The sequence below is a fragment of the Lycium barbarum genome, chromosome 1 (genome assembly GCF_019175385.1).
Source record: "Lycium barbarum isolate Lr01 chromosome 1, ASM1917538v2, whole genome shotgun sequence".
NCBI lineage: Eukaryota > Viridiplantae > Streptophyta > Magnoliopsida > Solanales > Solanaceae > Lycium > Lycium barbarum.
This window is the reverse complement of record NC_083337.1, coordinates 7,696,166-7,768,254: the sequence shown is the minus strand read 5'-3', so window position 1 is coordinate 7,768,254 and position 72,089 is coordinate 7,696,166. Positions and strand designations below refer to the sequence as shown.

Below are 72,089 nucleotides of genomic sequence, written 5' to 3'. Positions count from 1 at the left end.
TTGCATGTGTTGCGGCAAATTCCTCCAGAAGCCGTAACTTTGATGATGGAACAGGTTGGAAGAGTGGCGATAGTTTCAGGAATAAGAAGACGCTAGCCATTGCACTTCGGCTAGCTTCCCGTGAAAGAACACTTCAATTTCAAGACTGTGAATAACAAGTCACACATCTGCATGGTTGCATGCGGCATACAACACATTACTTGCAATCATGAAGATGCAACAGCTGAAGTAATAGTAAGGCACATGATGAGTAAATCATTTAAGGCAAAGGGCCTTCTTCCAAAGAAATCAAGAAGGATATTAATGAGTATTTTGGCTGAAAAATTAGCTACCGGAAATCTTGATCTAGAAGCGTACTCGCTAAGGAAATGGTGAAGGTGTCAGCGGCGGTTGAAGGGTATTCGAAATTGGTTCCTTTTCTTTTTGTGGTTGAAATACAAACCAGGGAAGCGAGACAAACTTCTAACCTGTTTCTTTATCAAAGCTATGGCCGTTGTTGGAGGACTCAGCTGGAAACATTGTTCTCCAAATCATCTCCATGAACATCCGGACAATCATTGTCCATAGGACATTCCCCAAGATCTTCATGTCCATTGGAATGTTCATCGATATGCACATCATTCTCGATATACAACAATGACAGTTGAAGAGAGAGAGATTGAAAGAGCGGAGAAGAGCTTGACGATTGACTTCACAGAAACTAAGCGGGAATGGGGAAAAGATGATGGGTGGAAAATGTTTATTATAGTAATTTACTTTTAATTACATTAGACCAAAATGTATTTTAAAAACATGGGAGACTGATTTTGAAGGTCAAATAACTTCTAAGGACTTAATTACCACAGATCCAAATTAGGCCTTTCCAAATAATATGTCACACCCCAATCCTAATAGGGCATGATGGGCACCCGAACCTTACTTAGAGCCGAGCGAACCCGCTGGTTCTCGTTATACTTATAATCTCACGGGACTCTTAAGTCATGAAATGAAATGTATAATGGAAGCTTTTCGAAAACATTTTTTTCGTCTTTCTCGAATCAAATAAAATCTGCAATCATATGAATCTGTAAAGTAATGCATAATGATACATCGGCTCAAATAGCCGCTTACAAGACTAACATACTGTATACATGACTCTATCTGCAAAGTCTCTAACACAAATCAATTACCATAACATAGATACTCTGACTCGGCAACACTCCGGAAAGAAATGGAGCTCGCCAATCCAGCTGGAACATTTTCTAGCAATATCCTCTACTCATCCGTATACACCTGCGTGGCATGAAACGTAGCGTCCACAAGAAGGGACGTCAGTACGACTAATGTACTGAGTATGTAAGGCATGAGTAACAACATAACATAGATATGAAAAGTAACAAGGAATAAGAGAGATAAGTTGTTCATCTAAATGCCTCTTAACGCGGATGTCATGCATGCTTAGCCTTTAAAAAAAACATTTCTATACATATATATAGTACCATGCCCGGCCATTAAGGCTTGGTGTCATATATATAGTATCATGCCCGACCATTAAGGCTCGGTGTTATCATCATTAGCCCGCGTTCGGGGCAGTATCATAACATGCCCACTGCAGTGGTGTGCACATCTACGTGCCATGCCCGACCGACTACAACGCGGCGCGGTGTGAGAAAATACATGCATATAAATAAAGCATGCATAAGAGCCCAATCAAAAGCCACAACTATATCGAAGTGACGTAAGGTCGGTAGCCTCCGATTGTATTATGGATCAACCATCACCGTTTATCCCACCTTGAAGGAACAAGGGTCATAAGGTGAGAATACCAACAATGAAGGAAATTAAGAAATTTCAAAATAAGCTCAATCTCGGGTTTGGAAACTACGACATTTTGGGAAAACAACTATGAATTATTAGGAAAGGAATTATGCCTTGGAGTCATAAACATTTAACTTTAGAAATGAGGAAGATATGAAAACATTTATGAAGCCATAGCATCGGAATCATGCCTTTAGAAGCTCAATAACATTATAAGGATCACGAAATTCGTGGACTTCTAGCGTTTAACGGAACCAATGTTATTATGGGTATGACACAAAGGTTTATAACGAAAGGATCATGCCTTTAGAAAGAATGAGACTAGCCTTAACATACCTGGAAGATGATTTCTCGACTCCCAACTTACTTCCTGTCTCGCAATTCGCTTAAGATTATTCGTAGCCTCAAAATCTACATATACAGCCATTCATATCATTGTTAGGCTCGTCGTCATACTCTCGTCTTAAACCCTTAATTTAATTCCATTTAGATTCTGTCGAAATTCGAGCATCATCTCCCCTGTTTATATGCCTAGCCCGAAATCGTAATATCAACAACCAATCAACAACAACAATACCAACATCATCAATACCATTATCCATGCGAATATATCTCCTAAAACATCTCACACGATGTTTTCTAAATTTCTCAACTAACCAACTTGTGATACGACTATTTAATAACTTTATTTCCGTAAAGAAGCCGAAATTAATACCAATAATAACAACAAAAATACCCTCAACATTCTACCAGATAATTATATATATATTTTCATCCAAAATTCTCTTCAAACCTCAATCCATACGCCAACAACAACTACAACTTTTTATTTCTTGCAAATATTCCTTAATCAAGGTTGATAAAGAGAAAGATTCAATGATTCATACCTTATATTTACTAAAGTAACAAGATCTTCAATATTTAGTTGTTCCCAAGCTCCTCCAACACAAAAATGAAATCATAATCGCGTCTACACGTTGTCCGGACTTCGATTAGTATTTCGTAGCTTGAATTTCACTCAAAATCCTCAATTCTATGTGAGTTTAAGATCCCTTTTGATGGCTGAATTTTCTGGAACATTTTAGAGGATTTTTGATGAAGAAAATGGGGGTTTTTAGCCCCTTTTATAGTGGTAGCGTCGGCGGTACTGTAGCAGTACTGTGCAGCCCTGTTTCTACGTTGACAGCTCAGTTTGTAACATTCATAATTCTCTACTCCGATGTCCTATCAACGAGCGGTTTATTGCATTATAAACTAGACTCGACGAACTTCTTTTTTGGATTTTGAAACACCTTAAAACTCTTAATATACATGAAGATATACCCCGCCAAAGTTGACTAAAAAAATCTGCCCAACATTTCTCAAATTTTCGTCGAACTTATTTTCTTCAATTTGCTTGATCTCGCAATTTTCCGAAACTCTCCATATATGATATTTATCATTTATTATACTTGATAATGGCCATATTCTTGCATTCCAAAATAGTTTTTTTTCCAATTACGACTTACGAGATCGTAATTCATCCTTTACTTCATTGTTACATACTTCCCATGGCTTGTATCTTCCAAAACATCATGGGACGTCTCCGATACTCCATTACTACAGTGATGTACGTGGCATACTCATGCTCTGAAAGTGCGGGGTGTAACAAAATAAACTTATAGGAATATACGTAAGAGTTGTTAACAACCCGTAGCTACCTTTCATGTATTTATATTTCGTACAGCTTTTAGGAGCAGACACGTGTATTTGGATGTATTTGAATACACTATTGAGCCATATACATAAGTATATAAATGAAACAAGCCACACATAAAATCATTCAAATACATATGTATATAAATGAAACAAACAACACATAAAATCAGCCAAAATATGTATTCAGCCATATACATATGTATATCAATACACATACATATGTATTGAGCCATATACATATGTATTGAACCTTTGCAGTATGTTGCCCAAAACAATGATTCAATACAACTGCATTTGACTCATTCGAAGCAAATATACATTCATATACATATATTTTTTGATGTATTTGACTGTATCAGAATTTTATACTAATGAATTATATCAAATTAAATACACAAAATTTGAATACAATATACTCCCTCCGTCCCAATTTATGTGGCACCATTTAACTTGACACGAAGTTTAAGAAAGAAAGGAAGACTTTTCAAATGTGTGGTCCAAAACAAGTCTTATATAAATGTGTGGTTGTAAATGATTCCATAAAGTTAAATTGTTTCTAGATATAGAAAGGTGACATTATTTTTGGAACAGACCAAAAAATAAATGGTGCCACATAAATTGGGACAGAGAGAGTAGCTATTTTAAACAATATATATAGTGTATTAAAAAAAAACCATATCATTTAAGGACATAAGACATTTCCGAATGCAACTACATATAACTCATTCAAAACCAAATACATTCAAATATATATATATATATATATATATATATATAACTGCATATAGCGACGAAATAAAAATATATCTACAAATGGGATTGTTGCAAATAGTAGTTATTAACCGTAAATGTCTCTTAAAATTAGTTATGCCATGTAAAATTTTCTAAAATAAACCTGGGTCTGTCTCCTAATAAAAAACTCATTGGGACCCTGCACTTAACTATCCCTGCATTCATGATAGCTTCCTGAATGACATTGTCAGAAAATAATTGAAAATCATCATTCTAGAAGATGTTCAATTAGTTTCTACTCCTTTGAAATTTATGCCATTTTTATTTATTTAATTCATTTAAAAAAGAAAGAAATGCTGAGAAAAGGACTAAAATTGAATCTTTTTCGGATGGGAACTTGGAAAGGACATCTTGTTTTTGATGACATCTGTGGAGATTTTATTAAGCCAAGAATCTATGACGTTATTCAATTTTCTAATTATTAACTCAACAATAATTAGATGCTAACTTTTTTTCCTGGAAACATATTTTTTTTATGAAGGAAAGTTCTTTAAAAGGAATAAGAAAATTAGAAACGATAACTTGAGAAGTTTTAATTTAACTTTAAGTAGTTGCCCTTCTTGACTTTATGTCAAGCAGCATTGAATTTGAATATTTACTCTTTTTTTTTTTTTTTAAATGATGCCTCTATGCCCTTTAAAGTTGCGATGATAATTAACTCTAAATATATTTTATTCGCTTGTGTGATTGCAGTTTTTGTCTTTTTAATATCTAAAATATATGTGATGTGCAGGTTGATGAACTATCATCTAGAGGAGTGAATATGTTTTGTTTAATATTTTTAACGGGTAAATTGTATAGATCATTATTGATTCCCTGTATTTTATTTTTCTTGCGTGATAGAAGTAAAATTTAGGAAGTATGACACTCCAAAATATCAATTATAGTGTGTCAACTGAAATTCATTTTCATCTTGTTTAAATATTACTGATTAAGGTTCAACCTACTTTGAGAAACACATATACAGTAAATCTAATCCACACATAATTCAGTTTCTCTATTTGCCAACCGTTAGTACTACATTTACTGATTCTGAAATGAGGGTTCTGATCTTAATTATAGGTCATTAACAATGTGTCACTTGGAAAATCAATTTACATATACCATTGTTACTATTTCGATAAAGATAGGATTTTCATCGTGATTAGTACTATCAATGCATCCGATTATTGTAGCTAAAGGATTGAAGTGATTCATCTCTAATTGATCAGCTGGAATATTAAAAATGCGACTCAATTTTCACTAAAAATAAATTTTAAATAGAGTTCTTACAAAAAACTTAGCCCATGAGTGAATATAGCAGCAAAAGCACTCATTCGAGTTTCGGACAAAGACAAGCCAACCTCTAAATCTCCATCAGACTCCTTTGACTTACTAAGGGACATTGATAATCCAGTAGCACCATCAATAGAAATAAACTCTACTTTTTCTGGCCTTCCCCAACCAAAATCAACAACATACAAGTCAAACTTTAGTGATCCAGCAGTTGAAAGTGACCGATTCAAATCTATATATAGTACAAAATTCTTTAAACCACTCTCCAGTCAGGATATATTCCTCATCCTTCATTCGATTTTTGATGGTTTCTCCAATTAATTCCGCAGCAATTGTAAAGCCTTCCTCTCCAACTAAGTTAAGGCGACTAGCTTTTGTAACGAGTGTGACAAGGCAATTCCCGAAATAAGAACAAGGAAGTGGAGGATTGAGACGCGATCTGCAATCTGCAACAAAACAGAAAAACTCCAAAACATTCTCGTCTATTTCTTCCTGGATTGCGGTCTCTGATTTTAACAAGCAAGTCCATACATAAGCACATGTTATTGTGAAAGCTGTCACATGAGTTTGGCTCGGGCGTCTTGACAATATCAAGTTCTTGAGCTTCGTGATGTTATCCCGTCCTATAATAAATGTACCTCTAACTTTATCAAGAGGAGTCATATTTATGTCACGCATTTCCGGCTTATATTTCTTCAAGAGTTCATCCCATATAGCCATCCGTTGTTCATGAGGTTCTTTTATGAAGGACCTATCATAAATTGGAATGAGCTCATTTCCTAAGAATTGTTCATCTCCTCCAAATTTGTTGAGTAAAGCCCATGATCTTATGAAATTTACCATGGTAGCTCCATCACCAACGGCATGACGGTGAATGGAACCAATGGATATGCCTTGATTCGGGAAAAGTGTCACTTGAATCGCTAAGACTGGAGCTACTTGAACCCCCGGTGCATGTTTAGGTTTCGCCAACTGAGGCACGAGGTAATAAAAATCGTTCGCGGTTCGTGGATGATTTCCAACAAGGAAATTGAAATCCATATCCGTCTCAGAAAAGGTAACAGATACAGAATCTCCCGTCACATAACGCAACTCAGGAAAACCGTTTGAATTTAGTGGACAAACAACGTTACCGGCTAAGGGTATATGGTGTTTGAGAGCGAGGGAGAGTGAATCTTTAAGAGTAGGAATAATGGTTTGGACGAAATTGGGTTTGTAAATGGGAAACTTGTAGAATAAAATCCGCCGCATACGGTAAAAAATAAACCACATATGATCAAAATAGGTAAGAGGGAGTGTCAGCTCAGCTACACCGCCGGGAGGCGGCGCAACTTGACATTGCTCAACCACAGAAGACATTGCCGTTTTGTTTTGAGCTATAGCAATTATAAGTAAGTTTGGCTTATCTTAATAATACTCCGAATATAGAAACTGTTGCTTATGCTTGTGGAATAATGACGACTTGAATTATTAGAAAGTTTTTCTGAGATGTGCGGCTGATATTGGATTAGACCTGTCAATAATTGATGAAAGCCGCCAGCTGGTTGCTGGCACGCGGATTTTAATTATAGAACATGATAGTAACAATTAAGAGCCCATTTGGATTGGATCAAACCAGCTTATAAGTTATTTTTTTTATTTATTTGAGTGTTTAATAAAATAGAAAATATTTAAATTAAGTTATCAAGTGCTTAAAATAAATCAAAATCAAGAAGTTGATCAACCTCAACTTTTTTTTTTGTTTAAAAGCTATTTTAATTTAACCAACAACTTTATCCTTTTATCCCTTATAGTTTCTATTAATTTCAGTATCACCCTTAATTACCTCTAAAAACTCTTTAAGCATTTTCACAAAACACATAACTGTTTATTTATAAAATAACTTTCAACACTGAAAGATGACTTTAAGCACTTATACTTAAAAGCACTTTTTTTCAACTAATCAAAACGGGCTCTAAGTTTAGAACATATTAGAAGAAAGAAATTTATAACTGTAAAAAATAGCTAGTGGGTCGGGTTCACCCATAAGGGTGCTAACTAGTCTATTAGCTCATTAGCTTGTCCTTCTTCTAAATCCTAATTAGCTTTTTAGTACACCATTATGGGTATTGGAAAAAAGTTTTTCCATATTAACAAGAGGACTAGCGTTTACCAAGAAAGAATTTATGTATAATATGTTAGAGGGATCTGTAGGCTGTGAACAATGGGGATTCATCTACTGTGAGGATTCCTGACTATCGATGACATGAATCGTGGTTGCAGCAATTTGAAGTGTTTTAATTCTAATTGATCACTAAAACATAAAAAATGCGACTCTATTTTGTGTTGAAAATAGAATTTTAAATAGAGTTCAAAAAGCTTAGCCCATGAGTGAATATAGCAGCAAAAGCGCTCATTCGAGTTTCGGGCAAAGACAAGCCAACTTCTAAATCTCCATTAGAGTCCTTGGACTTACTGAGGGACATTGATAATCCAGTAGCATCATCAATAGAAATGAACTCTAGTTTTTCTGGCCTTCCCCAACCAAAATCAACAGCATACAAGTCAAACTTTGGTGATCCAGCAATTGAAAGCGACCGATTCAAGTCTATAGTACAAAATTCTTTAAACCACTCTCCAGTAAGTATATATTCTTCATCCTTCATCCGTTTCTGGATGGTTTCTCCAATTAATTCCACAGCAATTATAAAGCCTTCCGTTCCAACTAAGTCAAGGCGGCTTGCTTTTGTAACGAGCGTGACAAGGCAATTCCCGAAATAAGAAGGAGGAAGCGGTGGACTGAGACGCGATCTGCAATCTGCTACAAAAGCAAAAATTTCCAAAACATTCTCATTTATTTCTTCCTTGATCGTGGCCTCTGATTTTATCAAGCAAGTCCATATATATGCACATGTTATAGTGAAAGATGTCACATGAGTTAGGCTTGGGCGTCTTGACAGTATTAAGTTCTTGAGCTTCGTGATGTTATCTTGTCCTATAATAAATGTACCTCTTACTTTATCAAGAGGAGTCACAATTATGTCACGCATCTCCGGCTTATTTTTCTTCATGATTTCATCCCATATAGCCATCCCTTGTTCATATGGATCTTTTATTAAGGACCTATCATAAAATGGAATAAACTCATTTGCTAAGAATTGTTCATCTCCGCCGAATTTGTTGAGTAATCCCCATGCTCTTATGAAATTAACCATGGTAGCTCCATCACCTGCGGCATGATGGTTACAGAAACCAACAGATATGCCAAGATTTGGAAAAATGGTCACTTGAATGGCTAAGATAGGGGCTAATTTGAACCCCGGTGCATTCTTAGGTTCCGTCAACTGAGGAACAAAGTGATAAAAATCGTTTGCATTCCGGGGATTGTTACCAATGAGATAATTGAAATCCATATCCGTCTCAGAAAAGGTAACAGACACAGAATCTCCCATCACATAGCGCAACTCAGAATAACCACTCGAATCTAGTGGACAAGCAATGTTGCCAGCTAAGGGTATATAGTGTTTGAGAGCGAGGGAGAGTGAATCTTTAAGCGTAGGAATAATGGTTTGGACGAAATCGGGTTTGGAAATGGGAAACTTATAGAATAAAATCCGTCGCATACGGCCGAAATAAAACCACATATGATCAAAATAGGTAAGAGGGAGTGTCAACTCCGCTGCACCACCGGGAGGTGGCGCAACTTGATATTGCTCAATCACTGTAGCCATTGCCGTTTGGTTAAGAGATGCACAATATAGATATAAGATTGCAATGCGATCGAAACTATTGCTTTTGGTGACTTGAACTATTGGAAAGTCTATCACCAATGTGTGGCTGATATTGGATTAGACCTGTCAATGCCATAGTGAAAGCTGTTAGGCGGCTGTTCGCACTTGGATTAATGATTTTAATTTTATGGTTCTTAAATATAGAGCAGGATAACAATTAAGTTTGGAATAGATTATTTACGCTTCCTCCGTCCCATTTCAATTGTTATTTCAGCTTTTCCCACTCTTATTAAGAAAAAATAATAAATACAAGATATAATTTACTAAGTGATCTCTATTTATTACTCGATCATTCGTCTCAATTTATGTAGAATATTTTTTTTTAGTATATCCATAAAAAAATGTCACAAATCTATAATTAGAGATAACTTAACTTTAAACTTTTCATTTTATACTTAATGAAATAATTTATAGACACACAAATATTCAATTTAAAACTTAACTTAATTTGGTGAGAATTGCTCATTTCCACCAAATTTATTGGGAAACCCCATGCTTAGTGAACCTTGGCTGATATATTACTATATGTAATAAGGGATGATCGAACAATTTTTGTCGTCCTCAAGTTAGATTGTGTTATATCCCGTATTTTTGAACGTCAGATTATTTGCTGAGGTGGGGCCCACACATCGAGATTTTTTTGGGACATCTGAAAAGTTATATGAATCACATATGTGAAGTTGAACACAACTCAAGAAGGACCCTTGGGCCAAATCAAAGTGGAAGTCCTCCAAACGAATATTTTTAAGAAAACGTTTTCGGGTGATCTGACTTCTAGGGGCAAAAACGGTATTATAAGTTTGGATTTTGGAAAATACCAAGAAATAGAAGTTGTAGATAATTGAATTATCTTTCCAACCATAGGTCGTGGGTTCCCAGGTGACATCGGTACAAGGAGATATGGACGTTTTAAGGTCGAAAGGTCAGTGGGCTAGGCCCAACTCGGGATCAACCGAGTTGACCCAAAAAAATAAAAAACGAATTAAGGCCCAAAGGAGAGGGGTGGCCGGCCATCTTATGGCCCAAGCCCACAAAATTAATAAATTTCCCATGTGATAATTAATATAAAGGATCATTAAATTGTCTTGAAACATTTAGAAGTTTCAAGACAATTGAGAAAGAGAGAAACAAGAGAAAGAAGAGCAAGAATAAGAAGGCCATTTTCGGCCAAGCTCTAGACCAAAAAAAAAAATAAAAAAAAAAAATCAAAAATCATTTTCTACCAATTAAAAAGTCCTTTACAACTTGGTGTAATTATTTTGGAAGGAAGAACACTTGTTTCTTCAAGTTGACAACTTGGTCAAGTGAAGAAGATTGTAGAAAAAGGTAAGAATTAATCCCTTTTTATTATGTTATGAAGGTTGGTTTATGTTGTAGTATGTAGAAATGAGTAGAATTTATGAAAATATGGAAGTTTACAAAGTGGGTGTGCATATATGTAAGTGGACATATATGTATATTGTTGTATAAATAATATGAGTTGAATTATTATGTTAGTTGGTGAATTTGAAAGGATAATAGTCCATATTGGCATGAAAGATTGGTTGTTAAGTGGTTATGAGAAGTTTTGTGATTTTATGGTAGATTTATGTAATTGTGAAAATGAAATTATTAAGGTGCAAATTATGAGTATGGTTGATGAAATTGGAAGATGGAAATATGTTATGAATATGTAGATTGAAGATTTGAAGTTTTGGATGGATTATGGTTTTGGTGGAAAGTTTGTATATCTTGTGAATATTTGGTAGAAATGATATGAAATGCTTCCGAATTATATTGTAATGATCTTGATTAGTAATGAATGTAAAAGCATTGAGATTGGTTTGGAAATGTGAAGTTGGAATGAAAACTATTGCATTATGTTGGAAAGAAGACTAGTTGTGTTATATTGTGTTTTGTAGTCATGGTTGTTGTCATTGTGTTGATAGTTTGGCCGGGTTGAATTCCCGGATTGATATTGATTAAAAAATTGGCTAAGTTGAATTTTGGGGATGGTGTATTTATAGGGGAGATGCTGCCCAAATTTTTGTAGACAAGTATTGGTTAAGATTGAAATCTTAAAGCTTTACAATTAACATTTGGTAATTGTGACCAAATTGTAGATTTTGGCGAACTTGAAACTTGATTTTGGAGACGTGTATGAATCGGAAAAGGTATGTAAGGATTCACCCTTCCTTCTATGGCATGTCTTAAACGTAATAAGTTGGATACGAGCCTCGGGGACAACTCTATTCTCCGAAATCCGCACCCAAAGTTTCCCCTTTTTCATTCAGTAGAATTGAATTAAATATTGTATGAAATGTTGAAAAATTGCCTAAACATCTAGAACTTGCACAAATAGGACCCGACTACCTTAAAACTCTCACAAGTGACGTCATGAAATGTAACGTATGTAAATCGTGTACGCCACCTCATTTGACCCGAGGTGGGCCCGTTATTCCCGGATTTTCTTAATTGTTTCGTTTATCGAACGATAAGTATATGTACATGTATATGGGGAAGATTGGGAAAGAGAAGGCGCTATAGACGCATAGCCACCTGATCAGTTGGAGTATGGTACATGATATCGTCCCGGACGCGGGATGCCCGGACGCGGGATATATGGTTAAATGGATCGGAGCCGACGCCTCGGCAATATGATATGTTCTATGTTATATATATATGAAAAGAAATGTTTTCCAAGAAAGCAAAGTATTATATGTATATGGATCGGGCTGCACGTGCCGCAGCAATACGTTATAGTATATGCACATATGGATCGGGCTGCACGTTCCGCAGCGCTAAGCATGCATGGTATCCGCCAACGTGCACTTATATGTACAGGTTGTGTTTCTACTTCATGACATGCGCTATATCTCTTTTATGTTATTACTCATGCCTTACATACTCGGTACATTACTCGTACTGACGTCCCTTCTTGTGGACGCTGCGTTTCATGCCGCGCAGGTCAACAGGTAGACAGATTTGACTCTTAGAAGCTCCATCAGCAGTACTGTGGCAGCGCTCCAGTTGTTCCGGAGCCTCAGTTTCTTCGTACTACTTTTGTGTACATATTCGGGCACGGTAGAACCGGTCCTTCTTGTATATGTAGATATACTTTGTTTAGAGGCTCGTAGACAGATATGTACAGTCAGATGTTTTGTACTTTTGTGGTCCTCGTCGTTGTATAACGTGCTAGCAAAGTTTATAAGTCCATGTCTACAATTATGCCATTAATGTTAGCGTTGAGCAACAGAAAAAAAAAAGATACGGTATAGTCTATACGGCCCACCTAGTAGTAAAAGTACGATACGAGATAAGGGGTGCTCGGTACAAGTATCGGGTACCCGTCGCGACCCCTAGTTGGGTCGTGACAGAAGTGGTATCAGAGCAGTTCGTCCTAGGGGTTTGTCTACGAGCCGTGTCCAGTAGAGTCCTGTTTATGGGTGTGTAGCGCGCCACACTTATAAACAAGAGGCTACAAGGCATTTAGGAAAAATGACCGTCTTTCATCTTAAGAAATCGTGCGATAGAGCCAAGTTAAGGATGTAACTATCTAAATTTTTTTTTGTTTAATTTTCAGCAATGCCTTTGAGAAAGAAGAAGAAAGTCAGCACAATACTAGGCGCTGCGGGAGAAGGCACCAGCCGAGAGCCCCCGGTTAAACTTGGACATAGTGAGTCTCAGAGTGTCACTCCCTCGCATGCTACCTCTATTCCTCCAGTAGCAGAAGAGCATGAAGAGGTCTCCACTCCAGCTCCAGTGCATCCAGTCCCTCCACCGGTTGCTTCGGGTCAACAAGTGACCGAGGCCATCCATTTACTAACACAGTTGATTGCCGCCCAGGCACAGCGGCAGAATGTGAGTTCAAGTGATCAGTCAGCTAGTACCAGAGCTCGTGATTTTATTGCCCTAAAAACTCCAGAGTTCTATGGGTCGAAACCGGAGGAAGATCCCCAGAGTTTCATAGATGAGATGTTGAGGCCCCTGAGGGTAATACATGCTTCAGATACAGAGTCCGTAGAGTTGGCTTCATACAGGTTGCGGGATGTCGCGGTTCAGTGGTATGACAACTGGATATTATCAAGGGGAGCAAATGCGCCTCCCCCGGTTTGGCGGGAGTTCACTGAGGCATTTCTGCGACATTATTTACCACCAGAGATTCGACGGGCTCGAGCTGATATGTTTTTGAAGCTTGAACAGGGGAATATGAGCGTCAGAGAATATAGTATTCGCTTTAACTCGTTAGCCAGGTATGCCCCAGCCATGGTAGCTGATATGGGAGATCATGTACATCGGTTTGTGAGTGGGTTGGGGCCACATTTAATTAAGGAGTGTCTAACAGCTTCCCTCCAGGATGGAATGACTATTGCTCGTATCCAGGCCCATGCCCAAAACCTGGAGGAACAGTATCAGTTACGGAGAGAGGAGCGCTATTCGGATAGGGGTTCCAGAAAAAGGGGCAGATCTTCCGGGACTAGAAGCGAGTATAGAGGGGGACAGGCACAGGAGCAATCTAGGTATTCAGGCCAATCAGCGGCCAGTGCACCTCCTCGATTTGTGGATAAGGGATTTGATCGTTCTACTTATTCAAGAGCAGATCAGGGTACTAGAGCTTCAGGATCCCAGTATAGAGCTGATTCTACCAGGGTGATGCCACCCCCGCCACGGTGTCCTCAGTGTGGTAGGTTACACTCTGGAGAGTGTCGCGCAGGTACACGTGCTTGTTATACTTGTGGGCGGGTTGGCCATTTGATGCGTGATTGCCCACTGAGGAATGAGGGAGACCAAACCCAGCCCGCCGGATCCGCAATTGGTTCATCACCGTCCGTGCGCCCTCCTGGACAGGCTTCCCAGGCCCCAGCAGGTCGTGGTCGAGGTAGAGGAGGGGCACCCAGTTCAGCCGGTCCTCCGCACCGCCTATATGCATTGACAGGACGGCAGGACCCTGAACCTTCCGCAGACGCGGCCACAGGTACACTTTTGGCATTTTCTATGATATGTGTGTGTTAATTGATCTGGAATCTACTTTATCATACACCGTCCCTTGTGTTGCTGAAAATTTCACAAATGTAAGAATAAGAGACGAATGTAAAAAAAAAAAAAAAAAAAAAAAAAAAAATATTAGGCAACCTAAGTCCCTAAAATGGATATCTTAAGCGACGCGTGAGATAATTACAAAGGATACCTCCCCGAAGTATTATAATACACTATGAGGCCAGTTTAACATTCGAGGACGAATGTTCTAAAGGGGGGGACGATGTTATATCCCGTATTTTTGAACGTCAGATTATTTGCTGAGGTGGGGCCCACACATCGAGATTTTTTTGGGACATCTGAAAAGTTATATGAATCACATATGTGAAGTTGAACACAACTCAAGAAGGACCCTTGGGCCAAATCTAAGTGGAAGTCCTCCAAACGAATATTTTTAAGAAAACGTTTTCGGGTGATCTGACTTCTAGGGGCAAAAACGGTATTACAAGTTTGGAATTTGGAAAATACCAAGAAATAGAATTTGTAGATAATTGAATTAGATTTCCAACCATAGATCGTGGGTTCCCAGGTGACATCGGTACAAGGAGATATGGACGTTTTAAGGTCGAAAGGTCAGTGGGCTAGGCCCAACTCGGGATCAACCGAGTTGACCCAAAAAAATAAAAAACGAATTAAGGCCCAAAGGAGAGGGGTGGCCGGCCATCTTATGGCCCAAGCCCACAAAATTAATAAATTTCCCATGTGATAATTAATATAAAGGATCATTAAATTGTCTTGAAACATTTAGAAGTTTCAAGACAATTGAGAAAGAGAGAAACAAGAGAAAGAAGAGCAAGAATAAGAAGGCCATTTTCGGCCAAGCTCTAGACCAAAAAAAAAAAAAAAAAAAAAAATCAAAAATCATTTTCTACCAATTAAAGAGTCCTTTACAACTTGGTGTAATTATTTTGGAAGGAAGAACACTTGTTTCTTCAAGTTGACAACTTGGTCAAGTGAAGAAGATTGTAGAAAAAGGTAAGAATTAATCCCTTTTTATTATGTTATGAAGGTTGGTTTATGTTGTAGTATGTAGAAATGAGTAGAATTTATGAAAATATGGAAGTTTACAAAGTGGGTGTGCATATATGTAAGTGGACATATATGTATATTGTTGTATAAATAATATGAGTTGAATTATTATGTTAGTTGGTGAATTTGAAAGGATAATAGTCCATATTGGCATGAAAGATTGGTTGTTAAGTGGTTATGAGAAGTTTTGTGATTTTATGGTAGATTTATGTAATTGTGAAAATGAAATTATTAAGGTGCAAATTATGAGTATGGTTGATGAAATTGGAAGATGGAAATATGTTATGAATATGTAGATTGAAGATTTGAAGTTTTGGATGGATTATGGTTTTGGTGGAAAGTTTGTATATCTTGTGAATATTTGGTAGAAATGATATGAAATGCTTCCGAATTATATTGTAATGATCTTGATTAGTAATGAATGTAAAAGCATTGAGATTGGTTTGAAAATGTGAAGTTGGAATGAAAACTATTGCATTATGTTGGAAAGAAGACTAGTTGTGTTATATTGTGTTTTGTAGTCATGGTTGTTGTCATTGTGTTGATAGTTTGGCCGGGTTGAATTCCCGGATTGATATTGATTAAAAAATTGGCTAAGTTGAATTTTGGGGATGGTGTATTTATAGGGGAGATGCTGCCCAAATTTTTGTAGACAAGTATTGGTTAAGATTGAAATCTTAAAGCTTTACAATTAACATTTGGTAATTGTGACCAAATTGTAGATTTTGGCGAACTTGAAACTTGATTTTGGAGACGTGTATGAATCGGAAAAGGTATGTAAGGATTCACCCTTCCTTCTATGGCATGTCTTAAACGTAATAAGTTGGATACGAGCCTCGGGGACAACTCTATTCTCCGAAATCCGCACCCAAAGTTTCCCCTTTTTCATTCAGTAGAATTGAATTAAATATTGTATGAAATGTTGAAAAATTGCCTAAACATCTAGAACTTGCACAAATAGGACCCGACTACCTTAAAACTCTCACAAGTGACGTCATGAAATGTAACGTATGTAAATCGTGTACGCCACCTCATTTGACCCGAGGTGGGCCCGTTATTCCCGGATTTTCTTAATTGTTTCGTTTATCGAACGATAAGTATATGTACATGTATATGGGGAAGATTGGGAAAGAGAAGGCGCTATAGACGCATAGCCACCTGATCAGTTGGAGTATGGTACATGATATCGTCCCGGACGCGGGATGCCCGGACGCGGGATATATGGTTAAATGGATCGGAGCCGACGCCTCGGCAATATGATATGTTCTATGTTATATATATATGAAAAGAAATGTTTTCCAAGAAAGCAAAGTATTATATGTATATGGATCGGGCTGCACGTGCCGCAGCAATACGTTATAGTATATGCACATATGGATCGGGCTGCACGTTCCGCAGCGCTAAGCATGCATGGTATCCGCCAACGTGCACTTATATGTACAGGTTGTGTTTCTACTTCATGACATGCGCTATATCTCTTTTATGTTATTACTCATGCCTTACATACTCGGTACATTACTCGTACTGACGTCCCTTCTTGTGGACGCTGCGTTTCATGCCGCGCAGGTCAACAGGTAGACAGATTTGACTCTTAGAAGCTCCATCAGCAGTACTGTGGTAGCGCTCCAGTTGTTCCGGAGCCTCAGTTTCTTGGTACTACTTTTGTGTACATATTCGGGCACGGTAGAACCGGTCCTTCTTGTATATGTAGATGTACTTTGTTTAGAGGCTCGTAGATAGATATGTACAGTCAGATGTTTTGTACTTTTGTGGTCCTCGTCGTTGTATAATGTGCTAGCAAAGTTTATAAGTCCATGTCTACAATTATGCCATTAATGTTAGCGTTGAGCAACAGAAAAAAAAAAGATACGGTATAGTCTATACGGCCCACCTAGTAGTAAAAGTACGATACGAGATAAGGAGTGCTCGGTACAAGTATCGGGTACCCGTCGCGGCCCCTAGTTGGGTCGTGACAGATTGTAACTAGGCTCCCCAACCGAAAAGCTCCCTCTTCTAAATTTACCCCTATCTCTCCCCTTTATTGCTTCAAACTACTAAGGTGTGTTGGTGTAAATAAGAGGCACTTTGAAGCCCTTTTTCGATAATACCAAATCCCTCAAACTAATGGTTTCCAGGTGAAGTATTATGCGGCTATGCGCTATAGTGCATCTTTATATGCCTCAATATTACCCCTACTTTGGTTATTTATTACTTAATTGCCATTATTCAATTTGATAAAAGTTTAAAAACTTTCGGGCCCTTTAGAAATACTTATAATTTGTGAATTGTGAAGATTCCACACGTCACTATACAAAACTTTTAACATTACTCTGTAGATGATACATTTCACCCAGTGCATTATGAAATTATTTTTAAATTCTCCGCATCTTGTTTTTGTGTATTATTTTTTTAATTTTGAAAATATCAAATAAGGTATGATGTTCTAAACTGATGTTCCCGAAAAATGAGAAGCAGAAACAGACAATATAATTAGCTACCTTTTTTTTTAACATGTTGTAACTGTTTAAAAATGGGATAATATTGCATGTACAGTATTGCACCGAAGAACAATGAAAGTTCTCTGCTTAACAGCTTATAGAATCTTCAATTGTTTAACGTGAGGCTTTTAGAATTTAACAAGAAATTTGATCTTTATATTAAATATCATTGGCTAACTTATTTATTATTCATTTTTTATAAGAACCTTGGGATTCAAATCTTTTTATTGGGAAATTGTGTTGGTATATAATTGCCGAGTTATTTATCTCATGTTTAACAAAATTAACTTACTTTTTTCTGACGTTGTTTGAGGTATCATAATTTTTTTAATTTTTTTTAATACATGTGTACTTAAATATTACATAGTTTAAAAGAAATCTATTTCTTCCATAGCTAAAGAAATTATATGCTCACAAATTTATAGAAATGCCAAATGTTCCCAATTTATGATCTTCTATCAGTTATAATTATTTACTTGTAAATCTTTTTACTTTGTAGTATATCGAATCACGTGTGTCCCTTTATTATTTACTAATTCTCTTCCAAACTTGCTTCTTACTAAAAAATATCACTTTTAAAGATTTTCCAATTATGTGACTAAAAAACTTTGATTCTTATGAGAACTTATCGACAAGACATTATTAACGCGTTACTATCATAAATCTATTATCCGAAATAAAAGTATGATTCAAATTATACAATAACTGAATCTAGAACTTTTAAATTTTAAATTTGGATTCGGGCTAAGCACGGGTCTGGTTGAACTAGTATATATATATATATATATAATTGCAATGCGATCGAAACTATTGCTTTTGGTGACTTGAACTATTGGAAAGTCTATCACCAATGTGTGGCTGATATTGGATTAGACCTGTCAATGCCATAATGAAAGCTGTTAGGCGGTTGTTCGCACTTGGATTAATGATTTTAATTTTATGGTTCTTAAATTTAGAGCAGGATAACAAAGTTTGGAATAGATTATTTATACTTCCTCCGTCCCATTTCAATTGTTATTTCAGCTTTTCCCACTCTTATTAAGAAAAAATAATAAATACAAGATATAATTTACTAAGTGACTTCTATTTATTACTCGATCGTTCGTCTCAATTTATGTAGAATATATTTTTTAATATGTCCAAAAAAAGGTCACAAATCTATAATTAGAGATAACTTAATTTAAAATTTTCATTTTATACTTAATGAAATAATTTATAAACACACTAATATTCAATTTAAAACTTAACTTAATTTGGTAAGAATTGCTCATTTCCACCAAATTTATTGGGGAAACCCCATGCCTTAGTGAACCTTGCTATGCTAGCACCATCAAAAGACATGGTGGTGCATGCATGCCATGACTCGGAAAAGGTGTCACTTGAATGGCCAAGAGCGGGGCTAATTGTACCCCTTGTGCACGCTTAGCTTCCGCCATTTGAGGAACAAGAGGGATAAAATTCTTTGGCATTTCGCGCATGGTTACTAGTGAGAAACTTAAAATCCATATTCATCCCGAAAAAGTAAAAGGTATGGGATTCCTGTTGAGATCCAATTTTGTCCCTCGTTTATTCCAATTTGTTTCCTCAGGCTTTTAAATTTATTAACGAGCTAAATACTTTGTTCTCACTACTATTTTTTATTATTATTAACATCGTTACTTTCATTACTTTATCACAAATTTTAAATGTTTCGTCATCGTTTCATTTTAGGATTTGTACTCGTTAAATTAATTTTTACTTTATACACACTAATTACTATTTGTCTTCACATAATATATATTGTACCAGTTATTAAATTAGAAGCCCAAAAAATAATTAAAATAGAGGAGGAAGGACCAATATTCTTCAGCCAAATTAATGGCCCAACATACAAACACAATAATTATCCCACTAACCCGACCAACCCACTACCATTTCAATTCAGTACAGCCCAATTAATTCCCCAAAGCCAACGACCCGACCCGGCCCACTCTCTTTTAAGCCTACCCGTCGTCTACAAGCAAAGGGGGAAAGAAAAACCTAATCACTACACGCCGCTTTCTCTTCCTCTCTCCCTACTCTCTCTCACCCCCATTTTCAGCAAAATCTCAGTGCCCTTTCGCCGTAAACAGTCTCGTCTCTCCATTTTCGCACAAAAAATCATCCCCACATCTGCTTCACTTGCTTACTCTGTCGTTGACAGAGGAGAATCTTCCATTTTTGGCTTCAAGACGCGCCGATCTTCAATACAAGATCTGTCCTTTTTTAGCAAGATTTGAAGCAAACCACGTGAAAAACCTTAACGTTCAGATTAGCACGAGCTTGGAATCGGCTTTGAATTTTTTTTCAAATTCTTGCCCAAACGAAACCCTAGAGTTTCAATTTTCACCTATAAATACATCGCTAAGTCTTCAGCCGAAAGGGGGATGGAACACGGATCGGGGATTATCGGTGATACGGAGTATTTTCGGTCACAACCTTAAGTTTCTTTTTAATCTGGTCTTGAGCTTCTTTTTTTTATAATCAGAAAAACACATTTTTTTTAATCTTTCCATTACTACTTTAAATTTAGCTTTGTTCTAATTCGATTCTGTTTTGGGGGTTTTCTTTTAGCAGCTTGAATTTTCTAAAAAAATACAAGAACAGTCTCACTTTATTGCTTAACATAGATTCTAAAATACAAAACATTTTACTCTGTATTACTCTATTATTGTTTCGAATCCGTCAATACGAGAGTAGATTCGATACCCGACGCCCCGTTTCACTGTACACAAAACAGATCCCCTGTATTAATTTCGCCGCTACTGTTGCATCTTTGTAATGCCTTACCTGTGGTTGAATTGGCTGCCGTGTGGTATATGTTGTTGTCTCTGTTTGGTTTCTTTATATCCGGTCGCTACATTCCAGTCCCTTTTCTTTGTTTCCTCTTTTATTCTCTCAAATGCGATGTGTTGATTATATATGTGTTCCTAATTCTTTATCTTTGTTTTTTTTTACATGTACATTTTGGGAGCAAATGGAGTCTTTGTAAAAGACTCTCACTGTCCAAGCAAGTCTCGCCGTGAGACTTTGACGACATCGACTACTACTGCATTCCATCTCGTGTTTAAACCCATGACCATATCAAAACTTAACAGTCACAATTCTTGATTTCAGAAGGCCTATACAAATGGCTTCTTACCTTTCTGTTTTAGCCTTTTAATTATTTATTAGCCTTATCTAAACCTGTTGTGTTAAATAGTTTAGTTGATCCACAGTCTGCTCACATAGTATCATATTTAAGGTTAAAATGTAGTTTATGTAGCTGAACCAGTTAGAGGAGTTAGGAGTTAACTATATCACCAATTCAATATAATACATACTTGTTTTAGCTTCTTCTTCTTAAGTTCGAAGGATTTTATTTAAGGTGTTTGGTCCTGGAGATATGAAGCCGTTTTTCAAAGCGCAAGCTTTTGTTTTTGGGGTCTAACTTGGCATGCTGGACAACTTTAATGAAGTTTAAATGAATAATTCAACACGGAAGTTGATTTTCTACACAAAACAAGATTTTAAAGTATTCATCACTTTGCTGTGCATTCTTGATTCTTGAATCAAAGGATAAAATTATTTAAACTCCACATCACATTTTTTATAACGTCAAATGGACTTAAATGTAAAGTTAGTCACGGCTTTCACTTTTAGCTACTAATTCCCTCTTGTTTTATAATTAACCAATATGTTTATACATTATTACATCACTTTAGCCCTCTTTCAAAACTTGAAATATGTACTTGTTAACAACCTTGGCATAGTCTATATTGAACTAATAAATCTTTCATAAATCCCACTTTTGAATAGCATTTAGAGCCTTCTTTCATGCATATTATTAGACTTTTCTACAAGTCTTATTCTTAATAACATTATATTTTCCTCTAAAACCTTAGCAACACTTACAAGATATTTTCTTAAATATTATAAAAATATTAAATCTACATTCTTAGCCTAATTAAATTTTAGTCCGGTCGGTTAACCATTATTTGGAATTTAGAGGATGCCTAATACCTTCCCTCTAGATTAGTTGAACCCGTACCTAGAATCTTTTGGTTTCGTAGACTTTAAAATAAAATCGACTTTAGATAATTACTTTAATTAACCTTAGGTGCCCTAATTCACCGTAATAATTAGGTGGCGACTCCCTGACTTTAATTAACCCGGGAATTATCGGGATGTTGTAAACTATTTTGACTTAGGTTAAAATAGAGTATAACAGCTTGACGACTCCGCTGGGGACACACTTAGGTTCTAACCATAACAGACTTAATTTTTTCAATTAGGCTTTGTATGCTAACTTAGTTACTTTATTTTCCTAAACTGTTTTAAATGCTATAAATTGCTTGCGTGATTAATTGTTTGTTTGATATAAACTGTTTAAATGTTACTGCTTTAATAAATTGTCATTTCGTATCACTTTCCTCCACTCCTGGAAAATTCACACAAATTCACACACTTAAAGCGGTTTCGCGGTTCGCGGCCGTGCACTACAAAATCACCCTTTAGTTGGATTGATCTTGTGGATTTAGTCGATCGGCGGTGCAGTCGACAGCCACCGACTTTCCACTCCCAAGTTGTCCACTTGGGAGAACCTGTGTCATAAGAAACCAACTCTTAGTCGACCTAGGGTAGAGCTAAACCAACACCCTTTATTAGGAGCATACATTTCATGACCTAGGAGGTTTAATACCCTTAGTATATTCCTTTATGTGCATGTTTGAAGGATAACTGTGCCTAAATATTGACTATTTGCTCTAATTAATTAAATTTTAGGAGGGAGGGGATGACTAACGTTTCTATGGCAGGTATGGATTTGCATTGGAGTACAACAAATGACGAAGATCAAAGACATCACAAACTGGAGCTAGAAATTAGACATAGGAAATTGTATTTACTTTACTTAGATTAGGAAACACTTTGTGTTGTACTTATTTGACATGTAATAAATATTACATTACTTTTGTACTTTATTTTTGGGAAATAGAATTTGTTTAATTAATCAAAAGCAATGGGATGACGTATTATGACACACTTTACCCTTCAACCAAACGTTAGGCCCACTCTGGCACAAAGAGGTCACATGCATATTAGGACGCGTTATTGTTTGATATACTCGTGTACATTTGTTTGATAACTTGTTTGACTTTATTTGATGAATTATTTGCTACATGACTTACTTGACTTTACGTGATCATGACTTTACCTAGACTGACATCATTTGCACTTTATGTTTCTTTTATTCCCAAAGAGTTGATTCGTGTTGACACTCGAGCTGGCCGACCACCCTTACCTCACGAGGTCAAATACGTCATCGTTACCTCGACGTAGTTGGGTTGTTCAAGGAAAAGAAATCATTATGTCTGATCTGGCCGCAACTATTTCAACTGGTTTGGAAAACATCGTGATTTCTAGTGATCCCCCCGAGACTTCCGAGCATAGAACTATTATTCAACATGATGAACATATTGCCCGCCTGACTCAAGAAATTGAGGATCTACGTGGCGAACTGAATAGGGTTAGGGACCTGCCCAATTTGTCTGTTACACTCCAAAGTCCGCCTCCCGAACCTAGAATTGTGGCGCCAAACCCACCCCGTTTTCCATCACTCGAATCCCCGGTTCCTGAACATTTTCCTCCACAAAATAATGCACCTACCAACAACAACTTTCATCCAATCACTCTCGCAAATCCACTAGATCCGTCATCCGTCTATACCCGTCCACAAAGTCAACCACCCACCTACACTACCTATGCTACTCTAAATCCACCACCCGTCAACCCACCAAATCAATCACTAGTTCATACTCCTTACATTCCTTTACCTACCAACACTAATCCACCACCTACAACTACTCCTCTAAACCCACCAAACCTACTACCTACCACTTACAACACACCACCCCCAGTCCATAACACTCCCACCGTCCAAACTTATCCAACCCAGCATATACAAGGGGCACATTTTGTCACTCCAAATACACAGCATGTTCCTCTGGTATATGCAGCGGAAACACAAGCCTTTACCAACCCAGTAATGGTCAGGTTCCAACCCGAGGTAGATCAATACGAGGAAATGGAAAAGGATGCAAAAGCAGGGGCAGATAACATATTTCTAAAAGAGATCTACAGCCTCAAAGAGGCAATGAGAAACCTTCAAGTTTCCAGAGGAAGCAAGAGTGTAGAATATGAGGATCTGTGTGTTCAGCCTGACGTTGACTTACCCGCAGGCTATAAACCGCCGAAATTTGATACCTTTAATGGAACCGGCGATCCCCATACACACTTAAGGGCTTATTGTGACAAGTTTGTTGGAGTAGGTAGAGATCAGAACATAAGGATGAAGCTATTCATCAGAAGCTTATCCGGTGAGGCCCTTACTTAGTATACACAACAGGACGTCCGTAAATGGCGTGGTTGGAGTGACATGGCCCAAGACTTTATGGATCGATTCAGTTTCAACACCGACATCACACCAGACAGGGTCTACATGACCAAGTTAACCAAGAAGTCAACTAAGTCGTTCCGTGAGTATGCGTTACGCTGGAGGTCAGAAGCAGCCAGGGTTCAACCCCCGATGAACGATAGAGAAATGACTGTTACCTTCATTGAATGCCAAGCTGGCATATACTATGAGAAAATGATAGGCATGATGGGGCAGAAATTCACAGAAGTTGTCAGAATGGGAGAAGCCTTAGAAGAAGGAATCAAATCAGGAAAAATTCAGGATCTAACGGCTTTGCAAGCTGTAAACAAGGCTATTCAATCTGGTTCTATCAGCGGGATTAAAAAGAAGAAAGAAGATGCCGCTGCAGTCATGAATGCCCAAGGACATAAGCCAAGCCAAGTCGTCACATACTTTAACCATCCACAACAACCTTTCTACCCTCACCATTACGCTGAGCCCTACCAAGCTCCACTATCTCCTTACCCTGTCTACAACGCCCAAGCAAACTACTACCAACCCCGAGCACCTTCCAATCAAAACCCACGTCCATACCAATCCGTTCAAGCTCCCACTTACCAAAATCGACCACATATTACACCTAAAACCCGTCCAAACCCTGACATCAAAAACACCCGTAATTACACTTGGTTCGCTGAACCCTTGGCTCAATTGTTCGAAAGACTGAAAGCTGCAGGCGTGATACAGCCGATTGAAGGGAAAATTCTCGATCCTATTCCAAGATGGTTTGATGGCTCCAAACGTTGTGCATACCATTCTGGAGTTGCTGGGCATGACACTGAGGATTGCTATGGACTCAAAAACAAAATCGAAGCCCTGATCAAGGAAGGAGTAATCCAACTTACTGGAGCTCGGCCCAATGTGGATAACAACCCTTTACCTACTCATGAAAATGCCAATGTGAACATGATCACTGTTGAGAAAGATGGAGATGTGAAAGCCATCATGCCATCAACCTTTATCGCTCCCGTGGAAACAGTCCAAAGACAAGCAACAATGAAGATTACTGCTACAGCTACTCGCAACACCGAGACACCGACCATCCGGGTTGCCGAACCAGGAGAGACCTTAAAGAATTGGACTTTTACTCCGTCCCTGGTTCGCCGGGAGTCTTGGTAGATGAACATGTAGTAAACTTTTTGTGATAGCACGATCTTAAAATTGAGGCTTAAATCGTGCCCCAAAACTTTGTTGCTTTGCCTTATCTTTTGGAAGCTTAAATTGCAAAAAACTATGAATGCATTTATGATTTTCCTCAATCATCTATTATTGTTATTTTCTACTATATTTATCAAATCTGCAAACTCTATGATTGTGACACAAAATGAACGAATGAATGACATACGTCTCGAGAGAGTAACAAAGAAAACTAGAGGACAAGACAAGATTCCATTTGAAAGAAAATGAAATAGCCGATAGGTGATGACATAAACCTGAAAGCTAGCAATTCAAGAAGAAATCAAAGTACGACATTAGGTTAGACAACCTAGTTTGCAACCTTTCCTTTAATAACCGTACGAACTACGATGACCTGATTCCCTCGGCGGGATACATAGGCAGCCCACATAGGGTTCAGTTGCATTATAACAGAAAATCCAAAATCCTTATGTAAGGAGAATTACACAGGGCCTGATTCCCTCGGCGGGATTCGTAGACTATCAACATACAGGTCAATCATATTTAGGTAGAAATCCAACAAACCTTTAGCCATTTACATAACAGAACTACGCTGACCTGATTCCCTTGGTGGGATACGTAGGCAATCCACATCGGGTTCGGTACTTTTGTTAGAAAATTTCAAACCATTTTTATGTACCTCCGAACTACGTTCTGACCTGATTCCCTTGGAGGGATACGTAGGCAACCTATATAAGGTTCGGTCACACCACAACATAAGTTTAGTACACCCTTTTGAGTCTAAAACTGGGCATATCTTGAAAGATTAGACAAGAGCAGAGTTAGACATCGACAAGATTAAGGCTATCAGACAGGAAGTATCATAGACAAATGACATTTCAATTGTTTCAGAAGTGTCACAATCTGAAGTTAGCAGAAATATTTTACAACTTACATACATATATATTTACATATATATCTTTCCTTACATACATATACTCACGTATATATCTTTCCTTATATATATACTTACATATATACCTTTCAAATGAAATACTTTCTTTCAATTATTTCACTACTGTTCATCTACCGAGGCTTGAACGGAGGTCACAAGATCCAAACAAACAAGACGAATGGAGCGCGAACAACGTCAAGCTTCGAGTCAACACGAATCAACTTCCCCTCCCAAACTAAGAATTTTTCTTTGAGTGCAGGAATTAAAAGGCCGCGAGACCAACAGTCAAGTCTATTAATCATGGCCGAGAGGCCTCGCCTCAAAAGCCAAACGGCTTTATTTTCAACTTTATCTTTAATCTCATTTTTATCACAATAGCTTTATGACTTTATTAACAGATACGCCTGTTTTGTAGGTTGTCGAGATCGAAAACGAATTAAATCAGGATTACACCGAAGACGTCATTAATTGGGCTTATCACGATCTTATCAACATCAGTAGCCAAATGGCTACACTATTACTTTCCCCTCTCTACTTTATCATTTACTTTACCAATCTTAATGACTTTATCCTGAACTTTACAGGAATCTACATTCTTATCATGCACTTTACCAACTTTAACCACTTTACCTGGACTTTACGGGAATTTGCATCAAGTCTCCGAAGACAACCGGAGACATCATTTACTTTACCTACTTTAACAACTTTACCCCGGTACTTTACGGGACTTTTCATCAAGTCTCCGACGACAACCGGAGACATCATTTACTTTACCTACTTTAACAACTTTACCCGGACTTTACGGGAATGTTTCATCAAGTCTCCGAAGATAACCGGAGACATCATTTACTTTACCTACTTTAACCAATTTATCCCGGACTTTACGGAAATTTGCATCAAGTCTCCGAAGACAACCGGAGACATCATTCACTTTACCTACTTTAACCACTTTACCCGAACTTTACGGGAATTTGCATCAAATCTCCGAAGACAACCGGAGACATCATTCACTTTACCTACTTTAACCACTTTACCCGAACTTTACGGGAATTTGCATCAAATCTCCGAAGACAACCGGAGACATCATTCACTTTACCTACTTTAACGACTTTACCCGAACTTTACGGGAATCTTCATCAAGTCTCCGAAGACAACCGGAGATATCATACCGCTATACAGCCTCATTTTCATAAGCCAGACGGCTGCACTCTTATTTCACTTTCTACTTCATCAATTACCTTATCAATCACTTTAATAACTTTACCTTAATTTCACAGATATCATCGAGTCCCCGAAATAACCGGAGACATCGTTTGGCGGTACGGCCTCATCAGCATATCATTTACCATCAAGTCCCGAAAACATCCGGAGACATCACATGGCTACACAACCTCATCTGCATAAACCGAACGGCTACACTTTTACTTTACTCTCTACTTTATTACTTTACTTTACCATCCACTTTACCTACTTTAACGACTTTACCTTAAAATTCCACAGACATTGAGTCCCAGAAGACAGCCGGAGACTATATTATTATCATTGAAGTCGCCAAATACAACTAGAGATATTATTACATCTTCAGCGTAAACATCACACATTCATTCAAGTCCCTGAAGACAACCAGAGACAACAGTTGGCCACACGGCCTCATTATAAGCCGCACGGCTTCATCTTCATTCTCACACTTATATTTATTATCATTTTACATTCTTTATAAGATTTACATTTTCAACTTTATCCCAGACTTTATTACTGGTTTTGACATGAATTTCAGTTTTTCGATAGAAAGTACGACCCACATACAGAGACACAGCACAACGTGGAACTTTATCTTACGCAGTGAACTGGGGCAAATTTGCTGAAGAGGAATACCAAACTCACAAGCAAAGGTCACGGATCTACTCTCGAACTCAACTCCGCCTACATCCACAAGCATGTGATACGTAGGTTATCCAAATTTTTCTTTCATATCTAAAATCAACTCCTTTCACAGTCTTTTAGCTTTACTATATCCCAGTCTTACCATAATTCAACACTGGGGCAAAAGTGTAGGTAGGTGACGACCCGCTTCTTTCGAACTAAATGGAACCCGTGATACGTAGGCTATTCAAAATTCGAGGTTTGGTCATAATTCCTTCCGTCCCATAATATTTTCCACCAATTCTCCTAACCCGTATTTTCTCAAGATTCTTCCGAGTTCATATTTGTTGGTCGAAACAAAATTGGCTACTATGTCAACTTCTTCGCCCGAAAACTTTTACATCGTCTCCGGTCGAAGAGGGGGGCATCTGTTGACACCCAATTTTGTCTCTCCTTTATTTCAATTTGTTTCCTCGGGATTTTAAATTTATTAACGAGCTAAATACTTTGTTCTCACTACTATTTTTTATTACTATTAACATCGTTACTTTCATTACTTTATCACAAATTTTAAATGTTTCGTCATCGTTTCATTTTAGGATTTGTACTCGTTAAATTAGTTTTTACTTTATACACACTAATTACTATTTGTCTTCACATAATATATATTGTACCAGTTATTAAATTAGAAGCCCAAAAAATAATTAAAATAGAGGAGGAAGGACCAATATTTTTCAGCCAAATTAATGGCCCAAAATACAAACACAATAATTATCCCACTAACCCGACCAACCCACTACCATTTCAATTCAGTCCAGCCCAATTAATTCCCAAAAGCCAACGACCCGACCCGGCCCACTCTCTTTTAAGCCTACCCGTCGTCTATAAGCAAAGGGGGAAATAAAAACCTAATCACTACACGCCGCTTTCTCTTCCTCTCTCCCTACTCTCTCTCACCCCCATTTTCAGCAAAATCTCAGTGCCCTTTCGCCGTAAACAGTCTCGTCTCTCCATTTTCGCACAAAAAATCATCCCCACATCTGCTTCACTTGCTTACTCTGTCGTTGACAGGGGAGAATCTTCCATTTTTGGCTTCAAGACGTGGACGATCTTCAATACCAGAGAAGATCTGTCCTTTTTGAGCAAGATTTGAAGCAAACCACGTGAAAAAACTTAACGTTCAGATTAGCACGAGCTTGGACTCGGCTTTGAATTTTGTTTCAAATTCCCGCCAAAACGAAACCCTAGAGTTTCAATTTACACCTATAAATACATCGCTAAGTCTTCAGCCGAAAGGGGGATGGAACACGGATCGGGGATTATCGGTGATACAGAGTATTTTCGGTCACAACCGTGAGTTTCTTTTTAATCTGGTCTTGAGCTTTTTTTAAAAAAATCAGAAAAACACATTTTTTTTATCTTTCCATTACTACTTTAAATTTAGCTTTGTTCTAATTCGATTCTGTTTCGGGGGTTTTCTTTTAGCAGCTTGAATTTTCTAAAAAAATACAAGAACAGTCTCACTTTATTGCTTAACATAGATTCTAAAATACAAAACATTTTACTCTGTATTACTCTATTATTGTTTCGAATCCGTCAATACGAGAGTAGATTCGATACCCGACGCCCCGTTTCACTGTACACAAAACAGATCCCCTGTATTAATTTCGCCGCTACTGTTGCATCTTTGTAATGCCTTACCTGTGGTTGAATTGGCTGCCGTGTGGTATATGTTGCTGTCTCTGTTTGGTTTCTTTATATCCGGTCGCTACATTCCAGTCCCTTTTCTTTGTTTCCTCTTTTATTCTCTCAAATGCGATGTGTTGATTATATATGTGTTCCTAATTCTTTATCTTTGTTTTTTTTACATGTACATTTTGGGAGCAAATGGAGTCTTTGTAAAAGGCTCTCACTGTCCAAGCAAGTCTCGCCGTGAGACTTTGACGACATCGACTACTACTGCATTCCATCTCGTGTTTAAACCCATGACCATATCAAAACTTAACAGTCACAATTCTTGATTTCAGAAGGCCTATACAAATGGCTTCTTACCTTTCTGTTTAGCCTTTTAATTATTTATTAGCCTTATCTAAACCTGTTGTGTTAAATAGTTTAGTTGATCCACAGTCTGCTCACATAGTATCATATTTAAGGTTAAAATGTAGTTTATGTAGCTGAACCAGTTAGAGGACTTAACTATATCACCGACTCAATACAATACATACTTGTTTTAGCTTCTTCTTCTTAAGTTCGAAGGATTTTATTTAAGGTGTTTGGTCCAGGAGATATGAAGCCGTTTTTCAAAGCGCAAGCTTTTGTTTTTTGGGTCTAACTTGGCATGCTGGACAACTTTAATGAAGTTTAAATGAATAATTCAACACGGAAGTTGGTTTTCTACACAAAACAAGATTTTAAAGTATTCATCACTTTGCTGTGCATTCTTGATTCTTGAATCAAAGGATAAAATTATTTAAACTCCACATCACATTTTTTATAACGTCAAATGGACTTAAATGTAAAGTTAGTCACGGCTTTCACTTTTAGCTACTAATTCCCTCTTGTTTTATAATTAACCAATATGTTTATACATTATTACATCACTTTAGCCCTCTTTCAAAACTTGAAATATGTACTTGTTAACAACCTTGGCATAGTCTATATTGAACTAATAAATCTTTCATAAATCCCACTTTTGAATAGCATTTAGAGCCTTCTTTCATGCATATTATTAGACTTTTCTACAAGTCTTATTCTTAATAACATTATATTTTCCTCTAAAACCTTAGCAACACTTACAAGATATTTTCTTAAATATTATAAAAATATTAAATCTACATTCTTAGCCTAATTAAATTTTAGTCCGGTCGGTTAACCATTATTTATGGAATTTAGAGGATGCCTAATACCTTCCCTCTAGATTAGTTGAACCCGTACCTAGAATCTTTTGGTTTCGTAGACTTTAAAATAAAATCGACTTTAGATAATTACTTTAATTAACCTTAGGTGCCCTAATTCACTGTAATAATTAGGTGGCGACTCCCTGATTTTAATTAACCTGGGAATTATCGGGATGTTGTAAACTATTTTGACTTAGGTTAAAATACGGTATAACAATCCCCCATCACATAACGCAATTCAGGATAACCGTTTGAATTTCGTGGACAAACAATATTACTAGCTAGGGTTGTATAGTGTTTGAAAAAGCACGGGAGAGCGAATGCTTAAGATTAGGAATATTGCCTGTTTTGTAATGTGTCGTTGTGCCAAGAGTCTATTAGAAACAACCTCTCTACCCTACAAAGGTAGGGTAAGATATGTGTACATCCTATACTCCGCAGGCCCCACGTATGAAATTACACTGGGCATGTTGTTATTGTTGGTTTGGACGAAATCGATTTTTGAAATGGGAAGCTTGTAGAAATGATCCAGTCGCACATGTTGGAAAGGTAGTGAGACTAAAAAAAAAAATTCAAAAATATACAACTTTTAAAAATATTTACACCACATAGCCAATACACAATATTATACAACATTATATTTGGGGAAAAACATTATACATAATGTATAACCATGTATAAAGTATATAATAGAGTATAAAAGGTGTTTATATAAAAATATGGGTTAAATCGGAATGTTTATACACAAAGCATGGGCTAAGTGAAGTAAATACTTTATAGGCATGGAGCTTTAAAGATACTAGAAAAAAAAGAAAGCAGGCTATAAAATTGCACGTGATGGAAACTGTTGCTTCTTTGACTTTGTACGTGAATTAGTATTAGAAAGTTAATTAGAGCCCGTTTGGATTGACTTATAAGTTGCTTATAAGCTGTTTTCAGCTTTTTTGAGTGTTTGACTGACCAGCTTAAAGTCATTTTGTGCTTAAAATAAGCTCAAAAAAATAATTGGACCAGTTTGACTTAGCTTATCTAAAGCAGCTTATAAGCTGAAAACACCTTATAAGCTACAAAAAATAAGTTGGGCTATCCCAACTTATTTTTTTAGCTTATAAACTGTTTAAAATAAGCCTATCCAAACAGGCTCTTACTCTTACTGATGGAGTTCAATAATTTGTAAGGGCCCCGTTTGGCCAAGTTTCTAAAATCAGCTTATTTTAAAAGTACTTTTCAAAAAAGCACTTTTGGCGAAAAGCAGTTTTGTTACACCTCGGAAAAGTCCCCACGCATGTACAATGAGTATACCAACGAAGGGTATGAGTGTGTGGTGTTTTACTAAGTAAGGGGTGATGATTCATGAATTTTTGGAAATGAGAAAGTTGTAGAATTTCATGCAGCCCAGTGGTCGTAAAGTGATTTACGGCCCGTAAAGTGATTTACGGACCGTAAATCACCATCGTCCTCCAGCCTTTCAAAAACTTCAACTTTCTGTTAATGTTGAAATGGTTAAAAACGACTTGGTGGACGGCCCATAAACTGGTTTACGGACCGTAAACCTCGATCGTAAACTGTCATGTTCTTCAGCCAAACTTTCTGTTTTGGACATGCTTAAAGACGACCACACAATACGGCTCGTAAACTAGTTTACGGCTCGTAAACTGTGGTTTACGACCACTGTTCACCCGGACTGCAATTCATTAAAATCAAACTTTGAGTTATTAAAAGGGACCAAAGCCTCATTTTATTTCATTCTTCATCCACACAACTCAAGAATGCTCTAGAACTCTCCAAACATTTCATCCTTAAGAATTCAAGAAAAATCAAGGGAAAACCAAGATCATCAACACCAATCTAAGCAACAAGTGTATAAAACCTAGTTGGAAGTCATCTTCTTCAAGAAATTCCAAAAGAGGTAAAGAAGGGTTTTAGTGCTAGATGAGTATTCTCATTCAAAACTTGTTCAACCATCCTCTAAGGTATGTTTCATGACTATACCATGTGATTCAAGGTATTGGAAGGCTTAGATACTTAAATTGTAGTAAGACATAGGAAATGGACCATTATTGAATGAAAAATGTCATAGTTGGGTGAAAGCTAGGTTGGATCATGAAAATTGATATGTTATGATTATAAATATGTTATAAATGACGTATAGGCCATGGAATAGAGGTGAAGTGAGTAAAATTATGATGAGGAGCAAAAACCATTAAATGTGGAGAATTGGAGGAAAATGGTGGATTTTGCGTAAGGTATATAAATGACGATTATTGCCTGCAATATTATGGGTGTTGTTGTAAATGTTTAGGAGTAGAAATAGAATGGGAAAAAGGGTAGTAGAAACAAAGGAAATGCCGCCTAAATTACTCTAGAGATAATGATGCGCTCTTATAAGTCGATTAACTAACGTTAATACGATTCTCTCGTGAAGGTAACGACGTGACTTCGAAGGAAGACAAGTGAACGATAGTGTAGCTAAACGACCAGGTATGTGAGGCTAGTCCTTTCTTTCCAATGGCATGAATCCTATAGTATGAGTTCTCTTCCTCTTCATGAGTTCATGTATTCCGAGAAGCCAAAAGCCTATATTTCTACATGCCTATATGAGATAAGAAATATGATATGATGATGCCATATTGACTATGATGTCCTTTATTGCTTACACTCACCTTATGTACTAATTCCTTCAAGGTGAGGCAGAATGTCGATAATTGCCCCATAATGAAATCGGGGGATCACGACCTTACGTCACCCCGATAGAGTATAGATGATCTTGAGCCCTATGCGTGCATTATGTTAAGATAAGCATATTTTTGACAAACATATTATTATATGTATTTTATAAAGAGCATGTCATGATTGCATCACACCGCGCCTATTTGGTCGGGCAGTCACCGCTACGGCGGGCAGCTATACGGATACACCACGACCTTCGGGCGTGGGCAGACACCACTAGTGGGCGGCATGAGATGGTACCCCGGACGCGGGAGGCCTGGACGCGGGCTTATATTATTGATGATCACACCGTTCCGGTAAGAACGGGCAGCTTGCATGTCATGCATTTATGATATCATGATAAGTATAAGTAAGACAGCATATATCATTTCTCTTATGATTTTCATTCAGCTTCAGATGTTCATATTGATGCTCTTGTTATATGATTGTTGTCCTTCTTCATTGTTTATGCCTCTCATACTCAGTACAATATTCGTACTGACGTCCTTTTCTTTGGACGATGTGTTCATGCCCACAGGTAGACAGGGAGGCGAGCTTGATCCAGATACTTAGGAGCTGTCAGCTGTTGAGAGAACTCCATTGTTCGGAGGTGCTTATGATTTCTCTTGTGATATATATGTATATATATATTTTGGGCATGACGGAGTCTTGTTCCGTCCATTGTATAGTATGTCAGTAGAGGCTCGTAGATGCGCAGTGTGGATAGTATGGTCTCACATTGTTCATGTATATGTGCACTCATTATTTTGATGTACTAAACATTTTTATATACAAAAGTATTTGTGTTTTCATATAAACTATGATTTTTCCATGCTTTGAGTATAAATGTGATAAAAAGGGCACTAGTCGAGTAGAGTGAGTAGTAGAGCGAGCGGTGCTCGGTGGTTAGCCCCGGGTACCCGTCGCGGCCCCTAACTGGGTCGTGACAATTTTGTGTTTGGCCAATTAATTAAAAAACACTTTTGAACAACAATTGGTGTTTGGCCAAGCTTTTAAAAAGTGTTTCTATTGTATTTTTTTCAAAAGTACTTTTAAAAAAAGTGCTTTTGAACAAAAGCAGTTCTTTTTAGCTTTTAAAAAACTGCTTCTGCTACTCCCCAAAATCACTTATTTTCTCCCAAAAGCTTGGCCAAACACCTCACTTTTTTTCAAATAAGCACTTATTGAAAAAATAAGTACTTTTGGGGGAAAAATAAGCTTGGCCAAACAGGCTATTAGGCTTGTCAGTGGTTGTGGCAAAAACCGATTTGAGTATTTTAAGTTTATGATTCTGAATTTTAGGGCAACATAGCAGTTGAGTTGAGATTGATTATCCCTTTATTGGAAAATGACATAGGTTACCTATTTAGGACTCTTTATTATAAAACATAACAGTGTTTTCCTTATTTACAAAATATAACGGATCTTCAATTTTTATACTTTAAAAAAATGATTTTTTTTATTTAAAAACAATTATTTTTTTAAAAAAAATTAGTCAATTTTATGTGTATAGAAACTGTATGAAACATGTATGAAATGTGTATATATGTGCGAAATGTTTAATATAGTTTGCATACACATATTTTGAGCGAACTTTTTAAGCCTTGAGCGAGATATACACATTTCATACATTTTCATACACAAAATTTTGAACCATTTTTTTAACCCTTAAATATTGTATGAATGTTGTATACAATGTTGTTGTAGATGTATTAATTTTTCAGAAACCTAACATGAACGTTGTATACAAAAAATGTGAGCGAAATTCTAAGCCTTGAGCGAGATATACATAATTCATATTGTTTTTATACACAAAATGAGCACACATTTCATACACAAAATTATGAACGAACCTTTTAAGCTTTGAGAGAGATATACACATTTCATAAACAAAATTTTGAGCGATTTTTATAAGCCTTGTGCAGAAGAAAAAAAAAACTGAGCGAAAATTTCGTATATATTTTGTAGGAAATCTATTGCTATGTTTTGTAAACTGAAAAGTTTCGTTATATTTTGTAAATTTTTCTTATTATGTATATATAGGTCAATCTCCCATTATTTATATATATTAAGAATCAATTTTAGTATAAATACATGGGCTAAGTTACTGAGTTCTGCCGAATACATAATTCACAATTTTCAATTATACATCTACCTCTATTTATTGGGAATGTAATTCCAAATTAATTATTTTAAATCTTACCATAATTTTTCTGTTCAAGTTTTATCTTTTATCTTTTTCGTTAACTATTGGAATTGGGGCAATTTGCACGATTGCCCTTATTCGGGGGTGGTCTTTAATTCTTTCCCCTCAAATTGGTGGTCTTTAATTTTTTCCCTTCGCTAAAACCCCTTGGTTCCGATTCGAACCCCTACTCAGTCAAAAATTTAAAAAAAAATAAAAAATTGGCAAGGTAGAGTTTGGATTCGCAAGGCAGAGTTTTGCATGATTACGTGCAATTTTATAGAGTAGAGCTTGAAACTCTACCTTAAGTAGAGTTTGCAGTCAGAGGCAATGTTTTGCCTTCAGGCATAAGGCAAAACTCTACCTTAAGGTAGAAGTTTGCATTAAGGATTTTTTTTTTTAACTCAGTTGGAATTTCGCAAAACTCTGCCTTAAGGCCTAACTTTTGCCCGAATAGGTCTAATTTTTCTATGAAACTCTGTCTTGCGATTTTTTTTTATTGAGCCGGGGTTCGAATCCTAAACCTAATAATATTAGGCCAAGGGCAAATATTAAAGATCAGCAATTTGAGGGGCCAAAATTAAAGACTAGTGCCTTTGAACGACAATCCGCACAAAAAAAAAATGGTTTGGGCTTAGCTTTGGTTATTGGGTTGGTTATAAGCTGAATGGAATTGGGCTGCTACTAAAATATAAGGAGAAAATTACACGGTAGGTCAAGTTTTTAAAGTTAGACACACAAATAGCACAACTTTTAAAGTTCTTCAAAAATAGCACCATAAATTAAGGGATTAATTTTGTCCTTAAATATATACAGTCAGACCTCTCTATAACGGTATCTGCATATAATAGCACCTCTCTATAACAGCTAAGATTTTTTGGAACCGATCTATAATATTATATTTTACTTCTCTATAACATCTTTACTTATAACGGCAACAACCAACTTTATGACAGTACGCTCTTTGTAAAATTACCCCCCATATAACAGTTATCTACTTTTTCGGGTAATATAGTAGTTAATTATCTTTATAAAAAAATAGAATATATATGGTTACCAATAATAAGTGTATAGATTTTGATCAAATATTTAATTTGATACTTTAATATACTATATTTATGACAGAATATTACATATGAATACATATTTGTAATCTAAGAATATCATTGTATATATATATGAATATCATTGTTTTATTACAATAAATAAAAGAGCTTCATAAAATATTTAATTTGATATTTTAATATACTATATTTCTGTAGATTTAAAATGTGTATCTTAGAGCTTAAAACTTTATATATTCAGTTATGAATTTATTGAAATTGTATTAACTTTTTTAAATGTTTAGTTAGTGGCATATTCATATCTTTGAGAATTAAATTTTAAATAATTTTTTATTTTTACAACATTAAAAATAAAAAGCATAGGTTTTATGCATCTTTTTTTTGCTATAACAGCCACATATTATTTTAATGGCAAAGACTGTTATAAGTGTATAACAACAACTCTCTATAAAATATTATACTCATTGTATATAAATTTTACACATACATATTCATGATATATTTATGTTATACATATTCAATATAATATTTTACCTTTCGTCTTCGATTTGTTCAACTTCATCAGCTGATTACCTCTACGGATGTAAATGTACATTTAACTTTTTCAGAATACAACTATCCCTTCTATTTAGGTGTTTATTATGTTTGAGAAATTGATTTATAAGATAAAATTATTGAGCTAAAAAATAAGATAGATATTGTTTATTTGCAAACCCACATACGCAAATAAATGGATGGTTTGGTGGTAGAGTAGGGGCTAGTGAAGTTTTCTCTCAACCGGAGATGTGGGTTCAAAACCCACTAGTGCCAGTGTTTTTTTTTTTTTTGGGCGGGGGGGGGGGGGGGGGGGGGGGGGCTATTTAAGCAAGATTCTCTTTTAATTCAAAATTTCGAACTCCCAAACCTCAAATTCTGGCCCCGCCTCTGATTGTACTGGTAATAGTATTTTCATGAGCTCATGTTTCAATTTCCTCTTTGATTTGTTGCTTTGGTCAATCACATGTTACACTCTCCCGTCCCGAAATACTTATCATATTTTGTATTCTTAGAGTTAATTTGACTAATTTCAATAGTTAAATTTGATTAGATTAATTTAATTATTTAAAATTAAAATATTAGATATTCAAAAATATTCTAAACCGAAAGTACTATTAGTGGCAATTCTTCCCATATATCAATATTGTGAAAAAATAAGTCTTAAGATATTGATTAAAATTCAAAAATAATTTGAATTTGAAGCGAAATGTGACAGGTATTTGGGATAACAAATGTATCAACTCCAGCAAATGCGCATGGATAAGTTATGTGATACCACTTTGCTTTGGTCAATCAATCACCGACGCCAAGCTAATCCATGCCAGATGAAATCTGCCAGGTGGTTGTTGGAAATTCAAGAATTCCACATCTTCACAATAATTTCTCCCCAGATATTTTTACTCTTTCTTTAAAATTATATTTGTATTCGAAATTCGCTCACTCGATTATGTGGAGTAAAGCGCGCAAGTTATTGCCCTAAATAGGTTATGTCCATCGTCGACATTGAAGTTTAAAGTTATAGCTCTCGAAATATTGAAAGATTTTTACACTGTATCTAAATCACTGTATTCGGTTTAGCTATATTCAAATAATAAAATAAAATAAAAAAATATGTGGATATTCAGTTGTATTCAATTCACTGTATTCATTTGTAGCTACTTTACGCTGTATTCAATTCGGTTATATTCAAACCACAAAAAAAATCGAAAAGTACAGGTGAAAATACGAAAAAAAAATCTCCTTCGAAATATAGGCGAAAATACAAAAAAGATACACTGTATTTACACTAAAATGATGAATACACTCAAGTCCTACCAGATGTGAGAAATACACTTAGATCTGAGAAATATCCGGTTAGCTGGCCATAACGATAGGGAGAAGAAGGAGATGACGGCGGTAGAGGGAGATGACGACAGCGCTGGAACTCGAGTTTTTCGGCGGTGGAGAGAGATGACGACTTGATGGAACTCCCGAGTTTTCCTGCCTGATATGACAACGGCGGCTGAAGGAGATAACGACATCGCTAGAACTCAAGTTTTTCGGCGGGAGATGACGATAGCGGTGGAGGGGAAAGAAGGAGACTTTGTTCTCAATGTATTTTCTCTCTGGTGTAGTACTCTTCTTTAAATATATATAGGATAACTACGGTAGGTAATTAAATACATAGTATAGCTATGATAGGTAATTAAATTATAGCTAATGTCGGTAAATATTAGATGTTATCTACACCAAGTAAAATTTCCTATTTTATTACCCAAATCTGTTTTTTATTTAGCCCAAATCCGTTTAGAATTTCATTCAAGATCCAAACCCATCAACTTATCTTTTACTCCGGAGTTTTTATCACTAAAGGAAACATGACTTTATACTCAAGAACTTAGAGTTTGTTTGGTATGTTTCAATTTTTTCATGTTTGGGTGGTCAAAATGTCTTGGAAAACATTTTCTCTGTGAAAACAAGTTCCTTGAAAATGAGGAAAATAACTTCCTCAATGGAAGTAGGGAAAACAACTTCCTTAATGGAAGTAGGGAAAACAAGTTCCACAGGTAACATTGCAAGTTCATTGTCTCCTCCTCACCCACCCAACACCCCCTACCCCTCGACCTTCCCACACCCCGCGACCCCTGAACGCCCACTCCCCACCCCATACACTACCCCCTACACCGCCCCTACATCACCCAAACTACCCCCACCCCACCCCACCACCTAACCACCCCTACACCCCTACCCCTACCCCTACCCCACCACTTAACCACCCTCCTACCCCCACCCTTGCCCCAACTACCTCCCTCTCCCCACCCTCTATAACCACCTACCCCTAACCCCACCTCTCACCTCCCTACCAACAACCCCCTATCTCTCAACTTTTCAAAACTAGACACTTTGTGAAAGTAGTAACTTTCAAAAATAGCAACTTCACAAATGTAGCCGCTTTTAAAAATATTACTTTTGAAAAGTAGCTACTTTTCAAAATAGTCGTTTTGCAAAATTAGTCACTTATGAAAAAAGTCACTTTGTAAAAATTGGTCACTTTTAGAAAATAGCCACTTTGTAAAAGTAGATACTTTTTAAAAATAGTCACTTTTGAAAGGAACCAATTTTCATAGTTAGTCATTTTGTGAAAGTAGTTACTTTTAAAAACTAACTACTTTGCAAAAGTATCCATTTTTAAATACAACCTCTTTGTGAAAGTATTAAAATAATCATTTTTGCAATGTGTCCTTTCTAAGATAGTGGCCACTTTTGTAAAGTAGCCATTTTTTAAAAGTGACACAAAAATGGCTACTTTTATAAAGTGATCATTTTTTGAAAAATGACAAAAAGTTGATATTTTTGCAAATTTGCATATTGGGTCGTTTTGCAAGAAATATATTTTTGAAAAATAGCCATTTTTATGTCACTTTTCAAAAAATGGCCAATTACAAAAATAACCATTTTTGTCTCACTTTTAAGAAATGACTATTTTATAAACATAGTCACTTTTTTGGGTTGTCTTTCAAAGTGCAAAGTAGTCATTTTTTTTGTTGTCTTAGAAAAAGGTCACTTGCAAAGGTATGCACAGATTTTGTTATCTTATAAAAATAGCCACTATGTGAAAGTAGCATCTTTTTCAAAATGCGGGGTGGGGGTAGTAGGGAAGGTTGGAATGTGGGGGGGGGGGGGGGTAAGGAGGTGAGAGGTAGTGAGGGGTACACTAGAAAATGTTTTGCGAAAAATGTTTTCCACATGTAACTATACACAAGAAAATAAGTAGGAAAATCACCTGTTTTCCAAGAAATCATTTTTAAGAAAAAAAATTCCATTATACCAAACACAACCTTAAACTGAAATATTTGAATAAAGAAAGAATGTCACGTAATTGAGTAATAAAGTTACACTTGGACGAAATCAAGATACAATGGGCAAAGACAAAGCAATGTCTAAATCTTCATCAGAGTCCTTGGACTTACTTAGGGACATCGATATTCCTGTATCACTATCAATAGAAATGAACTCTAACTTCTCCGGCCTTCCCCAACCAAAATCAACCGCATATAAATCAAACTTTTGCGATCCAGCAACTGAAAGCGCTCGGTTCGCATCTAAGGTGCTCCATTCCTCATCCTTTTCTTAATGGTTTCCCCGATTAATTCCACAACAATTGTAAAGCCTTCCTTTCCAACTAAGTCAGCATGTCTTGTTTTCCCAATGTACGACAGTATGCAATTTCCGAAGAAAGTTGGAGGAAGTGGCGGATCTAGCCGCGTTCTACAATCTGCAGCACACATGAAGAACTCCATCCCATTCTCGTCTATCTCTTCCCCTATTGCGGTCTCTGATTTTATTAAGCAAGTCCATACATAAGCACATGTTACTCTAAAAGATGTTACATGAATTAGGCTCGGTCGTCTTGACAATATTAAATTCTTGAGCTTCTCGATGTCCTTCCGTGCTACAATAAAGGTAGCTCGAACCTTATCATCAGGAGGAGTCACAATATCACACATCTCCAACTTATTTTTCTTCATTTCATCCAATATAGACATCCCTATTCCATAAGGGTCTTTGACTATGGACCTATCATAATATGGAATAGACTCATCGGCTAAAAATTGCTCATTTCCACCAAATCTATTGAGAAGAGCCCATGATTTTGTGAACCCTGCAAGGCTACGACCATCACCAACGACATGATGGTGAGTGAAACCAAATATGCCACGATTCGGAAAAAGTGTCACCTGAATGGCCAAGACGGGGGCTAATTGAACCCCTGGTGCATGCTTAGGTTCCGCCAGCTGAGGCACAAGGTGATAAAAATCCTTTGCATTTCGTGGATGATTTCCAACAAGGAAATTGAAATCCATATCCGTTTCACAAAAAGTAACGGATACAGAATCTCCCGTAACATATCGTAACTCGGGATAACCGTATGAATTTAGTGGACAAACAACGTTGCCAGCTAGGGGTATGTAGTGTTTGAGAGCGAGGGATAACAAATTTATTAGACTAGGAATGATGGATCGGATCAAACTTGTCTTTGAAATGGGAAGCTAGTAGAAATGAATCCGCCGAATACGGTGAAAAGATAACCATTGAACATCAAAATATGTGAGTGGAAGTGTTAGTTCAGATGCACTGCCCGGAGGTGGTGCAACTTGACACTGCTCAATCACTAAAGCCATTAGCTTTAATTTTATTAAGAGACTCATGAACGTAATGAAATGGTTGCTTCTAATGACTCAAGAGGTTACTTTAAAGGAAAGATAAAGAAAGCTAAAACCACAGTAACGATCAGATTATCCAACGTTGTGAGTGGTAAGTATACTCCTCCATTCTTATTTAAAAGTTTTGGGTTCGAACTCTGGGAATGAAGTTGCTTTTAGTAGGAAACTTTTTACCCTAGAGTAAGATTTTTCAACACGAACTTGAATCAGTCGGATCCCAATACGGATTTTGAACACCAAATTAACCTGAGTTGCCTTGTTAGGGCAATTAAAGCCACCACATGGATCATAGTTTCATATAAATTACTAATATTACCCATTACTCTATGTCGTGTGATGTCAAAGGACCTCGTTATTAATTTATTACTATAAGGGAAATTAAAGGGCCCCGTTGAATTGAAAAAATTAGCTGTGCTACATCTACATTCACATGGCTTAACTTTTATATTTGGTTTCACATCCGGTATTTGATATACGTATTGAGACTCGATTAAATTCGGATTCATGTTGAAAAAATTCATATTGGGGGATAAATCGCTTCCTAATAAAAGCGGCTGCATACCCAGAAAGTTCGAAGCCGAAATCTCTAATTAAGATGAAGTGCTTACTACTTTGCCGCAACCCTTATTGGTACTTATAATGTCACATGGATGTTATAGACAACAGCTAGTGCAGATAATCTTTCAGCATCCAAAATCCAAATCAACCTATTCTAACAGCTAGTGCAGATAACCTTTCTGCATCCAAAATCCAAATCAACCTATTCTATTTTCTGTTATATTTACTTTAAGTACTATATTAAACTTTATACTAAGCAAGCACCACTTTTGTTAACCTTACCAACCAGGGATATTTTAGTAATTTGGAATGGTTTAGTTAGTCTTATTGCTTGTGTACTTATCGTAGCATGGTTTCTTTTAAAATTTGTGAAGGCACTTTCGCCTTTCTCGACGTAGTTCATTTTTATGGAACATTGTTTTATTGCGAGACAAGGCTCCAAGTTCTTTTTTTTTTTAGGTGGAAGGACCTCGATTAGGATTAGTGCTGATTAAATCCTTAAAAATTATCTAATTTTCAAAATCAGTCCCTAAATTTTAAAAAATACATTTTGGCCCAACATAATAACAAATATGAAAAATAAAATAATACTCCCTTCGTCCCAAAAAGATTGTCTTACTTTTTGGGACAAACTAATAAGAAAAGTAAGACAATCTTTCTGAGAAAGAAGGAGTAATATATTAACTATAATAAATGTTTTTGTCCATTGTCTCTTCCCCATTCGTGCTTTTTTCTAAGAAATCAATCCTCAAGCTCTCCCAAATCAAGCTCTTCTACTCTCTTTCGATCTTAACCCTAGCAGTTTTCCTTCCCCTTTTCTCCTCTCCTTCATTATCTCTCTCTCTCAACTGACATTGTTGAAGCTTCCATTGTTGAACCCTTGAAGCTTTTGAAAACACACCAGATTTGGGTAGTGCTTTCTAGGTTTATTGGCTTGGCATTAGAGCTCTATTTGGTGATATTTTGATCCAGGAAGCTATAATTCTTGTTTACACGGAGTTTGTAAGTATATTCTCTTCAGATTTCTAATTTCTGATAATCTTTTTCTTGAGTCTACAATAGATTATCCTTGATTAATGATGTGCTGAATATAAATATAGACCACATTAAATTTAAGGAGCTGGAGGTGGACTTCTCCACAAAAAATCCAAATTGTTGAATTGGATACGATTACACATAATGATTTGGTGCATAGTGTGATTTTGGCAAGTAATGTAGATTTCAAATTGTACGACGTGTCCATTAGCTACATAGTTGGTAATGATGCTCTTAAGTAAAACAAGTTTCTACCTACATCCCAATGATGTGCATCTTTGTCTATACCTTATGGATTTTGCTAAGGATGGTCCCACGCCTATGGTATATGTAAATGTGAACGAGAGGTCTGTCGGAAGTCCAAATCCATCAAAGGCAACCTCACCAATCATCGATGAACATTCCAATGAACATGAAGATCTTAGATAATGTCCAATGAACAATTACTGTCTTGATGTTCATGGAGATGATTTGGAGAATTGCATGTGTTGCGGCAAATTCCTCCAGAAGCCGTAACTTTGATGATGGAACAGGTTGGAAGAGTGGCGATAGTTTCAGGAATAAGAAGACGCTAGCCATTGCACTTCGGCTAGCTTCCCGTGAAAGAACACTTCAATTTCAAGACTGTAATAACAAGTCACACATCTGCATGGTTGCATGCGGCATACAACACATTACTTGCAATCATGAAGATGCAACAGCTGAAGTAATAGTAAGGCACATGATGAGTAAATCATTTAAGGCAAAGGGCCTTCTTCCAAAGAAATCAAGAAGGATATTAATGAGTATTTTGGCTGAAAAATTAGCTACTGGAAATCTTGATCTAGAAGCGTACTCGCTAAGGAAATGGTGAAGGTGTCAGCGGCGGTTGAAGGGTATTCGAAATTGGTTCCTTTTCGTTTTGTGGTTGAAATACAAACCAGGGAAGCGAGACAAACTTCTAACCTGTTTCTTTATCAAAGCTATGGCCGTTGTTGGAGGACTCAGCTGGAAACATTGTTCTCCAAATCATCTCCATGAACATCCGGACAATCATTGTCCATAGGACATTCCCCAAGATCTTCATGTCCATTGGAATGTTCATCGATATGCACATCATTCTCGATATACAACAATGACAGTTGAAGAGAGAGAGATTGAAAGAGCGGAGAAGAGCTTGAGAATTGACTTCTCAGAAACTAAGCGGGAATGGGGAAGAGATGATGGGTGGAAAATGTTTATTATAGTAATTTACTTTTAATTACATTAGACCAAAATGTATTTTAAAAACATGGGAGACTGATTTTGAAGGTCAAATAACTTCTAAGGACTTAATTACCACAGATCCAAATTAGGCCTTTCCAAATAATATGCCACACCCCAATCCTGATAGGGCATGATGGACACCCGAACCTTACTTAGAGCTGAGTGAACCCGCTGGTTCTCGTTATACTCATAATCTCACAGGACTCTTAAGTCATGAAATGAAATGTATAATGGAAGCTTTTCGAAAACATTCTTTTCGTCTTTCTCGAATCAAATAAAATCTGCAATCATATGAATCTATAAAGTAATGCATAATGATACATCGGCTCAAATAGCCGCTTACAAGACTAACATACTGTATACATGACTCTGTCTGCAAAGTCTCTAACACAAATCAATATACCATAACATAGATACTCTGACTCGGCAATACTCCGGAAAGAAATGGAGCTCGCCAATCCAGCTGGAACATTTTCTAGCAATATCCTCTACTCATCTGTATACACCTGCGTGACATGAAACGCAGCGTCCACAAGAAGGGACGTCAGTACGACTAATGTACTGAGTATGTAAGGCATGAGTAACAACATAACATAGATATGAAAAGTAACAAGGAATAAGAGAGATAAGTTGTTCATCTAAATGCCTCTTAACGCGGATGTCATGCATGCTTAGCCTTTTAAAAAAACATTTCTATACATATACATAGTACCATGCCCGGCCATTAAGGCTTGGTGTCATATATATAGTATCATGCCCGACCATTAAGGCTCGGTGTTATCATCATTAGCCCGCGTCCAGGGCAGTATCATAACATGCCCACTGCAGTGGTGTGCACATCTACGTGCCATGCCCGACCGTCTATAGCGCGGCGCGGTGTGAGAAAATACATACATATAAATAAAGCATCCATAAGAGCCCAATCAAAATCCACAACTATATCGAAGTGACGTAAGGTCGGTAGCCTCCGATTGTATTATGGATCAATCATCATCGTTTATCCCACCTTGAAGGAACAAGGGTCATAAGGTGAGAATACCAACAATGAAGGAAATTAAGAAATTGCAAAATAAGCTCAATCTCGGGTTTGGAAACTACGGCATTTTGGGAAAACAACTATGAATTATTAGGAAAGGAATTATACCTTGGAGTCGTAAACATTTAACTTTGAAAATGAGGAAGATATGGAAACATTTATGAAGCCATAGCATCAAAATCATGCCTTTAGAAGCTCAATAACATTATAAGGATCACGAAATTCGTGGACTTCTAGCATTTGCGGAACCAATGATATTATGGGTATGACACAAAGGTTTATAACGAAAGGATCATGCCTTTAGAAAGAAGGGGACTAGCGTTAACATACCTGGAAGATAATTTCTCGACTCCCAACTTACTTCCTATCTCGCAATTCGCTTAAGATTATTCGTAGCCTCGTAATATACATATACAACCATTCATATCATTGTGAGGATCGTCGTCATACACTCGTCTTAAACCCTTAATTTAATTCCATTTAGATACTGTCGAAATTCGGGCAGCATCTCCCCTGTTTATATGCCTAGCCCGAAATTGTAATATAAACAACCAATCAACAACAACAATACCAACATAATCAATACCATTATCCATGCCAATATATCTCCTAAAACATCCCACACGATGTTTTCTAAATTTCTCAACTAACCAACTTGTGATACGAATATTTAATAACTTTATTTCCGTAAAGAAGCCGAAATTAATACCAATAATAACAACAACAATACCCTCAACAATCTACAAGATAATTATATATATTTGTTCATCCAAAATTCTCTTCAAACCTCAATCCATACGCCAACATCAACTACAACTTTTTATTTCTTGCAAATATTCCTTAATCAAGGTTGATAAAGAGAAAGATTCAATGATTCATACCTTATATTTACTAAAGTAACAAGATCTTCAATATTTAGTTGTTCCCAAGCTCCTACAACACAAAAATGAAATCATAATCGCGTCTACACGTTGTCCGGACTTCGATTAGTATTTCGTAGCTTGAATTTCACTCAAAATCCTCAACTCTATGTGAGTTTAAGAGCCCTTTTGATGGCTGAATTTTCTAGAACATTTGAGAGGATTTTTGATGAAGAAAATGGGGTTTTTAGCCCCTTTTATAGTGGTAGAGTCGGCGGTATTGTATCAGTACTGTGCAGCCCTGTTTCTGCGTTGACAGCTCAGTTTGTAACGTTCATAATTCTCTACTCCGATGTCCTATCACCGAGCGGTTTATTGCATTATAAAATAAACTCGACGAACTTCATTTTTGGATTTTGAAACATCTTAAAACTCCTAATATACATGGAAATATACCCCGCCAAATTTGACTAAAAAAATCTGCCCAACATTTCTCAAATTTTCGTCGAACTTATTTTCTTCAATTTGCTTGATCTCGAAATTTTCCGAACTCTCCATACATGATATTTATCATTTATTATAATTGATAATGGCCATATTCTTGCATTTAAAAATAGTTTTTTTTTTCTAATTACGACTTACGAGATCGTAATTCATCCTTTACTTCATTGTTACATACTTCCCATGGCTTGTGCCTTCCAAAACATCATGGGACGTCTCTGATACTCCATTACTATAGTGATGTACGTGGCATGCTCATGCTCTGAAAGTGCGAGGTTTAACATTCTCCCCCCTTCAAAAACATTCGTCCTCGAATGTTGAGGTAGAGTTCGCTCCGAGGTGGATATCAATGTTTTTACCCGTATTTGTCGGTATATACTTTACTTACTTGCAGTCTTACTTACTCATTTAAAGCTGAACTTATTCGAATTACGTAATTTATCCTTCCTCTTTTGTAGCCAAAATTTATGTTTGTACTCAAGGTCATCCCTTTTCTTATTATTTGTCTGTCTACTAACTCTCGATGCTTTATCGCTTTCATTGTCTCTTCAGCCTTTGTTGTTTACATTTTTGTATGCCCTTCCATCCCGTTCTTACCACATACTTTTATCCGATTTTGATCTCATCTTCTTTTTATTCAGAAATTCTTGTTCTCTTCGATCTCCCGGTATATTTCTTACGTTTCACAGGTGTCCCAAGCCTTTATCTCCTTGGAGATGACTTATTCTTATTCTTACTTCCTTATAGATAACCTCAAGGCTGCACATATTTAGCATCCTTTGATTTTTATAGCAGTCGAATTAATCTTTGCGGACTTTATCTTTCAACTAGTTTAACACCGAAATGTCTCGCTTAATTTCTCTTTCCTTCAGTTGGACTTCTGGCACTTGGATAACTAACGACAATTTTTGTACTTATATCAAAAACATCTCAAATATGTTCTTTAATGATTCATTTCCTTCAATTTACTCTTAAAGTTTCTGATCCTTAGTTCGGCTAATAAATTAGGGGTGAATTCAGAAGTTTGTCGAAAAATAACCAAGATTCTTAGTCATGCAGCGAATTCGGATATTTTCATTCTTTCTTTTGTCTGTAACCTTCGGTTTTTCCTTTTCCAATAAGAGCCATCATGTTGCTTGTTCTATGAAGTTTCATTGTCACTCGATTGATCTAATCAAACGCAATATCCTTTGATCGTTTCCTCTGGGTTTCTCCTTCTACTTTTAGCCTTTGCCCGATTCTCACTTAATACGTCTTTCTCATAGTTTGACACATTTATCTATCATTTCGGTTTATTAATCAAGCAGATCTCTTAATTCCTCAAATGTCCATCTCCTTTATTTATATCCTTGAATCCTTTTCCTGCGATCTTGTCTTCACGACTTTACCTTCCGTTGACTTAGTCCCTCCTATTTCACAGCCCTCTATTTCTCTACTAGTGGGCAACTTTCTTACTTAGCTATAACACTTTTCCTTGCTTGCTTCTCTAGTGCTACTTTAGATTATGCTCTTAGTATTAATCGATTTTATATACTTATCATTCCATCTCCTTTTTAATGCTTTTTGTCAAACTCCTTAATTCCTTACAATGTCATCATAGTTCCACCTATGGTAGCGCCCAGATGGCTTGCAATAGCATTTCTTTGCCAATGGCTTATTATTCTCATTAATTACTTTACTTCAGATTACTCATCCGATGCGTCAAAAAATACCATGGCCAAGGGATCTATATTCTAATGGGACTCCATTCTTCCCATACAACAATCCTCAGCACCATTCCTTATACTCTTGTATACAACATTTTCTTTTCATCGTTATTATCCCCTATCACAAGATTGTACTTACAACATACTAATCCATCATTCAAAATCTTTTCAAATCCTTGTTTGAATCTTTCCTCCAATTTCCTCTCCTCTAATCTTAACATCATTACGAATTAACTCATTAGCATGAGACTAAAATAAAATCTTCCTTAATTACAACTTCCTTTTAATACAAGTGTGCTTCCCTCTTTAAGTCCTTGGCTCTCCTATAGCAGCGCCTAATTGAGATTTAACTAGCTTTCATTCCTCTTCAAATATTTATTGTCATCCCCACACTATTTTACTAGCCATCTTATCAGGACGATTATTTATATGGTCCTATGACACATACTCTCACAATTTGATATAAACGGTGACTTAAAAATTCTCGACGCATGAGATATTTTCAAATCTCAAGTAGTACTACTGTCGTGTTAGCCATAGGCATATTGTCTTTCTTTCTTTTGACGATCATTGGGATTCCTATAAATATTTCTCTTTTAAAACTCTCATCTCTTCCAACGCCGCGATTTTTCTTTAGTAATACCGTATGTCCCTGATACTTATCCTTGATCACTTGTAGGCTTTCTCACTTCCTCCGTTACATTTTTGGGGTATGTCTGCTGCATATTTACTTGTAATAAAAATTTCTCTGGTACGAGCGATTCGAATCATACCCCGGGACACAACATGTTGCATTGACAAAACTTATTCCCCTTGATTTGCTAACCCTTCATTATCTTGTCATGCCTCCTTCCCCTGTCTGTCTCATAATATACTTGCATCTGGTCCATTTCCACTTTTCTTTAGCACATCCTTGCTATATTAGTTCATCTCGAATTTCGGCTCCTTTAAGCCAGTACATTTCCCTCCTCTGTACTTGGAAATATTCCAATTCGTCTAAAAAGGTTCTCATATACCAGTAGCATTCGAGTATTGACCGTCTTTGGTAGTCAATTGACCGACCCTAGCGATCCTTCAACTCTTCTAGTCCATATAACGTTGGAGCTACTTTTATCGCATGGGTTGACTTATTCCTCTTTTGCTAACTGGATTCTTGTATCAAGTCAAATGTCAACACATATTAGACACAACTCGAACCACTTCCTTCCTTCATGCCTAATAGTCCCCTAGGTTAATGAATCAATGGTGACATTAGAATTCGTTAGGCTCCTTATATAATGCCTGACTATACCATGCTCCTTCAACCGTAAAATAGTGCATTACATTTATTCATACGTATATACCATTATTGGTCTGGACCAAAAAAAACTGTGCAGGATTCCACTTTTCTTCCACGATGCAGAAGGAAAACACAATGTTTTGAGACCTTCCGCTTTCCTTCCGCGATGCGGATGAAAAACGGAAAGTTCTGAGACCTTCTGCGCAGGACTCCGCTTTCCTTCCGCAATGCGGAAGGAAATCGCAATGTTTTGAGGCCTGATTTTTGAATGAGAAGTCAATGATCCAGCCTTGGCCTTTCGGAGTGACATCAGGTCGATAGTCTTCGAATAGCTTATGGAATTCGTATCGATTCCAAAGGAGTAATCGATGATGAGTAAAATAATATTTTCAAGAATCAATCAAATAACAAGACATTAAGATTTGATATACCAAGCATGGGAATGGAGTGGATTTATTACGGATCGCTCATGTTCATGTTCTAGTTGGGTTCCTATCTTATCAATAAAAGTCGATACTTCCTCTCGTATTCTCGCGATTCGTCCTTTTCTTAATTTAGCTCATAACGTCCTATAGTTTCTCTTAACTAATTGATTGTATCATAATCATGCGTCATAGTCCTTCTAATGCCCCGCCGATTCTTGTTCTCATCATGAAATTCTAGTAAAAGACGCCCTTTTCTTTCTTCCTTCGTTCATTTCTTATTTCCCTTTACGATAGCATAGCTTGCTCGTATGTATGTTTATTTCTCGTATATCCATCCTGTTTCCTTTTTAATCGCATCTCTATTCCAAATCAACTGTCGTATGACATAACTGTCTACCTTTGGCCAACCTTACTAATTTACTAAGCTTCCTCTTATCGTCACCGATCACATAACTTTCTTTAATTAATTTATAACCGCACTCTCTCGTACTTCTGTCCTGAAGGTCCTCCTAGATTTCCGTTGCTCTTAAAGTACTCTTTTCCCATTTGCCACTTCATAGTATCTACTTAGAAGTTTGCAAAACATTCCACTATGAGTACAAACCCATCTTGATCTCGTATATATACAAATCTAATCACTTACTAACCAATCTAATCTACAAATCGTAATACTGTATTTGAGTTCCTGATGTCACTTCATCTCAGTTTCTTAACTACTAATCATTTTTCCCTCCAGGATTCCTCTCTTAAGTTAAATTAAGATCATTCTAAAACTTCTCTTTGAAAGCGTCTCATAATTGTTCCTTCAATCATGACTTACCAAACGGTTGATGGTTACATTTTCCCTCTACTCTTTCTCTATAGACATACAAACAATTCAATTTGCAAAAATTTCGGCAGAGTTTCCCCTATAATTCTTACTACCTCATCCCTGCACACAGCCCAGAAAACACATCCAATGCCCCCACAAAGCAATCACAAATACCATAATATCTTGCTTAAGTTCTCATATCAACATCTATTCATATTAATGAAACAGGAAACATACCTTTCGAATGAACAACTTCAATTCGAAGCAATTTCCTCGTAGCGGCATAATCAACTTCTTATCCATGATCAAATATTTAGGGTTAGAATCAGGGATATCATATCCTATGATTTAGCTCTATGGCACGATCTAAGATAAGAAAGAAAGGTCAATGGTTCTTAAATGCCCTGCAGCCTCTTGTTTATAAGTGTGGCGCGCTTCACACCCATAAACAAGACTATACTGGCCACGACTTTGCAAACAACCCCTAGGACGAACTGCTCTGATACCGATTTGTCACACCCCAATCCTGATACAGCATGATGGGAACCCGACCCTTACTTAGAGCCGAGCGAACCCGCTGGTTCTCGTTATACTCATAATCTCACAGGACTCTTAAGTCATGAAATGAAATGCATAACGGAAGCTTTTCGAAAACATCCTTTTCGTCTTTCTCAAATCAAATAAAATCTGTAATCATATGAATCTATAAAGTAATGCATAATGATACATCAGCTCAAATAGCCGCTTACAAGACTGGCATACTGTATACATGACTCTGTCTGCAAAGTCTCTAACACAAATCAATATACCATAACATAGATACTCTGACTCGGCAACACTTCGGAAAGAAATGGAGCTCGCCAATCCAGCTGGAACATCTTCTAGCAATATCCTCTACTCATGCGTATACACCTGCGTGGCATGAAACGCAGTTTCCACAAGAAGGGACGTCAGTATGAATAATGTACTGAGTATGTAAGGCATGAGTAACAACATAACATAGATATGAAAAGTAACAAGGAATAAGAGAGATAACCTGTACATCTGAATGCCTCGTAAGGCGGAATGTCATGCATGCTTAGCCTTTTAAAAAAATATTTCTATACATACACATAGTACCATGCCCGGCCATTAAGGCTCGGTGTCATATATATAGTATCATGCTCGGCCATTAAGGCTAGGTGTTATCATCATTAGCCCGCGTCCGGGCCTTCCGCATCCGGAGCAATATCATAACATGCCCACTGCAGTGGTGTGCACATCTACGTGCCATGCCCTGCCGACTATAGCGCGGCGCGGTGTGAGAAAATACATACATATAAATAAAGCATGCATAAGAGCCCAATCAAAAGCCACAACTATATCGGAGTGACGTAAGTTCGGTAGCCTCCGATTGTATTATGGATCAATCATCATCTTTTATCCCACCTTGAAGGAACAAGGGTCATAAGGTGAGAATACCAACAATGAAGGAAATTAAGAAATTGCAAAATAAGCTCAATCTCCTCATAATAATATAAAGCTCATGTACATGGAAATCATTATGAATAAAAATCATTTCATCAAAGCATTGATCTCATACCTTGAGACTTTTAGCCATAAAATCATCATCATCATAATCATCATAGAAAATATCCTCATCTTTGACATCATCATTATTATCGTAAAAACATGTTCACCGCTGTTATCATAAGAGCTCACAGAATCATAAATCTCCGGTTTGGAAACTACGGAATTTTAGGAAAACAGCTATGAATTATTAGGAAAGGAATTATGCCTTGGAGTCGTAAACATTTAACTTTGGAAATGAGGAAGATATGAAAACATTTATGAAGCCATAGCATCGGAATCATGCCTTTAGAAGCTCAATAACATTATAAGGATCACGAAATTCGTGGACTTCTAGCATTTAACGGAACCAATGTTATTATGGGTATGACACAAAGGTTTATAACGAAAGGATCATACCTTTAGAAAGAAAGGGACTAGCCTTAACATACCTGGAAGATAATTTCTCGACTCCCAACTTACTTCCTGTCTCGCAATTCGCTTAAGATTATTCGTAGCCTCATAATCTACATATACAACCATTCATATCATTGTTAGGCTCGTCTTCATACGCTCGTCTTAAACCCTTAATTTAATTCCATTTAGATTCTGTCGAAATTCGAGCAGCATCTCCCCTGTTTATATGCCTAGCCCGAAATCGTAATATCAACAACCAATCAAAAACAACAATACCAACATCATCAATACCATTATGCATGCGAATATATCTCCTAAAACATCCCACACGATGTTTTCTAAATTTCTCAACTAATCAACTTGTGATACGACTATTTAATAACTTTATTTCCGTAAAGAAGCCGAAATTAATACCAATAATAACAATAAAAATACCCTCAACATTCTACCAGATAATTATATATATATTTTCATCCAAAATTCTCTTCAAACCTTAATCCATCACCAACAACAACAACACAACAACTACAACTTTTTATTTCTTGCAAATATTCCTTAATCAAGGTTGATAAAGAGAAAGATTCAATGATTCATACCTTATATTTACTAAAGTAACAAGATCTTCAATATTTAGTTGTTCCCAAGCTCCTCCAACACAAAAATGAAATCATAATCGCGTCTACACGTTGTCCGGACTTCGATTAGTATTTCGTAGCTTGAATTTCACTCAAAATCCTCAATTCTATGTGAGTTTAAGATCCCTTTTGATGGCTGAATTTTCTGGAACATTTTAGAGGATTTTTGGTGAAGAAAATGGGGTTTTTAGCCCCTTTTATAGTGGTAGAGTCGGCGGTACTGTAGCAGTACTGTGCAGCCCTGTTTCTACGTTGACAGCTCAGTTTGTAATGTTCATAATTCTCTACTCCGATGTCCTATCAACGAGCGGTTTGTTGCATTATAAACTAGACTCGACGAACTTCATTTTTTGATTTTGAAACACCTTAAAACTCTTAATATACATGAAGATATACCCCGCCAAAGTCGACTAAAAAAATCTGCCCCACATTTCTCAAATTTTCGTCGAACTTATTTTCTTCAATTTGCTTGATCTCGCAATTTTCCGAAACTCTCCATAGATGATATTTATCATTTATTATACTTGATAATGGCCATATTCTTGCATTCCAAAATAGTTTTTTTTTTTCAATTACGACTTACGAGATCGTAATTCATCCTTTACTTCATTGTTACATACTTCCCATGGCTTGTATCTTCCAAAACATCATGGGACGTCTCCGATACTCTATTACTACAGTGATGTACGTGACATGCTCATGCTCTGAAAGTGCGGGGTGTAACAAAATAAACTTATAGGAATATACGTAAGAGTTGTTAACAACCCGTAGCTACCTTTCATGTATTTATATTTCGTACAGCTTTTAGGAGCAGACACGTGTATTTGGATGTATTTGAATACACTATTGAGCCATATACATAAGTATATAAATGAAACAAGCCACACATAAAATCATTCAAATACATGTGTATATAAATGAAACAAACAACACATAAAATCAGCCAAAATATGTATTCAGCCATATACATATGTATATCAATACACATACATATGTATTGAGCCATATACATATGTATTGAACCATTGCAGTATGTTGCCCAAAACAATGATTCAATACAACTGCAACTGACTCATTCGAAGCAAATATACATTCATATACATATATTTTTTGATGTATTTGACTGTATCAGCATTTTATACTAATGAATTATATCAAATTAAATACACAAAATTTGAATAGAATATACTCCTCCGTCCCAATTTATGTGGCACCATTTAACTTGGCACGAAGTTTAAGAAAGAAAGGAAGACTTTTCAAATGTGCGGTCCAAAACAAGTCTTATATAAATGTGTGGTTGTAAATGATTCCATAAAGTTAAATTGTTTCTAGATATAGAAATGTGACATTCTTTTTGGAACAGACCAAAAAGGAAATGGTGCCAAATAAATTGGGACAGAGAGAGTAGCTATTTTAAACAATATATATAGTGTATTAAAAAAAACCATATCATTTAAGGACATAAGACATTTCCGAATGCAACTACATATAACTCATTCAAAACCAAATACATTCAAATACATTTATATATAACTGCATATAGCTACAAAATAAAAATATATCTACAAAATGGGATTGTTGCAAATATTAGTTATTAACCGTAAATGTCTCTTAAAATTAGTTATGCCATGTAAAATTTTCTAAAATAAACCTGGGCCTGTCTCCTAATAAAAAACTCATTGGGACCCTGCACTTAACTATCCCTGCATTCATGATAGCTTCCTGAATGACATTGTCAGAAAATAATTGAAAATCATCATTCTAGAAGATGTTCAATTAGTTTCTACTCCTTTGAAATTTATGCCATTTTTATTTATTTAATTCATTTAAAAAGGAAAGAAAGGCTGAGAAAAGGACTAAAATTGAATCTTTTTCGGATGGGAACTTGGGAAGGACATCTTGTTTTTGATGACATCTGTGGAGATTTTATTAAGCCAAGAATCTATGACGTTATTCAATTTTCAAATTATTAACTCAACAATAATTAGATGCTAACTTTTTTTCCTGGAAACATATTTTTTTATGAAGGAAAGTTCTTTAAAAGGAATAAGAAAATTAGAAACGATAACTTGAGAAGTTTTAATTTAACTTTAAGTAGTTGCCCTTCTTGACTTTATGTCAAGCAGCATTGAATTTGAATATTTACTCTTCTTTTTTTTTTTTTTTTTTAAAATGATGCCTCTATGCCATTTAAAGTTGCGATGATAATTAACTCTAAATATATTTTATTCGCTTGTGTGATTGCAGTTTTTGTCTTTTTAATATCTAAAATATATGTGATGTGCAGGTTGATGAACTATCTTTTTAATATCTAAAATATATGTGATGTGCAGGTTGATGAACTATTTTTTTAATATCTAAAATATATGTGATGTGCGGTTGATGAACTATCATATAGAGGAGTGAATATGTTTTGTTTAATATTTTTAACGGGTAAGTTGTATAGATCATTATTGATTCCCTGTATTTTATTTTTCTTGCGTGATAGAAGTAAAATTTAGGAAGTATGACGCTCCAAAATATCAATTATAGTGTGTCAACTGAAATTCATTTTCATCTTGTTTAAATATTACTGATTAAGGTTCAACCTACTTTGAGAAACACATATACAGTAAATCTAATCCACACATAATTCAGTTTCTCTATTTGTCAACCGTTAGTACTACATTTACTGATTCTGAAATGAGGGTTCTGATCTTAATTATAGGCCATTAACAATGTGTCACTTGGAAAATCAATTTACATATACCATTGTTACTATTTCGATAAAGATAGGATTTTCATCGTGATTAGTACTATCAATGCATCCGATTATTGTAGCTAAAGGATTGAAGTGATTCATCTCTCAGCTGGAATATTAAAAATGCGACTCAATTTTCACTAAAAATAAATTTTAAATAGAGTTCTTACAAAAAACTTAGCCCATGAGTGAATATAGCAGCAAAAGCACTCATTCGAGTTTCGGACAAAGACAAGCCAACCTCTAAATCTCCATCAGACTCCTTTGACTTACTAAGGGACATTGATAATCCAGTAGCACCATCAATAGAAATAAACTCTACTTTTTCTGGCCTTCCCCAACCAAAATCAACAACATACAAGTCAAACTTTAGTGATCCAGCAATTGAAAGTGACCGATTCAAATCTATAGTACAAAATTCTTTAAACCACTCTCTAGTCAGGATATATTCCTCATCCTTCATTCGATTTTGGATGGTTTCTCCAATTAATTCCGCAGCAATTGTAAAGCGCCTTCCTCTCCAACTAAGTTAAGGCGACTAGCTTTTGTAACGAGTGTGACAAGGCAATTCCCGAAATAAGAACAAGGAAGTGGAGGATTGAGACGCGATCTGCAATCTGCAACAAAACAGAAAAACTCCAAAACATTCTCGTCTATTTCTTCCTGGATTGCGGTCTCTGATTTTAACAAGCAAGTCCATACATAAGCACATGTTATTGTGAAAGATGTCACATGAGTTTGGCTCGGGCGTCTTGACAATATCAAGTTCTTGAGCTTCGTGATGTTATCCCGTCCTATAATAAATGTACCTCTAACTTTATCAAGAGGAGTCATATTTATGTCACGCATTTCCGGCTTATATTTCTTCAAGAGTTCATCCCATATAGCCATCCCTTGTTCATGAGGGTCTTTTATTAAGGACCTATCATAAATTGGAATGAGCTCATTTCCTAAGAATTGTTCATCTCCTCCAAATTTGTTGAGTAAAGCCCACGCTCTTATGAAATTTACCATGGTAGCTCCATCACCAGCGGCATGACGGTGAATGGAACCAATGGATATGCCTTGATTCGGGAAAAGTGTCACTTGAATCGCTAAGACTGGAGCTACTTGAACCCCCGGTGCATGTTTAGGTTTCGCCAACTGAGGCATAAGGTAATAAAAATCGTTCGCGGTTCGTGGATGATTTCTAACAAGGAAATTGAAATCCATATCCGTCTCAGAAAAGGTAACAGACACAGAATCTCCCGTCACATAACGCAACTCAGGATAACCGTCTGAATTTAGTGGACAAGCAACGTTGCCAGCTAAGGGTATATGGTGTTTGAGAGCGAGGGAGAGTGAATCTTTAAGAGTAGGAATAATGGTTTGGACGAAATTGGGTTTGTAAATGGGAAACTTGTAGAATAAAATCCGCCACATACGGTAAAAAATAAACCACATATGATCAAAATAGGTAAGAGGGAGTGTCAGCTCAGCTACACCGCCGGGAGGCGGCGCAACTTGACATTGCTCAATCACAGAAGACATTGCCGTTTTGTTTAGAGATATAGCAGTTATAAGTAAGTTTGGCTTATCTTAATAATACTCCGAATATAGAAACTGTTGCTTATGCTTGTGGAATTATTGACGACTTGAATTATTAGAAAGTTACTCTGAGATGTGCGGCTGATATTGGATTAGACCTGTCAATAATTGATGAAAGTCGCCAGCTGGTTGTTGGCACGCGGATCAATGATTTTAATTATAGAACATGATAGTAACAATTAAGAGCCCATTTGGATTGGATCAAACCAGCTTTATAAGTTATTATTTAATTTATTTGAGTATTTAATAAAATAAAAAATAGTTTAAATTAAGTTATCAAGTGTTTAAAATAAATTAAAATTAAAAAGTTGATCAACCTTAACTTTTTTTTTTTTTGTTTAAAAGTCATTTTAATTTAATCAATAATTTTATCCTTTTATCCCTTATATTTTCTATTAATTTCAATACCACCCTTATCTCTAAAAACTCTTTAAGCATTTTCATCAAAACACATAACTGTTTATTTATAAAATAACTTTTAACATTTAAAAATTACTTTAAGCACTTATATTTAAAAACATTTTTTTTCAACTAATCAAAACGGACTCTAAGTTTAGAACATATTAGAAGAAAGAAATTTATAACGGTTAAAAATAGCTAGTGGGTCAGGTTCACCCATAAGGGTGCTAACTAGTTTATTAACCCATTAGCTTTTCCTTTTTCTAAATCCTAATCCTTAGCTTTTTAGTACACCATTATGGGAATTGGAAAAAGTTTTTCCATATTAACAAGAGGACTAGCGTTTATCAAGAAAGAATTTATGTATAATATGTTAGAGGGATCTGTAGGCTGTGAACAATGGAGATTCATCTGCTTTATGAGGATTTTCGACTGTTGATGACATGAACCGTGATTGCAGCAATTTGAAGTGTTTTAATTCTAGTTGACCCACTAAAACATAAAAAATGCGACTCTATTTTGTGTTGAAAATAGAATTTTAAATAGAGTTCTTACAAAAAGCTTAGCCCATGAGTGAATATAGCACAAAAGCGCTCATTCGAGTTTCGGGCAAAGACAAGCCAACTTCTAAATCTCCATTAGAGTCCTTGGACTTACTGAGGGACATTGATAATCCAGTAGCATCATCAATAGAAATGAACTCTAGTTTTTCTGGCCTTCCCCAACCAAAATCAACAGCATACAAGTAGGCTTCAGGTTAGTTAAAAGTAGCCGTAATATTCTGCGTACAAAAAGCAACTTATCCGAACTTATGGTTTGCTGCTGTGCTTGTTGAGGTTGAAGCAACTATTTTCGAAATCCGAATTGCCTCATGAATTGTCTGCTGTGTTATTCCTAACTTTTTGGAAGGGCTGACTACTCACCATTGTTGTTGAAACCAAGCTCACAGTAGGACGCCTGCAACCTGTTCGATAAATTGTCTGACAGATGTTTTCATGCCATTTTCGATATAACTCTCTTCTCACCAAAACCCTAGCATCAACATCATCATTCTATGGCCTCAACGGCTGGCAGCCAGCCACCTCTGGTGGATGGTCAGCCTGTGACTCAACCATCATCACTAATTGGATATGCCACAGCCCTAAAAACTTTCGCAAATACCCAAACACCAGAGCCTTTAAACATCAAACCTATTACATCAAACTCTGTCTTGCGATTTTTTTTATTGAGCCAAGGTTCGAACCCTAAATCTCATAATATTAGGGCAAGGGCAAATATTAAAGATCAGCAATTTGAGGGGGCCAAAATTAAAGACTAGTGCCTTTGAAGGACATTCCGCACAAAAAAAAAAAATGGTTTGGGCTTAGCTTTGGTTATTGGGCTGGTTATAAGCTGAATGGAATTGGGCTGCTACTAAAATATAGGGAGAAAATTACACGGTAGGTCTAGCTTTTAAAGTTAGGCACACAAATAGCACAACTTTTAAAGTTCTTCAAAAATAGCATCATAAATTAAGGGATTAATTTTGTCCTTAAATATATACAGTTAGACCTCTCTATAACGGCATCCGCGTATAATAGCACCTCTCTATAACAGCTAAGATTTTTTGCAACCGATCTTTTATATTATATTTTACTTCTCTATAACATCATTTTACTTATAATGACAATGACCAACTTTATGACAGTACGCTCTTTGTAAAATTACCCCCATATAACAGTTATCTACTTTTTCGGGTAATATAGTAGCTAATTATCTTAATAAAAAAATAGAATATATATGGTTACCAATAATAAGTGTATAGATTTTGATCAAATATTTAATTTGATACTTTAATATACTATATTTATGACAGAAGATTACATATGAATACATATTTGTAATCTAAGAATATCATTGTCTTCTATAACTTTATTTAATATACATATGAATATCATTGTTTTATTACAATAAATAAAAGAGCTTCATAAAATATTTAATTTGATATTTTAATATACTATATTTCAGTAGATTTAAAATGTGTGTCTTAGAGCTTAAAACTTTATACATTCAGTTATGAATTTATTGAAATTGTATTAACTTTCTTAAATGTTTGGTTAGTGACATATTCATATCTTTGAGAATTAAATTTTAAATAATTTGTTATTTTTTACAACATTAAAAATAAAAAGCATAGGTTTTATGCATCTTTTTTTGCCTATAACAGCCACACATTATTTGAATGACAAAGACTGTTATAAGTGTATAACAACAACTCTCTATAAAATATTATACTCATTGTATATAAATTTTACACATACATATTCATGATATATTTATGTTATACATATTCAATATAATATTTTACCTTTTGTCTTCGATTTGTTCAACTTCATCAGCTGATTACCTCTACGGATGTAAATGTACATTTAACTTTTTAAGAATACAACTATCCCTTCTATTTAGGTGTTTATTATGTTTGAGAAATTGATTTATAAGATAAAATTATTGAGCTAAAAAATAGGATAGAAAAGCTTGGGGAGTTATACGTGATTCTCTCTTGGTGAATTCCTTTGATTTAGGAATAAGTTATGGTGTTGATGAAATTAGTTGTCATGGAATGAAATTTAATTAATGCTGCTATGATTCTGTAAATATTTTTTAAATAATGTACAGTTATGTTTTCCCCCCAAATATAACCGCCATAATAATAATTATAGTATATGTATAAATAAAATGTATTTAAGTGAGAAAGATTAAAATAATCCTTTTCATATAAATACTTGAAAATGTTACAAAGTAAGGGGTAATGCTTTGTATTTCTGAAACAATCGCTAGTAAAATGCATAGTGGAAATTGTAATGGATAAAGAAAAAATATATGTATTTGAAATACTTACAATATTATATGAAAATGCTTTAGATATTATTTTGACAAGGGCAAAGGTCCAAATATACCCCTCAATTTTGCGATTTAGAGCAGATGTACCCCCCGTTAAAAAAGTGATGAATATATACCCTTACCGTTACAAAATGGTGCAAATATACCTCTGCCCTTACACAAATAATGCAAATATACCCTTTTCGCTGACGGGATTTTTTTTCAAAAATCATTTAGCTTATTTTTTAATTAAAAAAAATGTCATGTGGTTTTAAGAAAAAAGTCTACGCCGTGGTCAGTCGAGTTTGGGTGTGTCCGCTATGGCAGACACTTGACCGCTATAGTGGTGCCGCTATAGCGGGATCAAGCCCGTCACAGCGGAGGGAAGGATTTAGTGAGGTCCGCTACAGTGGGAACTTGCCTGCTATAGTGGGACCGCTACAACGATGGATGGGTCGTTGCAGCGGTCGACGACGACAAAATGTCGGCTTTTAAACACTTAGTTCCGAATTCTTTATTCATAAAACTCCAAAAGAGTTCCCCACAAGCACCTAGGGCGAAATTCCAAGCTAGGGCAAGAATATCCTTGAGAGGTAGGTAAGCAACCACTGCTTCCATCATTACGCTTTCATTTTCATGATTATCATCCCTTTCATGGGTCTACAATGGTAAATTAGAAATAGTAACCCTAGAACCTAATAGACTTTGAATAGTTGGTGGGTTATGAATATTATTGTGTGTTATTCATCTAATAGCTTGGGTTATCACTTTCTAGTCAAGAATTGAACCATTAGAGACATGAACTAAGTGAATTGAGACTTAAGGTTTCATAAAAATGGTAGCTTGACCATAGAAACTGTTTGTAAGAGGTAATTTGATTAAATAGCCTTGTAAATTGATAGTTCGTGGTTGTAAGGCCAATGTTAGATTGCTTTACACCTAGTAATCATTCACCCATTAGAAAGGGGTAAGGTGGAAGGGTGTTCATTGAATTGATTTTGTGACTAGAGTGATTATGACTTATTTAGCATCTTAATTGCTAGACTTTGAGCGTTCTGAGGCATTACAGAAGGGAAAGGTTGTAGCGGAGTAATCTGCATTGTTGCAGCTATACATTCGAGGTAGGTTACAGTCTACTTGAGTTAGACTTTGATTAGTTGATTGTATGTGTTGTGAAATTGATAGGAGAAAGCATGTCTAATCTTCAAACATGATGTGTGTGGTTGAAATTCCTATATGCTATTGATTAAGTGATCATGTGGGCTTCGTACCACTATTCATTGTGTTGGAACATATAGGTCAATGATGTTGTGATGAGAAGTTAATATGATCTTCTTGGTGAAAGTGAGATACAAAATGATAATTCGATTATTGAAAACAATGTGACAATAGATACGGATATATATATATATGAAAAGGCTCATTTGACCGGGGGTGAGGATGAGACCTAGCTATGAACAAGCACATTTGACCGGGGGTGAGGATGTGGCCTAGTTGTGAGCTCGGGTCCGAGGGGTGAGTCCGGAACGAGTGGTACATAGACACTATAGGTCCCCTGCAGTTCATGACTACTAAGCAATGACATCAGTTAGCATGTGTGTACAGGGTATATTTGGTTGTTGTTGGTAGACTATTTCTGTTGTTTGCTTCCGTTGATCTAACTCTTGATATCATTGGGTGACTTGATTGTTAATATCCTTGGTTGACTTGCTGTTGGGTTATTTGACTATGTGTTGTTGACTGGCTTGTCTATTTTATTGATTTTGTGATGTATGCATGATACTAATCTTAGTCGGCCTATGATATCTACCCGTATATAGTGTTTGTACTGATACTACCTTGCTGCATTCTTTTGAGTGCAGATTGTGATCCAGAGACTACTATCCGACCTCATATCTAGCATTGGGTGAGTTTCTATCCATGCCAGGCCGCCCAAAGATCTTCTTTTCTGATGTCTATTTTCATTCCAGATATTGTTGGTTATTTATCTAGACAACATACATTCCTTAGACATGTTTTTTTATTAGAGTCCTTGTACGGTGACTTTCGGATTTTAGGGTTGTAATAGTTAGGACTTCCGCATTTACTTCCTTATTTTATGACATGACTAAATTTTGATTTATCTTGTACTTGAATGGTTAATAAACTATTGAATTGGTTAACATAAAAATGGACTTGCATGAATAGATGGCTTACGTTTTGGTTCGCCTACTAGGAGTTAGTGTGGGTGCCAGTCATGGCGGGTTGGGTCGTGACATGTGAGCTTCTGACATGATTCGCTCTTTGAGCCCATCTACATCTGGAACACTTAATCTGTCTTGGTACCTCAAGGTACCATCATCTCCCCCTTGTTCAAAAGCCGTTATCTTATGCTTGCGAATCCCCTCTTTCAGTTGTAACAAGTAGGGATCTCTAAACTTATTTTCTTTAACTACTACCACTAATGAGAAATGAGCTCTGCTCTGAATAACAACAACACCATCCTCGAAGTCCAAGAGTGGAACTCCTAGATTAGCTAAACGGTGAACTTCTTGTCACACCCCAATCCTGGGAGGGCATGATGGGCACCCGAACCTTACTTAGAGTCGAGCGAACCCGCTGCTTCTCGCTATACTTATATATCTCACAGGACTCTTAAGTCATGAAATGAAATGCATAATGGAAGTTTTTCGAAAACATTCTTTTCGTCTTTCTCGAATCAAATAAAATCTGTAATTATATGAATCTGTAAAGTAATGCATAATGATACATCGGCTTAAATAGCCGCTTACAAGACTGGCATACTTTATACATGACTCTGTCTGCAAAGTCTCTAACATAAATCAATATACCTTAACACACATACTCTGACTCGGCAACACTCCGGAAAGAAATGGAGCTCGCCAATCCCGCTGAAACATCTTCTAGCAATATCCTCTACTCATTTGTATACACCTGCGTGGCATGAAACGCAGCGCCCACAAGAAGGGGCTTCAGTATGAATAATGTACTGAGTATGTAAGGCATGAGTAACAATATAACATAGATATGAAAAGTAACAAGGAATAAAAGAGACAACCTGTACATCTGAATGCCTCGTAAGGCGGATGCCATGCATGCTTGCTTAGTCTTTAAAAAAAACCTTTTATACATATACATAGTACCATGCCCTGTCATTAAGGCTCGGTGTCATATATATAGTATCATGCCCGGCCATTAAGGCTCGGTGTTATCATCATTAGCCTGCGTCCAGGCCTCCCGCGTCCGGGGCAATATCATAACATGCCCACTGCAGTGGTGTGCACATCTACGTGCCATGCCCGGCCGACTATAGCGCGAAGCGGTGTGAGAAAATACATACATATATATAAAGCATGCATAAGAGCCCAATCAAAAGCAACAACTATATCGGAGTGACGTAAGGTCGGTAGCCTCCGATTATATTATGGAATAATCATCGTCGCTTTGTCTCACTTTGAAGGAACAATTATTTTTAAGGTGAGACTATCGATGAAGGATAGAATTAAGAGAAAACATAGAATAGGATCGTAAATCTCATAAGGCATCAATTCATATACTTTGGAATATTTAGAAATAAAGTCACCATCCATGAATAGATTGAGAAATTAATAAATAGCTCGACATTCTCATGTCGTCATTGAAATCGTAAACTTGGAACCTTTAAACATAAGATCGTTCTCATCATAATAATATTCTCATTTTTGACATCATCGTTGTCATGGAAAACATATCCATCTTCTTTATCATAAGAGCTCACATAATCACAAACTTTGGTTTGGAAAACACTTATGGATTATCAGGAAGGAAATCATGCCTTGGAATCTTAGACTTTTTAACTTTTGATAACAAGGAAAATATGGAAACATTTATGAAATTATAACCTAGGGATCATGCCTTTGAAAGAAAGGGACGAGCCTTAACATACATGGAAGATAATTTCTCCACTTCCAACTTACTTCCTGTCTTGAAATTCACTGGAGATTATTCGTAGCCTCGTAATCTACATATACAACCATTCATACTATTATTAGAATCATCGTCATACGCTCGTCTTAAACACTTAATGAAAGTCCTTTTAGATTCTGTCGAAATTCGGGCAGCATTTCCCCTGTTTATATGCCTCGCTCGAAATTCTAATTCAATAACCAACAACATCAACAACAATACCAATAGTAGTAATATCATTCCCAACACCAACATATGCCATAAAACAGCCCACACACTGTTTTTCAAATTTCTCAACCAACCCACTTGCGATACGACTATTTAATAACTTTATTTCCGTAAAGAAGCCGAAATTAATACTAACAACATCAATAACAACATCCCCAACATCCTACAAGATAAATATATGTATTTCCATCCAAATTTCTCTTCAACCCTCAATCCACAAATCAAAAACTTCAACACAACAACTACAACTTTTATTTCTTGCAAATATTCCTTAATCAAGGTTGATAAAGAGAAGGATTTAATGATTCATACCTTGTTTTTATGAAGGTTGCAAAATATTCATCATTTTCTTGTTCCCAAGCTACTCTAACACAAAATGAAATCATCATCGCGTCTACGTGTTGTTCGGACTTCGATTAGTACTCCAAGACTTTGAAATTTGCCCAAAATCTTCACTTTTATGTTGTATTTTAAGAGCCCTTTAGTTGGCTGGAAAATTCTGGAAATTTTTGGAAGGTTTTATGATGAAAAATGGGGTTTTGACCCCCTTTATAATAAGTTGGGTCGGCGTCACTGTAGCTACAGTACTGTAGCAGTACTGTGGCGGTACTGTAGCAGTGTTGTTTCTGCGTTGACAGTTCAGTTTGTAACGTTTATAACTCTCTACTCCGACGTCTTATCGACGAGGGGTTTGTTGCATTACGAACTAGACTCGACGAAAATCATTTTAGGCTTTTAAAACGCATTAAAACTCCAAATATACATGGAGATATACCCCTCCAAAGTTGACTAAAAATCTGTCCAACATTTCTCAAATTTTTGTCGAACTTATTTTCTTCAATTTGCTTGATCTCGAAATATTCCGAAACTCTCCATACATGATATTTATCACTTATTATACTAATAATGGCCAGGTTCTCGTGTTTCAAAATTCTCTTTCCCGATTACGACTTACGAGATCGTAATTCACCCTTTTTGTTCGTTGTTACGTACTTTCCATGGCTTGTGCCTTTCAAAACATCATGGGACGTCTCCGACGCTCCATTATTACGGTGAGGTACATGTCATACTCATGCTCTGAAAACTCGGGGTATAACACTTCTTTGGTCATAGTTCTTTTGTGTTATATCCGGTATTTTTGAACGTCGGATTATTTGTAAGCTGAGGTGGGGCCCACACGTCAAGATTTTTTTTGAGACATGTGACAAATTATATGAATCACATATGTGAAGTTAAACACAACTCAAGAAGGACCCTGGGGCCAAATCAAAGCGGAAGTCCTCCAAACGAATATTTTTAAGAAAACGTTTTCGGGTGACCTGACTTTGGGGGGAAAACACGGTATTATAAGTTTGGAATTTGGAAAAATACCAAGAAATAGAAGTTGTAGACAATTGAATTAGCTTTCGAACCATAGGTCGTAGGTCCCCAGGTGACGACGGTACAAGGAGATATGAACGTTTTAAGGTCGAAAGGTCAGTGGGCTAGGTCTAACTCGGGACCAACCGGGTTGGCCCAAAAACAATGAAGAGAAAAATCAGGCCCAAGTGAGGAGGTGGCCGGCCATGGTCCTTAATAAAGGACCCAAGCCCATTTAAATTAGTCATGTGATTAATAATAAAAAGGGGCTAAGTCTTCATTTTCAACCAAGAACATTCTTAAAGCAAAGAACAAAGAGAGCAAGAGCAAGAAAACAAGGGGGGTTCGGCCCCCTCCAAAAAAAAAAAAATTCCAAGTCCATGAAGCTTGATCCAAAATCATAATTTTCTAGCAATATTACTAACTCAAGGATGCTCTTCAACATGGTATAATTTTTAAGGCAAGAAAGTACTTTTTTTATCAAGTGGAAGTTTGAAGAAAAAGGTAAGATTTCTATTCTTTTGTGATATGGAATAAGTATATATGTTGTAAGGATTGGAATTAGATGAGAATATTGTTTGTAATGTTATGGAAATATGGAAGTTTACAAAGTGGGTTTGCATGTGTGCATGTGTATGTAAGATTGTATAAATAAGATGAGTTGAATTTTATGTTGTATTCTAGTTGTAGTTGTGGTGGACCTTATATTGGAAATGGAAGAAAATGGTTCAAGTTGGCATGGAAAATTATTGGAAATAGTTCTAGGAAATTATGTGATTTTAATGAACTTTTTATGTAATTATGGAAGTGGAGTTCTAAATGTGAATTATTATGTTAGTTGGTGAATTTGGAAGGATAATAGTCCATATTGGCATGAAAGATTGGTTGTTAAGTGGTTATGAGAAGTTTTGTGATTTTATGGTAGATTTGTGTAATTATGAAAATGAAATTGTTAAGGTGCAAATTATGATTATGGTTGATGAAATTGGAAGATGGAAATATGTTATGAATATGTAGATTGAAGATTAGAAGTTTTGGATGGATTATGGTTTTGGTGGAAAGTTTGTATATTTTGTATATCTTGTGAATATTTTGTAGAAATGATATGAAATGCTTCCGAATTATATTGTAATGATCTTGATTAGTAATGAATGTAAAAACATTGAGATTGGTTTGGAAATGTGAAGTTGGAATGAAAGTTATTACACTATGTTGGAAAGAGGGCTAGTTATGCTATATTGTGTTGTGTAGTGATTGTTGTTGTGGTTGGTGTTGTTGTTGGGTTGTTGTTGAATTATTTTGGCCGAGTTAAATTCTCGGGGATGTTGTATATATAGGGGAGATGCTGCCCAAATCTTTGTAGACAAGTATTGGTTAAGATTGAAATCTTAAAGCCTTACAATTAACATTTGGTAATTGTGACCAAATTGTAGAATTTGGTGAACTTGAAACTTGATTTTGGAGACGTGTATGAAGCGGAAAAGGTATGTAAGGCTTTACCCTTCCTTCTTTGGCATGTCTTAGACATACTAGGTTGGATAAGAACCTCGGGGACAACCCTATTCTCCGGAATCCGCGTCTAAAGCTTCCCCTTTTTCATTCAGTAGAATTGAATTGAATATGTGATGAAAATTTGGAAAAATTTCCTAAACATCTAGAACTTGTACAAATGAGACCCGACTACCTTAAAACTCTCACAAGTGACGTCATGGAATGTAATATACATAAATTGTGTATGCCGCCTCATTTGATCCGAGGTGGGCCCATTGTTCCCAGATTTTCTCGATTGTTCCGATTATAAAACGACAAGTGTTGTAATTATTCTAAAGAGAATATGTCTATGATGAGTATGACAAGAATGATTGTATGTCTAAAAGTCTTAAGTGAAGGATTCAATATGAATACAAGAATAATGAACTAGTTCTTGAGTCCAACTTTATTCCTTTGCCATGACTCTATTTTCTAAAAGATTCTAAAGTACATGAAGTAATGTTTTATAAGTTTTACGATCTTGTTCCATGTTTTCCCTTAATGTTATTCTTCATTGATAGTCTCGCCTTATAATATTAGTTCCTTCAAGGTGAGACATGGCGATCGTGATTATTCCATAATGTAATCGGGGGCTACCGACCTTACGTCACTCCGACGCGAACATGGTTTTCTTGGACTCTCATGCATGCCGTATATATGTTATAAGTACATGTAAATGTATATGGGAAAGATGGGGGAAAGTAAGGCTCTATAGACGCATAGCCACCTGATCAGTTGGAGTATGGTACATGATATCGTCCCGGACGCGGGATATATGGTTAAATGGATCGGAGCCGACGCCTCGGCAATATGATATGTTCTATGTTATATATATATATATGAAAAGAAATGTTTTCCAAGAAAGCAAAGTATTATATGTCTATGGATCGGGCTGCACGTGTCGCAGCAATATGTTATAGTATATGCACATATGGATCGGGCTGCACGTTCCGTAGCGCTAAGCATGCATGGTATCCGCCAACGTACACTTATATGTACAGGTTATGTTTCTACTTCATGACATGCGCTATATCTCTTTTATGTCATTATCCCTGTTCTATATTTTCCGTATGTTATTATTCATGCCTTACATACTCGGTACATTACTCGTACTGATGTCCCTTCTTGTGGACGCTGCGTTTCATGCCGCGCAGGTCAGCAGGTAGACAGATTTGATTCTTAGAAGCTCCATCAGCAGTACTGTGGCGGCGCTTCAGTTGTTCCGGAGCCTCAGTTTCTTGGTACTACTTTTGTGTATATATTCGGGCACGGTAGAACCGGTCCTTCTTGTATATGTAGATATACCTTGTTTAGAGGCTCGTAGACAGATATGTACAGTCAGATGTTTTGTACTTTTGTTGTCCTCGTCGTTGTATAATATGCTAGCAAAGTTTATAAGTCCATGTTTACAATTATGCCATTAATGTTAGCATTAAGCAACAGAAAAAAAAAGATACGGTATAGTCTATACGGCCCACCTAGTAGTAAAAGTACGATACGAGATAAGGGGTGCTCGGTACAAGTATCGGGTACCCGTCGCGGCCCCTAGTCGGGTCGTGAGATTTTGTCTGCCTCAACGTGATCTAAACTTCCCATGTAACACTGACTAAGAGCATCAGCTACCACATTTGCTTTCCCTGGATGATAGAGAATATCCACATCATCGCCCTTAAGCAATTCGAGCCATCTTCTCTGCCTAAGATTCAGCTCCCTTTGCTTGAAGATATACTGCAGGATTTTATGATCGGTGAAAATGTCAACACGCACTCCATACAAATAATGACGTCATATCTTAAGTGTAAAAACCGCGGCTGCCAACTCTAAGTCATGAGTCGGGTAATTCTTTTCATGAGTCTTAAGCTGATGGGATGCATGACGAGCGCAAAACACAATATAAATTAAGCGCTTCGCTAGTCAAAGATAGTATAGTTTAAGACGTCTCCACAGGAATTGGTACAAATAATTACTCAAATAGAACCTTGCTCAGTATTATTTAGGAAATATAAACTTGAGTTTGTTGTGGTTATAAACCACGATTATCGACTACAACGTAATTAAAGACAAGACAATGAAAGCAAAGGTTACTATTAATATGAGAAGTAAGGGTAGTAGACAAGATAGATGCAAGATTTTACCAATTAGCTTCGATTCATTTTATCATTCTCCTCTAAATTTTACTAGTCTCTTGAATTCAATAAGTAATTAGTTTACTCTAAAATCTAATAAACTTCTTTCGATCATTTATACAGATTTCACAAATTAAACTAATGCAAGCCCTCAGAATGTTCAAAAATTATGAATAGAAATAGATCTTCAAATGACTTCTCACGAATATCGTCAGCTTATAACCCAAGATAAATTATTCAAGAGTCTCTTCTGATTAAAGCATCCAAAAATATCTGAATAATCAAATAAAACTACTATCCATGAGTTCAAGACTGTCAAGAAAACATTAAGGGTTTAGTCTCAAGGAAAACGTCTCTCGAATATTTTTCTCTTTTGGTTCAACCAATAATTCAATAAGCTCTTTCAATTACTTAGAATAATCACCAATTTAAAGCAAACAAAATAATATGAAGATATTCACCTAACTATTCTTCTTTCGATTAAATAAAATAGTAAATAACTTTGCAATTAAATCTAGAACCCTGTTAACGAATTCAAGCAACAAAACAAGAATCAAAACTAAAAACATCAATCTATACATCATGTCTGTCAAAACCCTGCAAGAAAACTACTCTATAATAGAATAAAAGAACATAGAAGAAATAGAAGTAGAAAACATTACAACCGACGATTGATCCAATCTTATGTATTGAATCGAATTGTGAAAGAAAGTAATGAATTTGGCCGTCAAATCCTCTTCTACGCACCTTCAATGCCTCCTCGGTAAAAATTCCCTTAAAAATGTGTGTTTTAGATATTTAAACCATGCAAAAACAAGCCCGGACCAAAATACCCTTCAAAAACTCAAAATAAAAAAAAATCTGCAGCACAATGCCTCCTCGGT

The 72,089-nt window shown here is 36.3% G+C and overlaps 1 protein-coding gene and 3 pseudogenes across 1 annotated transcript; all 4 read right to left on the bottom strand.

The window, feature by feature from the left end:
* Positions 1–5,470: 5,470 nt before the first annotated feature.
* LOC132630886 (phenolic glucoside malonyltransferase 1-like) lies at positions 5,471–7,718 on the bottom strand (annotated as a pseudogene).
* A 145-nt stretch (positions 7,719–7,863) lies between these two features.
* Positions 7,864–9,447, bottom strand: LOC132630880 (phenolic glucoside malonyltransferase 1-like). The gene has a single exon (XM_060346471.1). The coding sequence runs from the start codon at positions 9,270–9,272 to the stop codon at positions 7,902–7,904; it is 1,371 nt and encodes a 456-aa protein (XP_060202454.1). The 5' UTR covers positions 9,273–9,447; the 3' UTR covers positions 7,864–7,901.
* Positions 9,448–40,968: 31,521 nt separating this feature from the next.
* On the bottom strand, positions 40,969–42,464 carry LOC132626145 (phenolic glucoside malonyltransferase 1-like; annotated as a pseudogene).
* A 14,796-nt stretch (positions 42,465–57,260) lies between these two features.
* LOC132630875 (phenolic glucoside malonyltransferase 1-like) lies at positions 57,261–58,920 on the bottom strand (annotated as a pseudogene).
* Positions 58,921–72,089: the final 13,169 nt, after the last annotated feature.

What these genes read in the sequence shown, in the direction of transcription:
- LOC132630880 (XM_060346471.1), bottom strand. Translation starts at nt 9,272, where the DNA reads ATGGCTACAGTGATTGAGCAATATCAAGTTGCGCCACCTCCCGGTGGT.